Here is a 67,570-nt window from a genome sequence, read left to right as displayed (position 1 = left end):
AAAGCATCAGTGTGTTATCAGGACTGTTTAGGTCACAGATCCAACACACGGCACCATATGGGCTGCTCCGGAGAAAATGAGCTCCATCCCAGCCAAAGCCAGCGCAGTGAAGCCCATCCTAGTCCTGCCACGCAAGCGACACGCAGCAGAGAGGAGGGTTTGGGCACACTGGAGGGGCTGTTGCATCCCACAGGCCTTCGATCCCATCTCTTGTAACTGCCCAGCTGCAGCCAACCCCCAAAGCCCGCCTGCCCAGACGGGCTCCCAGTAGCAGAGACACGTCGGTGCAGGGGGCAGACGGGATTTCTGGAAAAGGACTGGGGAGAAAGGGGATGACTGTTTCCCAGGACAAGAGGGGAACTCTCTCTCCTCTCTCCCCCGTTGTGCTGTCTCCCTGCTGGTGTCATAACGCGCCTTCAAATGACGCGGGCTGATGTCACAGGGGGATGCCCCACATGACAAGGAGGTCTCCCCAGCACTGCCGGCACTTCCCGGCGAGGCCTGGGCGCTGCTGAGCACTGCTCAGGGGCTCCCCACTGCTGCCCTTCGGAGCTGCTCCACAGCCAGGAGCGGGGTCGGGAGGCAGCGGGGCTGCGCTGGGGGACCCTCGCTGACGGGCAGGGCCCTTGCTGAGAGGCAGAGGAGCAGGGGCACGTCGGAGAGGAGTTTTGGGCGAGGAGCTGCAAAGAGCATCCCTTTTCCTGAGCTGAGGGCAAGCGGCAGGCGCGATGGAGGGCTGCTGCAGCGTGGCCGTCCGCTTGGAGCTGAGCAGCTTGTTCCCCACGCTCCTGCAGCTCTCCACCAAGGGTAAGGGACGATGCGGCAACCAGGACTCCCGGGTGATGGGGCTGGGGCTGTGCTGAGCCGCGAGGCTCCCACAGGCATGGCTCGGTCCCCTCGCGAGGGGGGCCATCCAGGGCCAGCTTTCCCTGGGAGCTGGTACCTCTTGGGGTTCTGGCTCTGGGATGAAAAGGGGTCCTGCGTCCCAGGGGCTGGGGTGTCCTACAGCTCTCACAGGGCTCTTGTGAGCCAGCTGGAAATGCCTGTGCTGTAAATCAGCCCTTTCCCTTGAACTACTCTCCTTTGGGAGAACCTCTGTTCCTTCCCATGGGATCGTCTTGTGTCACCAGGCTGGCAGATCATGTCCTGGGTGCTGGGGTGCCATCCCTTTTGGGGGCTTAGATGGCCACAGGCCTGGTGCTGAGCCCTTCCCACATCGCCATTTCTGCCCCAGCCCTGCCCCGGGAGCAGAGGAAGGCTGGCAGTGTGAAATTGGGGCAGAGCCCAGCTCCGCAGCCCTGGCGGTGTTTGTCTGGGCTGGTTGTGGACACCTGCATCTGTCACCCCCTGGGCGAGGAGCTTGCCCAGAGGCTGTGAGCTGGCTGGCCCGGAGCCTCACCCCTCTTTCCCTTGCTTTCCAGAGGTTGTGGCTATCTGGGATGCTGTGTCTGCGTACATCCTGGGACAGCTGAAGCTGGACAAGGTGGGCTGGCGTCTTGGTCCCCCTTTGCCCTGGAGAGCGTGGGCCCCGGGGAGCGATCCCTCCCTGAGCATGGTGGCAGCACACCGAGACAAGCCCGTGTGCCCAGAGCTGCTTCTTGGACAGGGCTTCGCACTTGCCTGTGGTCAGAGTGGAGAGAGCAAGCAGAGAGGCAGGGGATTATGCTGGGTCCATGCCAAGGATAATCCCGGGGACTCAGTCCCAGGGGTATTCCCTGTGCTGGAAATGCCTGGGATCTTCTCTAGCCAAGGGATATTAGCAAAGAGCTAATCTCCAAAGCTTTCACTTTTCCCATCTCTAAGGTAGTCATTCATCAGCCTTTTTGTCTTCTTCCTGGGCAGGGTGTCCTGGTCACAGGACTCGGGACCTTCGCTATGGTCCAAGAGCGATTCGAGGGCAAAGAAGAGGTGTATGCGGTTCGAAGACCCGTCTTCCGGCTGGAGATTGATAACTTTTGGGTGCAGGACCTCACGTTCCCCACAGTGGTTATCCCTGGTGAGAAGGCAGCGGCCACCCTCCACTTGCCCCCTCCATGTCTCGAGGAGGGGCAGGTGGTGCATGCTCTCTGCTCTTTGGATAGGGCTGGGAGAAGTAGAGAATTGCCTCCAAAGGTCGGGGGACAGCTTGAGCTCCCCCAAAACAAACCACTCCCCAAGAGCTGTTTCTATAAACGGCCTTTTCTCTGGCATTTTGTTCTGAATCTTACATGGCAATTTGGCCTGCTGTGGCAGTGACCGTGTTCCTCCTCCTTGCAGGCGATGTCAAGATCAAGCCGCTGAACCTCAAGTGGCTATCGCGAGCCACCTCCTTCCCGCGACACGTGGTGGAGGACTGCGTACGAGAGACCGTACTCTTGTACTCTTTCCAACTGAGGAACAGGCAGCGCCTCGCCTTCGCCTTCAAGGACATTGGCGTTCTGTCCTGCGAAGACGACGTCCTGTGCATGCGGTTTTATTACGACTGCGTCACAGGGCTGGAGAGCAAGGCCAGCCGGATTGCACTGCTTCACACCGTAAGTTGCTCAGGTCTTGAGGGCTGCTTCAATGTCTTTGGGAAGCCTTTGGAAGGGTGAGCAACCCAGTCGCCGTTGGCCAGCCTGGACGTGGCAGGCCAGTCAGGCGCCTTTCCCCACGCTCGCCCCCACTGACTTCTCCGCTAGCAAAGGAAGTTTCTTGTGAGTTTCTGGGTCCTTGCCCTACAAGAAGCCCGGCAGTGTTACTGCGCAGTCGCAGTGTTTGCTGTGCAGCTTCTCCAGAGCAGAGCAAGGGCTAATGCTCATGGAGGAGGATTTGGAAGAGGGGGTTGGAGAAGAGGATTTCTTTTGGCGCGGGAGACAGGTCTGCTTCCTTTGGGAGCCAAGAGAAGACTGCCTTGGAAACCTTCTAACAGCTCTGTGTCACTCTGCAGAGGCTGTGGATGCCAGTTGCAGCAGTTTCTGGTGGAGCGACCACCGCTCGGGGGGCGCAGGCTGCTCCTGCCCACGCGTTCCCGAGGTGAGTGCGTTTCCTCTGCAGCCCTCGACCGACCAAGCGGGCAGCTTGCCAGCTCCTGCTCAGGAGCGTGCGTTGTTGGGGCTCGACACTCGGCATCGAGTCAGGCATCAATCCTGAAGTGACTGGTTTCTGGCTAACTAATGCTGAGCTGGGGCTACGCGTGTATTCTCCTGGAGTGACCGGGCACCGTGGTCGTGTTTCTGACGCCCAGCCTGCCGTCATTGCCATCAGAGAGAACCAGCTGCACACGGAGAGGACTTTCAGCTCCGTTTTATGGTGCTGGGGGAGATTGCCAATCAAACCTGTGCACGGCCACAAAGAAAAAGGGATGCCCTGCCTCGCACGACAGTCAGGAGGATGAGTGCTGGGAAGCTGCAGAGGGCAGGGGTCAGCCTTCTCCAAGCCTGTGTCATCGTTTGCTTTCCAGGTTTCGGTTCCTGGTGATCGGCAGAGCAGTGGCCAAGGCTTTCTCCACCTGGCACAAGAAGGCTGCAGAAAAGCAGAGGATCAGAAGAGGTACGGGAACGGGTCCCTGCTGTCCAGGTGGGGCCCTGCCCCACGCTGGGTGACCACAGCCCGCTTAAAACGCACTCCCCACGGGGCTGCTCTGAAGAGCTTCCTCCTTTCCCAGGTGCAGAGGGGTGTCCTGAGAAGCTGCTGCAGAGGCGCGTGAAGTTTTCCCTCCCCATGCTGCCAAGCCAGGGGCCAGGCACGAGGCAGCAAGACACGGGGAGGAAGCCTTCTGCCGGGTGAGACCCTTGTGGGAAGGGATGAAAGGGATCCTTGCACCCAGGTCGGAGAGACATCCCCTGTGGACGCTCCGGCTGTAGGGACTCGGGAAGGTCCCTGACACATGCCCCACCGTTTTTATGAGCTCGTTTGCCCCATCGCAGGCCCCTTAGCGGGGAAGGCGGCGGATGTTGGTGCACCCTACATCACTTTGCTTGCCCTTACAAGAGACCTGAGGTGCACTCCTCTCCCATCCATCTCATGTGGCTCGGGAAAGGCTCCCCCTTGTCGTGGGAAACGGCCCCAGCTCCCCCGCTTCTTCTGCCAGCCTGGGGAGCTTTGCTACCGGACAAAACTGGGAGACCAACCTGCCCCGTGCTCATGCCGACTCCTCCTGCTGTCTCTTTGCAGTGTGCTCCCCCCATGTCCCGGCAGCTCCCCCCGGACGAAGGAGGCAGGCAGGCAGGAGCCAGCGCCTCCAGCCAGGCCCACCGATGAGCTCCCGTCCTCTGAGGCCTGCAAGAGAGCGCTGCAGGTACGTGCTCTGCCTCGCTGTAACTACCGTGCTGTCTGAGACTAGGCAAAAGCCTCTTTGGGCAGAGAGCCATCCTGAAAGCCTCCCTTGGCGCGCGTTCATTGTAACCTGTCTGTCACCTCCTTCAGACCTTCTTGACGAAAAGGAAGGTGCTGCACGCCCTTCCCGCCTGGTATTGCCCCCTGGGTTGTCAGGAAACACTTTATTCTGGCCAGGGGCTACGGAAAATGTGCAAGTCCTTCCTGGGGCCTTGACAGTGGAGGTCTTTGGTCACTCAGCTGCGTTTGCCATGAGTTGAGGAGCCTGGCACGACTCCACGGCCCCTGATCTGTTAGGGGCAAAGCGCTGCCGACCGAGCGGCTGAGGCAAGGGGCAGCAACGCGGGTCAGAGCCGAAGGAAGCCCCTCCAGGAGCTGAGACTAATCCTGCCTGCTGCTGCGTTTCCGTCCCCTCCAGGAGGTCTGGCAGCTGTCTGCAGAGTGGGAGCAAGTGAAGCCCCACTGGCAAGAGCGGCGAGAGCAAGCCAAGGCAGAATGGGCAGCGTGGGAAGCCTGGTCTGCAGGGGAGGACCCACAGCCACCCCAGGTACGGGCAGCGATTGACACCGCTGAGAGCAGCAGCGACCCTCTCTGTCGGGGCAGCCAGGGCGGCAGGTCTCCAGGGGGTGGGAGCAGGACTGACAGCCAGCTGCAGGGCAGGGGTTTGCCTGCTCATCCCCGTGAGGCAGAGATGGGCAGCAGGACCCGAGGGGCAAAAGCAGCCGTGATGACGTCCGCCGTGATGACGGGCGGGCGGTGCTGAGTCTCCCGGCTCCCAGGCCCTGCTGCAGGCTGCTGTCAAGAGGTCGTGGGAAACAGCCCCTCTGTCTGCCGTCTGGTTCGCTGAGAGCGTCTCCTCCTTGGCAGGCACTCGGCACTGGAGGCCCTTGGACTCCCCACCCTCCAGCCCAGCCCAGGAGAAAGGAGGTCAACGAGAGGTGGAGGAAGGCTGAAAACCCTCTCCCAGCAGAGGAGATGGCAGCAGCAGCCCAGCTGGAGAGACTCCAGCCTGAGTAAGTGTGCGCCGGCTCTGGCCACAGCCTGGGGCAGTCGAGCAGCCGTGACCCCGCAGAGATGTCCAGATCCCCCGTCCCGGCGTCCTGGGGTTGCATAGGACACCCTCCGATGTCTCCTAACACGGCCATGAGCTGGGTTACCCCCAGAGCCAAGGCCCAAAACTCACCGCAGGGTGAAAGGGTGGGTACACGCGGGAGCGGGTGGCTGCAGGGGCTGGACGAGGGGAGAGGCAGACGGGGTCTCCGGCAGAGGCTGAGGGATGACGTTTCCCGGTTGTTGCAGCCACCTTTCCCCACGAGCGGCCCAGGTGCTCAGAAGGCTGGAGCCGCATCAGGCACGGAGGACCATCTTCAAGCACGTCGCTGAGAACAACAGGCGGCATCAAGAGCAGCGGAGGCAGCTCCCCTGGTAACTACCTCCAAAGAGGGATGGTGCTTCCCCCGGCTGCAAGGCCCATCCCTCCACTGAGGGCAGCCCTGGGGGAAAGAGGGGATCTCTCTGGGAGCCCTCGTGAGACACAAGCAGGTTCTGGAGGCTGGCTTTGGGCTGGAGCTCCCTGATGCCCAAGGGGGACTGCCTGGGCACCCAGCACTGGCTTTCCACGTGGGACGTAAAGTCCTGGCTGAAGACAGAGGGATCCCTCTGAGGGCTGGCTCTCCCCTCTCCAAACCCGCGAGCACGTCCTTCCCTTGCACAGTCCTGCCCCAAGACACCTTGCCCCGAGGGGGACACCTGTACGGGACACCCAAGGTCTCGGCCCCACCTGACTCAGCCCCAGGCTGATCAGCTCCGCCTGGGCCCTTCTCCTGGGCTGGGGCATCAGGGGCCTCTCCCACTTCACAGACGCCTTGAGGCTTCCTGGCAAGCAGATCCCATCACAGGTGGCCTGAGCTACGCCTGCAGGATTGCTCTGCCTTCTCCCTGTCCATACGCTCACGCGCTTGCTTTCTTCCTCCCTAGCACTAGATGCTGGTACCGCAGCAGAGGGGAAGGTGCCGGGAGCGGTGCCGGGAGCAGTGGCTGTTAGCAGAGGGGCCGGGAGGCTTCTCAGCTGCCGAGATCCACCTGTAAATACAAAATAAAGACTTCTGGGGCTGTTCCCAGCTGCTCTGACTGGCCTGTGCCTGGTGATGGATCGGCCTAAAGGGATTACACCCCCGCCAGTTGTGATCCCAGCAGTGCTCGTAGGGGCAGGAGGGAGTAAAGTCCACACATACCCCACAGTGCGAACGCGTGCAGCCCCGCTCCTGCACATCCCAACACACAGGCAGCACGACAGAGGAGGCTCTCCCACTCTTCCCGGGAAACCAGCACAGCTGGTGCCTCCCTGAGTGCCTTTCCTGGCACGGGTGATGGAGGAAGCAAGAAGGAGAGGTGCTCTGCTGGAGCTGGCACTGGTGGACAAGGAGGAAGTGATGGGGGATTTGAAAGTCAGCGGCAGCCTTGGCTGCAGTGCCCCTGAGATGGTGGAGCTGAGGATGCGGAGGGGAGGGAGCAGGGCAAAGAGCCAAGACCACAGCCCTGGCTTCCAGGAGAGCAGAGTTCCACCCCGTCCCAGACCCCAGCTCTGCTCCCTCCTCTGGCCAGGCCCAGCCTTGGGAACCAGCTGGTGGCAACAAGGAGAGGGAAGAAGGCGGGGGAAGAGTGGGGTGGGGAGGCATGGCCCTAGTTGTGGCTGGGGTCTGGGACAGCATTGCCAGAAAGACTCGGGGCCATCCCTCCCCACAGCCTGCCCTCCCTCCAGCCCCTGAGGAGTCAGGCAGCCCCAGCTCCAGCTGTGCTCCTCTGGCTCCAGCCAGACCCCTCGCCCTGCGCCCTGGGGTGCAACGGGTGGGGAAGCCCCACGTGTGCCAGCGCCGTCAGCCCTTGGACGAGCAAACTTCCCCTCTCACCCCTCCTGCCTTGCCGGAAAGCCCTTACCCATCTCAGCTCCTTGGGGCTCAGGGTGACGGGACCAGACCGCGGTGGGAAGGCAGGGAAATCTCTCGGCCGTTGGGCAGGACGCTGCAATACAGGCGGGCTTGGTCCTGGCCTCTGGAGCAGATGCGCAATCCATTGGCCGTAACACTGCTGGTGCAGATGCCACTGGAGATGCAGATATCTTTGCAGATGCAGATACCGTTGCAGACGCCATTCCAGGTGCAAATCCGATTGCAGAGAGCACTGCAGGTGAACATACAATTGAAGATGGAGATCCCAGTGAGAAGCAGATACCGTTGCAGATTCCACTTCAGGTGCAGGTATCAGTGCTGCTGCAGACCCCATTGCAGCAGAAGTTAGCCTTGCAGATGCTATTGACGATGCAGGTAGCGTTGCTGATGCCATAGCAGATGCAGATCCCATGGCAGATGGCATGGCAGATGCAAATACCATTGCAAAACCATTGCACAGACCTTTGCAGATGCACATCCCATTCCTGATCATGTCCAGAGGCAGACGCCAAAGCCAATACCATTGCAGATGCAGACGCCTTTTCCCACGCAGATCCGTCTGCAGATGCAGATACCGCTGGAGAAATCACTGCAGAGGCCATTGCTGATGCAAAGCCAGGTGCAGATACAACAGGAGAGGCGGAGGCCATGGCAGATGCAGGTATCGCTGAAGATGCAGAGGCCACTGCAGACACTCACAGCGTTACCAGTGCCGCTGCAGATGCAGATCCCTTTGCAGATAGCCTTGACAATGCCTTTTCAGATACAGCCACAGACGGCAATACCATGAGGAAGGTACCGATTCCGTTGCAGATACAATGGCAGATGCAGACACAATACACCCACCGTTACGATGCAAGTACAGCCACAGACCCCACTACACATACAGTTGCAGGGGCACTCAGAGGTACAGACAGAGTTACACATGTAATTACAGATGCAAGACGAGCCACAGACAGGAGTACACATGCAATTCCAGCTATAGATAGAGATACAGACGCTGGCGTCACTCCTGAGAGGGGTACCATTACAGAGCGAGGTGCCATTACACATCGAGGTAGTGACAGACATAGCATTGAAGGTACAGGGAGGATCTGCACTGGTGTCGGCAATGGCATCAGCATCTTCAATAGCGTCACCGCCGGCGATTGAATCTGAAATTGTACTTGCATCTGGAAGGCCATCTGCAGCGGTATCTGCATCTGCAATGCCATCTCCAGTGACACTGATGCCAGTATCTTCAAAAGAAATCTGTAATGGCATCTGCATCTCCAGTGGTGTCTGTAATGGTATCTGCATCTGCAGCGGCACCTGAAATGGCACCTGCGTCTTCAATAGCATCTCCATCGGCAATTGCATCTGAAATTCTGTGTCTGAAAGTGTCCCCCGCCTTGGCTGGGGACAGCGTGCGAATGACAGCTGGGGACGTCCCGGAGGATGGCACCTGCCTGGGCCCCGGGAGGGTCCCCCGGTGCCGCATCTGCCCCAGGGCCGTGGGCGCTCGGAGCTTATCGTGAAAGGAGTGGCTTAGATCCCTGAAAGAATCACCGTCAAAGGTATTGGCAAAAGTGATTTTAAGGTGAATTTGTAAAAGTGCGACAAAGTTCAATGGCAAGGTTCGCTCTGTTACTTACTACATGGGAGAAACATACAAAGGAAAATCAAATTCGAATCGAGGTAGAATGATTCACACAGAGACTGGAGATGCAAAAGGCTAAGGGAGAGCCTCCCATTGAGTCACGAGGCTCAGAATGGACCCCTTGCTTTCTAAACTCCTGATGGAGCTTAGCTGCAGCTAGATCCAATCTTAGTCCCAGCCTTGGTCAATGGTTTATGTCCAATGGAATTAAAACAAGGGTGAGGAAAACCTCCCATTGACCATTACTGGGATCCTCTTATGCAGCAACCATCAGTAACGCCCACATGATTTTACATACCATAAACCCACAACAAGAGCTCCAGCTGACCATTATGGAAGTGGGGGGGGAAATTATTTCTGCCTAATAGATACGGGCACTATGCATTCAGCTCCACACAAACAACCACAAAACATGAACACATTGGGACAAAAATATATTATGGGATCTGAAGGAAGTCCCCGACACGTACCCTGTTCAGAAGAGATGCCCCTCCAGCTAGGGCCCCTATTAATTACGCATTCTTTTATACTACTTGCAAACAGCCTAACCAATTTCTTAGGGAGACACTGACGCTGCAAAGTGCAGGCAAATTTAAACTCTTCCCTGCAGGGCAGGTGGCTCCAGAGACCTATCAACAATTTATCTAAATTAGTTGCCCCATTAGAGGAAAACTCTAGAGACTTCACCCTACTAAAAGAACTACAAAAACTCCTACCCCATGTTTGGGGGTGGCCAAGATGTTGTCCCAAAAACCAGGGTTCTCTCACCCGGTGTGCAAGAAGCCGATTAACACCCAGAGTCGAGGTATTTGTTTATTTCCTGTCTGCACAGAGATGGGTGCTAGGTGGTAACTCCACAAAGCTAGCACAGCCGGTTAACACACAGTAAACATTTTATACATTTGGAGCAACAGTTATCAGTCCTGCTACAGTTTTGCTGAGTTCCCCTCCTTCCTATTGGTTCTCGCAAGCCCCGTCTCCACTTAAAGTCTCAGCGTCCTCCTTTTTTACTGGGCATGTTCTGTGAGGAAGGGGTTTCTGTTGGCAGGGGCTCTCCCTCCCCGAGGGCGGCTTTTCTGTTATGTTCATTAGGAGAGTTCACTCCAAGGTCAAGCAGCTCTTTGGTTGCCCTTGTGCTTCTCTTGGGATTTCTTCACCCGGCTGGCTTATGGTGTCCTCTTCTTCTTCCACGATTTCCTCTTCTTTTCTCCGCCCTGTCCTGCTGAGGAGGTGGAGTGATAGAGTGGCTTGGTGGGCACCCGGTGGCCAGCCAAGCTCAACCCACCACGCTACTGAAGCAGCAGGATATCAGACGCAGAAAACACTTGCTTAGATTACTTACAATTACCGGATGTCTGACTTAGATGGTTAGCAAGAAGCGGGGCATGTTGTCTGTCTTCCCAGAAAGCAGAAGCCCAGCACACAGCTAGCACCGATGGAAATTGCCCAGTTAGATGCTACGTCGCCTGCGAAATCATTCCCAGCTAGAAAGCAAAATGCTTCCAAAATGAGTTGGGACTTTAGAAAGCACATGCTAGGTAAGGCAAACTCAGCTGCCCAGTGCATGCTGTGCTGACAATTCCGATTTCTCCCTCCAAGGCCCCGAGAGAGCCAGCTATGGATCCCAGGAAAGCATCCCTCGAGTGTAGACTGAGGTTTTGGTGAAAGGGCAGAAGGTACAGAAAACAAGCCCAGTACTGAGAGGAAGCAGAATGAAGCCCGCATAACCCAAGGGGAAATGGTTAGCGACCTGCTACACCACTGACACACAAGTCGATGGGGCCTGTCAGCCTGACCTCGGCGCCGGGGAAGGTTATGGAGCAGATCTTCTTGAGTGCCATCACACGGCACGTACAGGACAACCAGGCGATCGGGCCCAGTCGGCACGGGTTTACGAAAGCCCAGTGCTGATCTCCTGCTACGACAAGGTGACCCGCTTAGTGGATGTTGTCTACCTAGCCTTCAGGAAAGCCTTTGACACCGTTTCCCACAGCATTCTCCTGGAGAAATTGACTGCTCATGGCTTGGACGGGCATACTCCTCGCTGGGTAAAAAACTGACTGGATGGCCGGGCCCAAAGAGTAGTGGTGACTGGAGTTAAATCCAGTTGGCGGCCGGTCACAAGTGGTGTTCTCAAGCATTGGAACAGGCTGCCCAGGGAAGTGGTTGAGTCACCATCCCTGGAGGTACGGAAAAGACATGTAGATGTGGCACTTAGGGACATGGCTTAGGGGTGGACTTGCTGGTGTTAGGTTTATGGTTGGACTCCATGATCTTAAAGGTCTTTTCCAACCTAAATGATTCTATGAGTCTGTGATTTTATGATTACTGTCTTTTCAAACTGGAATGAAGGATTCTTTCTCCTTAAGTGTTAGTGTTTTGGGGACTTGCTTGTGGTATTGAGGCCCAGCCCACGGCAAGAGGTCATGCAGAGCGTCTGTGTTTCTGGCCGCACCCTGGAGACAAGCCACCTGTGTGCACTGAAAAGGGGGTGCCGAGACAGGCTGTGTCCTTGGGGGCAAGCCTGTGCCTGCAGGACGCTCGGCCATGGGGTGAGAGCGTGTAGGGAAGGGCTGGACTGCTTCCACGGGGCAGCGTTTAGCTCCGGTCAGGTGAAAGGGGGCTGTCAGAGAGCTCTGCCTCGCTTACACGGTTGATCTCGGTGCTCTCCCCTCGTCCTCATCTTGCAATGTTTTGGCTGAGGCCTAGACATGAGATGGAGAGAGCCGATCGTCCTCACTCCCGCACACCCCCTCTCCCCGCAGCTGAAGGTGAACAGACCAGATCTTTGCGGATATGTTGTTTTATTAGACTCATAGCAGAGAAATTAGAGGAGTTGTGTAGAGGGAATGTCGGAGTCCAAAAGTGGGAGCAGGTGCCTGGGGCTTGATCAGCGTCACCTGGAAGGGGAAAAGGGAGAAGAAAAAAAAGGGTGACCGTGGTGGCCTCTTCTCAAGACGACTTGTCTTCAGTGAGGCCGTCTGGCATAACGAGTTGATGTACGTGCATTTGCCGTTTGTTGTGCGTTGCTTGTGTGCATGCCTGGGCACTTTTAGCTAGGGTGGTCTTGAGTTCTCAGAAGCCCCATCGGAAGGGGGAGATGCTTAAGGGCTGGTTGTTGCAAAGCAGAGGAGGAGAGGCGGGCAGGCTGCCTTACCTTTCCCGGGCAGTAGTCTGCCGGCCCCGGCTTCACTGTTTTGTCTCCTCCAAGTCTGCTTTTGGTTCCCATCGTGTACATGGGAGCCCTCTTTTTGTAGACGTCCAGTTCCACCTTGGGGAATGCAGCAGGACCTGGCGTCTGGAAGAGAGGCAGGCAGGTTGTTGGGTACAAAAGGCAAGTGTTGATTCTTGCCGGGTGCCCACGCGGGCTGCGCTAGTTGAGCTGGCTGGCCAGAGAAGTGGTGTGAGAGGCAGGGAGCGATTGGAACAAGGGCACCTCCTGTTGCCCTGCAGAGAGGCAGATTTCCCCGAGGAGGAGGGAGATTCCCATTAGTGCCCATGAGCTTTGCCCCACCAAAACTGTTAGTGTTGGAAAGCGAGGGACTGCAGGTGTCAGTGTCGCTGCCTAGAGCAGGAGAGCCAGGGGAGCCGGGGCTTCTTGGCTTTTACCTCTGGTGCAGGGAAGTGTGCGTCAAGAGAGGCTGCAGCAGGCGTTGGAGCCCTTCTGCCCTGAGGAGAGCAGCTGAGCTTCAGTTGCCGACGCGAGAGAGCAGAGAAGCGTAGCTCACCTTGGAGAGGTCTTCAGCAAAGCCATTGTGCTTACTCTTCCCTTTCATGGAGTAGCACGGGCTGGCGTGGGTGTAGGCTGTGTTGGGTCCCACCAGCCTAGGCAGGGTGTAGGTGCCAGGACCTGGAAGGAGAATGGGAAGAGAGCGTGTGTGAGTCCTGCGGGGAGAGGAGCAGTGCCTGGGGGGGAGAGCAGCAGCTTGCCAAGCCTGCTGCGAGGAGCAGGAAGGATGTCTTGCCCCTCCTCCCAATGCCTCCGTCTTCTATTGCCCGGCAGCTCCACAACCGACAAATCTGCTCCACACACATCTGTCCAGCAGGTTTTCCCTGGAGGACGCGCAGGCTGCAAGTGTGTGTTTGTCCCCGCGTTCCCTTACCTGGAGGTTGGCCGGTTTTGACGGCCTTGTGCCGGAAGGCCATGGACTGCGCCGGCGCGCATTTGTAGAGGTGTTTGTTGGCCTTGTCGGTGGAGTAGTCGCCTAGGGCAGAGGAGAAGCGGAGAAAAGCAGTGAAGCTGGGCTCTTTTCCTCAAGCCAAAGAGGAAAGGTGAGGAGGAGGTGCTCAGCCTTGTTTGCTTTCTGTCTGGAAAGCTCTGAAGCTCCTTGAGGGCGGGAGCGGATGGTTTTGTACCCCGGTAGCACAGGGCAAAAGGAAGGCGTGCTTGTCTTGCCTGGAAGAAGTGCTGGAGAAATGGTACTCACTTGGTCCCGGGGTGATCTCGCTCTTTATCTTGGGAAGGCCGCACATGGGCTGTGCTGGAGCCACGTACTTCCCGTTCCTGGTGATGGAGGGCTGGACGTAGTACCGAGGACCCGGAGAGCAGCTGTCTGCGACGGGAGGTTTCGGCCCTTGACATGTGTAGGCAGGGGCTTTGGTTTTGGTGGGGTTGTGAGCCAGGTAACCTAGGAAGAAAAGCCTGTGAAAGGACACCTGCCTGCAACTCCCTATTTCAAGCTAGGTTCTGAGTGGAGTAGTTGGAGTGGCCTGCCTCAAGAAGTTCCCCTCCTGCGTGATTTCTTCCTCCAAGAAGGACACCAGCAGGCCAATACAATGGGACACTACCTTCCAGCCAGAACGATGTAGGCACTGTGCAATGAATCAGCATATCACCAAAATGCTATTCTTAGCAAGTATTAAACCCCCAAACACTTGCTAAGCTAACTTAAAAAGCAAATGTCAAGGTGGCCTCTGGGACGTTTTGCTTTGCTGGAGCCCCGATGGGAAAGAAATTGAAACTTCCCTGCTATTACGGAGGAGGAGAAGAAGAAAGTGAAGGAGAAGAAGCGGAGGAGATGAAAAAGGAGGAGAAGAAGAGAAGGAGGAGGAGAAGGAAAAAAAGAAGAGGAGGAGAAGAAAAAAAGGAAGAGGAGAGGAAGAAAAGGGTGAGGTGGGAGCAACAAGTTTGGAGCAAAGATGCAGAACAAGCTTCCTCCTGCGCAGTCAGGGTTAAGGCGCCGCTAAGGCCACCTCTGTGCTCAGCGGAGGCAGGCAGCTCTTTGCCGGGGCTCTCCCAGGAGCAGCCGGAGCCTTCCTCTGGCAGGCCTGTGTCCTTGCTGCAGCTGAGAGCAGGGAGGCTTGGAGCAAAGGGGAATGGAGCTGTGGCTGCTTGTCCCCTGGAGGCAGTGGAAGTGGTGCACCCCCCTGGCGACGGTGGCTTTACCTGTTGTCCCGGGGATTGCGTACTTGGGTCCCGGGCTGGTGAACTGGGCCATGATGGGGCCGCGTGGGCGATGAGGTCTCCAGGTGCCCACCCAGGCTCCGTCCATGTTGGAGGGGGCTACAAAGCCTACGGCAAGAGCAGGAGAGTTGCTGAGGGCCTTCCCTGGCAGAGGCCCGGTGTGAAACCTCCCCGGGAGGAGCAGCAACGCTTCAGCTTTCTCAGCCTTGGCCGTCGGACTGGGTGCGGATGAGCTAGTCGGCTGCTGCAGCTCTCGGTCACAGAGCGCGGCGAGAGTGAGGGCAGGCAGCGATCGGGCAGGAGAGGCTGTGGTGTCAGCTGCCAGGCGGCCTTGGGGAGAGGCCTTGGCTCGTCATGGAGACGCACTGTGACATCATAGAGGCTCCTGGCGCCTGTCATATGTGCTGTTGCATCATACGGCTGATCGGGAGCAGGGGATGCCCAGCTCGCAGGGCCAGACCTTCATGAGGTCTGCACGGCAGAAACGTGCAATGAGGGAAAAAGCGATGTGCTTTTTGCGTTTAATCTAGCAGCCTTATGTTCTTATGCTGTTGGGCTCACATCATAATATGGATGTGCATTTGAACGCCTGGAATTTCGATCTCGTGCCTTACTTTCCAGATGTCCCTTAATCTACGTTCTTCCTCCTGGGGAGGGCGAGCTGGGCCGGGTGTTAGTCAGCAGAATTTGCTGCTGGGGCCTCTCAGTTAGCGAGGTTTCGGAATACCTCTGTGGTGCCGCTTTGGGGAGTTTGTCCTTGGAAACAGAGGCAAGAGAGGCCTTTCCCACGGTGCAGAAGAAACTGTGCCGACTTGTGTGTACTTTCGAGGTCACGCAAGTAAAGCTAGATGCCAGCCAGAGATCGGGAGCGTCTTCAGACTTCTCCCCGAGAAGTCAAATGCCCCATTTCTCATGGGTTTCTCATAGGAATAAGAAGCGTGAGCGGGCACAGCAGGCTTTCTGTACTGGGCCTGGCTGGGATACAGGGGATTGTTTTTCATCGCAGCCTGCACGGTGCTGTCTCGAGTGTTGATAGCACACCGATGTTTAGCTATTGCTGAGCAGTGCTTGCACAGCACCAAGGTCCTCTCTGTTGCTCACTCTGCCGCCCCAGCGAGCTGGCTGGGGCTGGGCAGGAGGTTGGCAGGGGACGCAGCTGGCACAGCTGCACTTGTTAAGCTGTCTTTCTCTCGACCCTCGCGTTTCTCTTGCTTTTGCCCTTCCAGTTCTCGCCCGCATCCCACTGCGGAGAGGAACGGAGTGAGCGAGCAGCTGGTGGGGGTTAGCTGCTGGCCAGGGTCAACCCTCCAGATTCCTACCTCGTTTAACAAACCATCCCAAAACGGCCTTACTCCAGGTGTGAATAAATGTTGTGAAGCAGTTGTAACTGCCAGTTGCTGCGCCCGCAGTCGCCAGCAATGGGAGATCCCCCGACCTGAGCTGGAGAGTTGATAACGTCGAATTCTCAGCTTGTGCTTTGTATCTTTTGATGCTTTTCCAGGAGGTCTGCGTCATGGTCTTAACGTTGGGGGGAAGTGAGAGACCAAAGCTCTCATTCCAGTTGCTCTGGCTTCTCCATTCGAGGGACCCCAGTGTCTACAACGCTCCTCTGTGTGTTTTACTCTTCCTTTATAGTAATCAGTTACTAAGCAGGGAGAGAAAGAAGAAAATACTCAGTGAGTAGTTCAGGCTCAGGTGCTTTTGGCTACAGCTGCTTCTGTGCTCGCTGGTTGGCCCCTGCTCTTCTGTGGAGTTCTCTCTGCCTTTGAGTCTGAGGACAACTCTGTGGGATCCTCCGGGCCGAGGGGAGGGGGAAAAAAAATCCAGATTACTTCCTATGTGTAAATGCCACTTAGGCTACATGCTGGCCAGAGTGACACGGAGAGCTTTCAACTAGCTTTAGTGGGGGAGGAGGAGGAGGAAAAGGAAGAACAGGAAGAACAGGAGGAGGATGAGAAAACAGATGAGGAGGAAGAAGAGGAGAAAAATCAACAGGAAGAGGGGGAAGGGGGAGGAGGAGGCAAAGGAAGATCGGGGGAAGGAAGAACAGGAAGAGGAGGAACAGGAGGAGTAGGAGAAAGAACTAGAAGAAGAGGAGGAGCAGGAATAACAAGAGGAGGAGGAATAACAGGAGGAGGAGGACAGGAGGAATAAAAGGAGAAGGAGGTAGAGGATAAGAAGGAGAAGAAAGAGCAGGAGGAGGATAAAGAAGAGGAGGAACAGGAGGCGGACGAGGTACAAGAAAAGGAAAAAGAGGCTGTAGCAGGGTGGATCCCTCCCAGACATCTTCTCTTTACATTGCTCTAAGTAGCTTCATAACAGCAGCAAACATTGCCACCTCCTGCTCTCTCCCTTTTCAAGTCTTCCAGGGATACAGGAAACACCACAGGTCGTGCTGCAGGGCTGTGAGGGACCCCAGCAGCAGCTCCCTTTACTGTGAGAGTCGCTACTCATTCCGGGTGGGGGTGAAGATGCAGAGAAGTGGAATCAAAGAAGCAGTTTTGCTTGGCCTGAGAGATTGTGGCTTCAGCACGGCAGCTTCAGCAGCAGCTAGCATGGAGGAGTTGTGGAAGGAGCTACGCGCCGGGCTCGCTCTACAACACTGGCACCTGCCTGACCCTGTCTGCCCTGCCTCTGGCAAAAGAGCTAAAGGCAAGGGAAATGTTTCTCATCCAAAGCTGCAAGTTGCTGGGCTCCAGGTGAAGGAGAACTGAAAACCAAGAGAAGAAAACAGACGCTAAGCAGGAATTCTGTCTTTCTTTGCCTTTGGTGACTCTTAAGAATAAAAGTACCAACAGTTGCACAGCCTGAGCAATGTATGGTATTCCATATATCCGTAACACCCTTGCGTGTAGTTTACAGGCCACTGTAACTGTTTTTCATTACTGCACCTAAAACCTGTGCATTTTGTACTTCCTGACAAGTTGTCCTGTCCCACTCAGCGGGTTTAGGGAAAGGTAGTTTCCTAAATTCATCCACCAATTCCCGGGGAATTCCCTTCTCTAATCCCTCTTGCCATAAGTGGTTCCTTGAGGCTTCCCCTCTGCGGTTCCGATCTCCGAACGGAGAAGGCTTTTCCCTCAGCTCCGCCCTTCGGACGGCTGCCTGGCTCTTCACTTCTCTTGCAACAAATCCCACCCGTCGGCCATACTTTACTAGCTCCTCTGGTATTTCCCCCCAAGTAAGACCGGGTCCAGCGCTCGGAGCTTGTCGTGCAAGGAGTGGCTTAGATCCCTGAAAGAATCACCGTCAAAGGTATTGGCAAAAGTGATTTTAAGGTGAATTTGTAAAAGTGCGACAAAGTTCAATGGCAAGGTTCGCTCTGTTACTTACTACATGGGAGAAACATACAAAGGAAAATCAAATTCGAATCGAGGAAGAATGATTCACACAGAGACTGGAGATGCAAAAGGCTAAGGGAGAGCCTCCCATTGAGTCACGAGGCTCAGAATGGACCCCCTTGCTTTCTAAACTCCTGATGGAGCTTAGCTGCAGCTAGATCCAATCTTAGTCCCAGCCTTGGTCAATGGTTTATGTCCAATGGAATTAAAACAAGGGTGAGGAAAACCTCCCATTGACCATTACTGGGATCCTCTTATGCAGCAACCGTCAGTAACGCCCACATGATTTTACATACCATAAACCCACAACAAGAGCTCCAGCTGACCATTATGGAAGTGGGGGGGGAAATTATTTCTGCCTAATAGATACGGGCACTATGCATTCAGCTCCACACAAACAACCACAAAACATGAACACATTGGGACAAAAATATATTATGGGATCTGAAGGAAGTCCCCGACACGTACCCTGTTCAGAAGAGATGCCCCTCCAGCTAGGGCCCCTATTAATTACGCATTCTTTTATACTACTTGCAAACAGCCTAACCAATTTCTTAGGGAGACACTGACGCTGCAAAGTGCAGGCAAATTTAAACTCTTCCCTGCAGGGCAGGTGGCTCCAGAGACCTATCAACAATTTATCTAAATTAGTTGCCCCATTAGAGGAAAACTCTAGAGACTTCACCCTACTAAAAGAACTACAAAAACTCCTACCCCATGTTTGGGGGTGGCCAAGATGTTGTCCCAAAAACCAGGGTTCTCTCACCCGGTGTGCAAGAAGCCGATTAACACCCAGAGTCGAGGTATTTGTTTATTTCCTGTCTGCACAGAGATGGGTGCTAGGTGGTAACTCCACAAAGCTAGCACAGCCGGTTAACACACAGTAAACATTTTATACATTTGGAGCAACAGTTATCAGTCCTGCTACAGTTTTGCTGAGTTCCCCTCCTTCCTATTGGTTCTCGCAAGCCCCGTCTCCACTTAAAGTCTCAGCGTCCTCCTTTTTTACTGGGCATGTTCTGTGAGGAAGGGGTTTCTGTTGGCAGGGGCTCTCCCTCCCCGAGGGCGGCTTTTCTGTTATGTTCATTAGGAGAGTTCACTCCAAGGTCAAGCAGCTCTTTGGTTGCCCTTGTGCTTCTCTTGGGATTTCTTCACCCGGCTGGCTTATGGTGTCCTCTTCTTCTTCCACGATTTCCTCTTCTTTTCTCCGCCCTGTCCTGCTGAGGAGGTGGAGTGATAGAGTGGCTTGGTGGGCACCCGGTGGCCAGCCAAGCTCAACCCACCACACTACTGAAGCAGCAGGATATCAGACGCAGAAAACACTTGCTTAGATTACTTACAATTACCGGATGTCTGACTTAGATGGTTAGCAAGAAGCGGGGCATGTTGTCTGTCTTCCCAGAAAGCAGAAGCCCAGCACACAGCTAGCACCGATGGAAATTGCCCAGTTAGATGCTACGTCGCCTGCGAAATCATTCCCAGCTAGAAAGCAAAATGCTTCCAAAATGAGTTGGGACTTTAGAAAGCACATGCTAGGTAAGGCAAACTCAGCTGCCCAGTGCATGCTGTGCTGACAATTCCGATTTCTCCCTCCAAGGCCCCGAGAGAGCCAGCTATGGATCCCAGGAAAGCATCCCTCGAGTGTAGACTGAGGTTTTGGTGAAAGGGCAGAAGGTACAGAAAACAAGCCCAGTACTGAGAGGAAGCAGAATGAAGCCCCCATAACCCAAGGGGAAATGGTTAGCGACCTGCTACACCACTGACACACAAGTCGATGGGGCCTGTCAGCCTGACCTCGGCGCCGGGGAAGGTTATGGAGCAGATCTTCTTGAGTGCCATCACACGGCACGTACAGGACAACCAGGCGATCGGGCCCAGTCGGCACGGGTTTACGAAAGCCCAGTGCTGATCTCCTGCTACGACAAGGTGACCCGCTTAGTGGATGTTGTCTACCTAGCCTTCAGGAAAGCCTTTGACACCGTTTCCCACAGCATTCTCCTGGAGAAATTGACTGCTCATGGCTTGGACGGGCATACTCCTCGCTGGGTAAAAAACTGACTGGATGGCCGGGCCCAAAGAGTAGTGGTGACTGGAGTTAAATCCAGTTGGCGGCCGGTCACAAGTGGTGTTCTCAAGCATTGGAACAGGCTGCCCAGGGAAGTGGTTGAGTCACCATCCCTGGAGGTACGGAAAAGACATGTAGATGTGGCACTTAGGGACATGGCTTAGGGGTGGACTTGCTGGTGTTAGGTTTATGGTTGGACTCCATGATCTTAAAGGTCTTTTCCAACCTAAATGATTCTATGAGTCTATGATTTTATGATTACTGTCTTTTCAAACTGGAATGAAGGATTCTTTCTCCTTAAGTGTTAGTGTTTTGGGGACTTGCTTGTGGTATTGAGGCCCAGCCCACGGCAAGAGGTCATGCAGAGCGTCTGTGTTTCTGGCCGCACCCTGGAGACAAGCCACCTGTGTGCACTGAAAAGGGGGTGCCGAGACAGGCTGTGTCCTTGGGGGCAAGCCTGTGCCTGCAGGACGCTCGGCCATGGGGTGAGAGCGTGTAGGGAAGGGCTGGACTGCTTCCACGGGGCAGCGTTTAGCTCCGGTCAGGTGAAAGGGGGCTGTCAGAGAGCTCTGCCTCGCTTACACGGTTGATCTCGGTGCTCTCCCCTCGTCCTCATCTTGCAATGTTTTGGCTGAGGCCTAGACATGAGATGGAGAGAGCCGATCGTCCTCACTCCCGCACACCCCCTCTCCCCGCAGCTGAAGGTGAACAGACCAGATCTTTGGGGATATGTTGTTTTATTAGACTCATAGCAGAGAAATTAGAGGAGTTGTGTAGAGGGAATGTCGGAGTCCAAAAGTGGGAGCAGGTGCCTGGGGCTTGATCAGCGTCACCTGGAAGGGGAAAAGGGAGAAGAAAAAAAAGGTGACCGTGGTGGCCTCTTCTCAAGACGACTTGTCTTCAGTGAGGCCGTCTGGCATAACGAGTTGATGTACGTGCATTTGCCGTTTGTTGTGCGTTGCTTGTGTGCATGCCTGGGCACTTTTAGCTAGGGTGGTCTTGAGTTCTCAGAAGCCCCATCGGAAGGGGGAGATGCTTAAGGGCTGGTTGTTGCAAAGCAGAGGAGGAGAGGCGGGCAGGCTGCCTTACCTTTCCCGGGCAGTAGTCTGCCGGCCCCGGCTTCACTGTTTTGTCTCCTCCAAGTCTGCTTTTGGTTCCCATCGTGTACATGGGAGCCCTCTTTTTGTAGACGTCCAGTTCCACCTTGGGGAATGCAGCAGGACCTGGCGTCTGGAAGAGAGGCAGGCAGGTTGTTGGGTACAAAAGGCAAGTGTTGATTCTTGCCGGGTGCCCACGCGGGCAGCGCTAGTTGAGCTGGCTGGCCAGAGAAGTGGTGTGAGAGGCAGGGAGCGATTGGAACAAGGGCACCTCCTGTTGCCCTGCAGAGAGGCAGATTTCCCCGAGGAGGAGGGAGATTCCCATTAGTGCCCATGAGCTTTGCCCCACCAAAACTGTTAGTGTTGGAAAGCGAGGGACTGCAGGTGTCAGTGTCGCTGCCTAGAGCAGGAGAGCCAGGGGAGCCGGGGCTTCTTGGCTTTTACCTCTGGTGCAGGGAAGTGTGCGTCAAGAGAGGCTGCAGCAGGCGTTGGAGCCCTTCTGCCCTGAGGAGAGCAGCTGAGCTTCAGTTGCCGACGCGAGAGAGCAGAGAAGCGTAGCTCACCTTGGAGAGGTCTTCAGCAAAGCCATTGTGCTTACTCTTCCCTTTCATGGAGTAGCACGGGCTGGCGTGGGTGTAGGCTGTGTTGGGTCCCACCAGCCTAGGCAGGGTGTAGGTGCCAGGACCTGGAAGGAGAATGGGAAGAGAGCGTGTGTGAGTCCTGCGGGGAGAGGAGCAGTGCCTGGGGGGGAGAGCAGCAGCTTGCCAAGCCTGCTGCGAGGAGCAGGAAGGATGTCTTGCCCCTCCTCCCAATGCCTCCGTCTTCTATTGCCCGGCAGCTCCACAACCGACAAATCTGCTCCACACACATCTGTCCAGCAGGTTTTCCCTGGAGGACGCGCAGGCTGCAAGTGTGTGTTTGTCCCCGCGTTCCCTTACCTGGAGGTTGGCCGGTTTTGACGGCCTTGTGCCGGAAGGCCATGGACTGCGCCGGCGCGCATTTGTAGAGGTGTTTGTTGGCCTTGTCGGTGGAGTAGTCGCCTAGGGCAGAGGAGAAGCGGAGAAAAGCAGTGAAGCTGGGCTCTTTTCCTCAAGCCAAAGAGGAAAGGTGAGGAGGAGGTGCTCAGCCTTGTTTGCTTTCTGTCTGGAAAGCTCTGAAGCTCCTTGAGGGCGGGAGCGGATGGTTTTGTACCCCGGTAGCACAGGGCAAAAGGAAGGCGTGCTTGTCTTGCCTGGAAGAAGTGCTGGAGAAATGGTACTCACTTGGTCCCGGGGTGATCTCGCTCTTTATCTTGGGAAGGCCGCACATGGGCTGTGCTGGAGCCACGTACTTCCCGTTCCTGGTGATGGAGGGCTGGACGTAGTACCGAGGACCCGGAGAGCAGCTGTCTGCGACGGGAGGTTTCGGCCCTTGACATGTGTAGGCAGGGGCTTTGGTTTTGGTGGGGTTGTGAGCCAGGTAACCTAGGAAGAAAAGCCTGTGAAAGGACACCTGCCTGCAACTCCCTATTTCAAGCTAGGTTCTGAGTGGAGTAGTTGGAGTGGCCTGCCTCAAGAAGTTCCCCTCCTGCGTGATTTCTTCCTCCAAGAAGGACACCAGCAGGCCAATACAATGGGACACTACCTTCCAGCCAGAACGATGTAGGCACTGTGCAATGAATCAGCATATCACCAAAATGCTATTCTTAGCAAGTATTAAACCCCCAAACACTTGCTAAGCTAACTTAAAAAGCAAATGTCAAGGTGGCCTCTGGGACGTTTTGCTTTGCTGGAGCCCCGATGGGAAAGAAATTGAAACTTCCCTGCTATTACGGAGGAGGAGAAGAAGAAAGTGAAGGAGAAGAAGCGGAGGAGATGAAAAAGGAGGAGGAGAAGAAGAGAAGGAGGAGGAGAAGGAAAAAAAGAAGAGGAGGAGAAGAAAAAAAGGAAGAGGAGAGGAAGAAAAGGGTGAGGTGGGAGCAACAAGTTTGGAGCAAAGATGCAGAACAAGCTTCCTCCTGCGCAGTCAGGGTTAAGGCGCCGCTAAGGCCACCTCTGTGCTCAGCGGAGGCAGGCAGCTCTTTGCCGGGGCTCTCCCAGGAGCAGCCGGAGCCTTCCTCTGGCAGGCCTGTGTCCTTGCTGCAGCTGAGAGCAGGGAGGCTTGGAGCAAAGGGGAATGGAGCTGTGGCTGCTTGTCCCCTGGAGGCAGTGGAAGTGGTGCACCCCCCTGGCGACGGTGGCTTTACCTGTTGTCCCGGGGATTGCGTACTTGGGTCCCGGGCTGGTGAACTGGGCCATGATGGGGCCGCGTGGGCGATGAGGTCTCCAGGTGCCCACCCAGGCTCCGTCCATGTTGGAGGGGGCTACAAAGCCTACGGCAAGAGCAGGAGAGTTGCTGAGGGCCTTCCCTGGCAGAGGCCCGGTGTGAAACCTCCCCGGGAGGAGCAGCAACGCTTCAGCTTTCTCAGCCTTGGCCGTCGGACTGGGTGCGGATGAGCTAGTCGGCTGCTGCAGCTCTCGGTCACAGAGCGCGGCGAGAGTGAGGGCAGGCAGCGATCGGGCAGGAGAGGCTGTGGTGTCAGCTGCCAGGCGGCCTTGGGGAGAGGCCTTGGCTCGTCATGGAGACGCACTGTGACATCATAGAGGCTCCTGGCGCCTGTCATATGTGCTGTTGCATCATACGGCTGATCGGGAGCAGGGGATGCCCAGCTCGCAGGGCCAGACCTTCATGAGGTCTGCACGGCAGAAACGTGCAATGAGGGAAAAAGCGATGTGCTTTTTGCGTTTAATCTAGCAGCCTTATGTTCTTATGCTGTTGGGCTCACATCATAATATGGATGTGCATTTGAACGCCTGGAATTTCGATCTCGTGCCTTACTTTCCAGATGTCCCTTAATCTACGTTCTTCCTCCTGGGGAGGGCGAGCTGGGCCGGGTGTTAGTCAGCAGAATTTGCTGCTGGGGCCTCTCAGTTAGCGAGGTTTCGGAATACCTCTGTGGTGCCGCTTTGGGGAGTTTGTCCTTGGAAACAGAGGCAAGAGAGGCCTTTCCCACGGTGCAGAAGAAACTGTGCCGACTTGTGTGTACTTTCGAGGTCACGCAAGTAAAGCTAGATGCCAGCCAGAGATCGGGAGCGTCTTCAGACTTCTCCCCGAGAAGTCAAATGCCCCATTTCTCATGGGTTTCTCATAGGAATAAGAAGCGTGAGCGGGCACAGCAGGCTTTCTGTACTGGGCCTGGCTGGGATACAGGGGATTGTTTTTCATCGCAGCCTGCACGGTGCTGTCTCGAGTGTTGATAGCACACCGATGTTTAGCTATTGCTGAGCAGTGCTTGCACAGCACCAAGGTCCTCTCTGTTGCTCACTCTGCCGCCCCAGCGAGCTGGCTGGGGCTGGGCAGGAGGTTGGCAGGGGACGCAGCTGGCACAGCTGCACTTGTTAAGCTGTCTTTCTCTCGACCCTCGCGTTTCTCTTGCTTTTGCCCTTCCAGTTCTCGCCCGCATCCCACTGCGGAGAGGAACGGAGTGAGCGAGCAGCTGGTGGGGGTTAGCTGCTGGCCAGGGTCAACCCTCCAGATTCCTACCTCGTTTAACAAACCATCCCAAAACGGCCTTACTCCAGGTGTGAATAAATGTTGTGAAGCAGTTGTAACTGCCAGTTGCTGCGCCCGCAGTCGCCAGCAATGGGAGATCCCCCGACCTGAGCTGGAGAGTTGATAACGTCGAATTCTCAGCTTGTGCTTTGTATCTTTTGATGCTTTTCCAGGAGGTCTGCGTCATGGTCTTAACGTTGGGGGGAAGTGAGAGACCAAAGCTCTCATTCCAGTTGCTCTGGCTTCTCCATTCGAGGGACCCCAGTGTCTACAACGCTCCTCTGTGTGTTTTACTCTTCCTTTATAGTAATCAGTTACTAAGCAGGGAGAGAAAGAAGAAAATACTCAGTGAGTAGTTCAGGCTCAGGTGCTTTTGGCTACAGCTGCTTCTGTGCTCGCTGGTTGGCCCCTGCTCTTCTGTGGAGTTCTCTCTGCCTTTGAGTCTGAGGACAACTCTGTGGGATCCTCCGGGCCGAGGGGAGGGGGAAAAAAAATCCAGATTACTTCCTATGTGTAAATGCCACTTAGGCTACATGCTGGCCAGAGTGACACGGAGAGCTTTCAACTAGCTTTAGTGGGGGAGGAGGAGGAGGAAAAGGAAGAACAGGAAGAACAGGAGGAGGATGAGAAAACAGATGAGGAGGAAGAAGAGGAGAAAAATCAACAGGAAGAGGGGGAAGGGGGAGGAGGAGGCAAAGGAAGATCGGGGGAAGGAAGAACAGGAAGAGGAGGAACAGGAGGAGTAGGAGAAAGAACTAGAAGAAGAGGAGGAGCAGGAATAACAAGAGGAGGAGGAATAACAGGAGGAGGAGGACCAGGAGGAATAAAAGGAGAAGGAGGTAGAGGATAAGAAGGAGAAGAAAGAGCAGGAGGAGGATAAAGAAGAGGAGGAACAGGAGGCGGACGAGGTACAAGAAAAGGAAAAAGAGGCTGTAGCAGGGTGGATCCCTCCCAGACATCTTCTCTTTACATTGCTCTAAGTAGCTTCATAACAGCAGCAAACATTGCCACCTCCTGCTCTCTCCCTTTTCAAGTCTTCCAGGGATACAGGAAACACCACAGGTCGTGCTGCAGGGCTGTGAGGGACCCCAGCAGCAGCTCCCTTTACTGTGAGAGTCGCTACTCATTCCGGGTGGGGGTGAAGATGCAGAGAAGTGGAATCAAAGAAGCAGTTTTGCTTGGCCTGAGAGATTGTGGCTTCAGCACGGCAGCTTCAGCAGCAGCTAGCATGGAGGAGTTGTGGAAGGAGCTACGCGCCGGGCTCGCTCTACAACACTGGCACCTGCCTGACCCTGTCTGCCCTGCCTCTGGCAAAAGAGCTAAAGGCAAGGGAAATGTTTCTCATCCAAAGCTGCAAGTTGCTGGGCTCCAGGGTGAAGGAGAACTGAAAACCAAGAGAAGAAAACAGACGCTAAGCAGGAATTCTGTCTTTCTTTGCCTTTGGTGACTCTTAAGAATAAAAGTACCAACAGTTGCACAGCCTGAGCAATGTATGGTATTCCATATATCCGTAACACCCTTGCGTGTAGTTTACAGGCCACTGTAACTGTTTTTCATTACTGCACCTAAAACCTGTGCATTTTGTACTTCCTGACAAGTTGTCCTGTCCCACTCAGCGGGTTTAGGGAAAGGTAGTTTCCTAAATTCATCCACCAATTCCCGGGGAATTCCCTTCTCTAATCCCTCTTGCCATAAGTGGTTCCTTGAGGCTTCCCCTCTGCGGTTCCGATCTCCGAACGGAGAAGGCTTTTCCCTCAGCTCCGCCCTTCGGACGGCTGCCTGGCTCTTCACTTCTCTTGCAACAAATCCCACCCGTCGGCCATACTTTACTAGCTCCTCTGGTATTTCCCCCCAAGTAAGACCGGGTCCAGCGCTCGGAGCTTGTCGTGCAAGGAGTGGCTTAGATCCCTGAAAGAATCACCGTCAAAGGTATTGGCAAAAGTGATTTTAAGGTGAATTTGTAAAAGTGCGACAAAGTTCAATGGCAAGGTTCGCTCTGTTACTTACTACATGGGAGAAACATACAAAGGAAAATCAAATTCGAATCGAGGAAGAATGATTCACACAGAGACTGGAGATGCAAAAGGCTAAGGGAGAGCCTCCCATTGAGTCACGAGGCTCAGAATGGACCCCCTTGCTTTCTAAACTCCTGATGGAGCTTAGCTGCAGCTAGATCCAATCTTAGTCCCAGCCTTGGTCAATGGTTTATGTCCAATGGAATTAAAACAAGGGTGAGGAAAACCTCCCATTGACCATTACTGGGATCCTCTTATGCAGCAACCGTCAGTAACGCCCACATGATTTTACATACCATAAACCCACAACAAGAGCTCCAGCTGACCATTATGGAAGTGGGGGGGGAAATTATTTCTGCCTAATAGATACGGGCACTATGCATTCAGCTCCACACAAACAACCACAAAACATGAACACATTGGGACAAAAATATATTATGGGATCTGAAGGAAGTCCCCGACACGTACCCTGTTCAGAAGAGATGCCCCTCCAGCTAGGGCCCCTATTAATTACGCATTCTTTTATACTACTTGCAAACAGCCTAACCAATTTCTTAGGGAGACACTGACGCTGCAAAGTGCAGGCAAATTTAAACTCTTCCCTGCAGGGCAGGTGGCTCCAGAGACCTATCAACAATTTATCTAAATTAGTTGCCCCATTAGAGGAAAACTCTAGAGACTTCACCCTACTAAAAGAACTACAAAAACTCCTACCCCATGTTTGGGGGTGGCCAAGATGTTGTCCCAAAAACCAGGGTTCTCTCACCCGGTGTGCAAGAAGCCGATTAACACCCAGAGTCGAGGTATTTGTTTATTTCCTGTCTGCACAGAGATGGGTGCTAGGTGGTAACTCCACAAAGCTAGCACAGCCGGTTAACACACAGTAAACATTTTATACATTTGGAGCAACAGTTATCAGTCCTGCTACAGTTTTGCTGAGTTCCCCTCCTTCCTATTGGTTCTCGCAAGCCCCGTCTCCACTTAAAGTCTCAGCGTCCTCCTTTTTTACTGGGCATGTTCTGTGAGGAAGGGGTTTCTGTTGGCAGGGGCTCTCCCTCCCCGAGGGCGGCTTTTCTGTTATGTTCATTAGGAGAGTTCACTCCAAGGTCAAGCAGCTCTTTGGTTGCCCTTGTGCTTCTCTTGGGATTTCTTCACCCGGCTGGCTTATGGTGTCCTCTTCTTCTTCCACGATTTCCTCTTCTTTTCTCCGCCCTGTCCTGCTGAGGAGGTGGAGTGATAGAGTGGCTTGGTGGGCACCCGGTGGCCAGCCAAGCTCAACCCACCACACTACTGAAGCAGCAGGATATCAGACGCAGAAAACACTTGCTTAGATTACTTACAATTACCGGATGTCTGACTTAGATGGTTAGCAAGAAGCGGGGCATGTTGTCTGTCTTCCCAGAAAGCAGAAGCCCAGCACACAGCTAGCACCGATGGAAATTGCCCAGTTAGATGCTACGTCGCCTGCGAAATCATTCCCAGCTAGAAAGCAAAATGCTTCCAAAATGAGTTGGGACTTTAGAAAGCACATGCTAGGTAAGGCAAACTCAGCTGCCCAGTGCATGCTGTGCTGACAATTCCGATTTCTCCCTCCAAGGCCCCGAGAGAGCCAGCTATGGATCCCAGGAAAGCATCCCTCGAGTGTAGACTGAGGTTTTGGTGAAAGGGCAGAAGGTACAGAAAACAAGCCCAGTACTGAGAGGAAGCAGAATGAAGCCCCATAACCCAAGGGGAAATGGTTAGCGACCTGCTACACCACTGACACACAAGTCGATGGGGCCTGTCAGCCTGACCTCGGCGCCGGGGAAGGTTATGGAGCAGATCTTCTTGAGTGCCATCACACGGCACGTACAGGACAACCAGGCGATCGGGCCCAGTCGGCACGGGTTTACGAAAGCCCAGTGCTGATCTCCTGCTACGACAAGGTGACCCGCTTAGTGGATGTTGTCTACCTAGCCTTCAGGAAAGCCTTTGACACCGTTTCCCACAGCATTCTCCTGGAGAAATTGACTGCTCGTGGCTTGGACGGGCATACTCCTCGCTGGGTAAAAAACTGACTGGATGGCCGGGCCCAAAGAGTAGTGGTGACTGGAGTTAAATCCAGTTGGCGGCCGGTCACAAGTGGTGTTCTCAAGCATTGGAACAGGCTGCCCAGGGAAGTGGTTGAGTCACCATCCCTGGAGGTACGGAAAAGACATGTAGATGTGGCACTTAGGGACATGGCTTAGGGGTGGACTTGCTGGTGTTAGGTTTATGGTTGGACTCCATGATCTTAAAGGTCTTTTCCAACCTAAATGATTCTATGAGTCTATGATTTTATGATTACTGTCTTTTCAAACTGGAATGAAGGATTCTTTCTCCTTAAGTGTTAGTGTTTTGGGGACTTGCTTGTGGTATTGAGGCCCAGCCCACGGCAAGAGGTCATGCAGAGCGTCTGTGTTTCTGGCCGCACCCTGGAGACAAGCCACCTGTGTGCACTGAAAAGGGGGTGCCGAGACAGGCTGTGTCCTTGGGGGCAAGCCTGTGCCTGCAGGACGCTCGGCCATGGGGTGAGAGCGTGTAGGGAAGGGCTGGACTGCTTCCACGGGGCAGCGTTTAGCTCCGGTCAGGTGAAAGGGGGCTGTCAGAGAGCTCTGCCTCGCTTACACGGTTGATCTCGGTGCTCTCCCCTCGTCCTCATCTTGCAATGTTTTGGCTGAGGCCTAGACATGAGATGGAGAGAGCCGATCGTCCTCACTCCCGCACACCCCCTCTCCCCGCAGCTGAAGGTGAACAGACCAGATCTTTGGGGATATGTTGTTTTATTAGACTCATAGCAGAGAAATTAGAGGAGTTGTGTAGAGGGAATGTCGGAGTCCAAAAGTGGGAGCAGGTGCCTGGGGCTTGATCAGCGTCACCTGGAAGGGGAAAAGGGAGAAGAAAAAAAAGGTGACCGTGGTGGCCTCTTCTCAAGACGACTTGTCTTCAGTGAGGCCGTCTGGCATAACGAGTTGATGTACGTGCATTTGCCGTTTGTTGTGCGTTGCTTGTGTGCATGCCTGGGCACTTTTAGCTAGGGTGGTCTTGAGTTCTCAGAAGCCCCATCGGAAGGGGGAGATGCTTAAGGGCTGGTTGTTGCAAAGCAGAGGAGGAGAGGCGGGCAGGCTGCCTTACCTTTCCCGGGCAGTAGTCTGCCGGCCCCGGCTTCACTGTTTTGTCTCCTCCAAGTCCGCTTTTGGTTCCCATCGTGTACATGGGAGCCCTCTTTTTGTAGACGTCCAGTTCCACCTTGGGGAATGCAGCAGGACCTGGCGTCTGGAAGAGAGGCAGGCAGGTTGTTGGGTACAAAAGGCAAGTGTTGATTCTTGCCGGGTGCCCACGCGGGCAGCGCTAGTTGAGCTGGCTGGCCAGAGAAGTGGTGTGAGAGGCAGGGAGCGATTGGAACAAGGGCACCTCCTGTTGCCCTGCAGAGAGGCAGATTTCCCCGAGGAGGAGGGAGATTCCCATTAGTGCCCATGAGCTTTGCCCCACCAAAACTGTTAGTGTTGGAAAGCGAGGGACTGCAGGTGTCAGTGTCGCTGCCTAGAGCAGGAGAGCCAGGGGAGCCGGGGCTTCTTGGCTTTTACCTCTGGTGCAGGGAAGTGTGCGTCAAGAGAGGCTGCAGCAGGCGTTGGAGCCCTTCTGCCCTGAGGAGAGCAGCTGAGCTTCAGTTGCCGACGCGAGAGAGCAGAGAAGCGTAGCTCACCTTGGAGAGGTCTTCAGCAAAGCCATTGTGCTTACTCTTCCTTTCATGGAGTAGCACGGGCTGGCGTGGGTGTAGGCTGTGTTGGGTCCCACCAGCCTAGGCAGGGTGTAGGTGCCAGGACCTGGAAGGAGAATGGGAAGAGAGCGTGTGTGAGTCCTGCGGGGAGAGGAGCAGTGCCTGGGGGGAGAGCAGCAGCTTGCCAAGCCTGCTGCGAGGAGCAGGAAGGATGTCTTGCCCCTCCTCCCAATGCCTCCGTCTTCTATTGCCCGGCAGCTCCACAACCGACAAATCTGCTCCACACACATCTGTCCAGCAGGTTTTCCCTGGAGGACGCGCAGGCTGCAAGTGTGTGTTTGTCCCCGCGTTCCCTTACCTGGAGGTTGGCCGGTTTTGACGGCCTTGTGCCGGAAGGCCATGGACTGCGCCGGCGCGCATTTGTAGAGGTGTTTGTTGGCCTTGTCGGTGGAGTAGTCGCCTAGGGCAGAGGAGAAGCGGAGAAAAGCAGTGAAGCTGGGCTCTTTTCCTCAAGCCAAAGAGGAAAGGTGAGGAGGAGGTGCTCAGCCTTGTTTGCTTTCTGTCTGGAAAGCTCTGAAGCTCCTTGAGGGCGGGAGCGGATGGTTTTGTACCCCGGTAGCACAGGGCAAAAGGAAGGCGTGCTTGTCTTGCCTGGAAGAAGTGCTGGAGAAATGGTACTCACTTGGTCCCGGGGTGATCTCGCTCTTTATCTTGGGAAGGCCGCACATGGGCTGTGCTGGAGCCACGTACTTCCCGTTCCTGGTGATGGAGGGCTGGACGTAGTACCGAGGACCCGGAGAGCAGCTGTCTGCGACGGGAGGTTTCGGCCCTTGACATGTGTAGGCAGGGGCTTTGGTTTTGGTGGGGTTGTGAGCCAGGTAACCTAGGAAGAAAAGCCTGTGAAAGGACACCTGCCTGCAACTCCCTATTTCAAGCTAGGTTCTGAGTGGAGTAGTTGGAGTGGCCTGCCTCAAGAAGTTCCCCTCCTGCGTGATTTCTTCCTCCAAGAAGGACACCAGCAGGCCAATACAATGGGACACTACCTTCCAGCCAGAACGATGTAGGCACTGTGCAATGAATCAGCATATCACCAAAATGCTATTCTTAGCAAGTATTAAACCCCAAACACTTGCTAAGCTAACTTAAAAAGCAAATGTCAAGGTGGCCTCTGGGACGTTTTGCTTTGCTGGAGCCCCGATGGGAAAGAAATTGAAACTTCCCTGCTATTACGGAGGAGGAGAAGAAGAAAGTGAAGGAGAAGAAGCGGAGGAGATGAAAAAGGAGGAGGAGAAGAAGAGAAGGAGGAGGAGAAGGAAAAAAGAAGAGGAGGAGAAGAAAAAAAGGAAGAGGAGAGGAAGAAAAGGGTGAGGTGGGAGCAACAAGTTTGGAGCAAAGATGCAGAACAAGCTTCCTCCTGCGCAGTCAGGGTTAAGGCGCCGCTAAGGCCACCTCTGTGCTCAGCGGAGGCAGGCAGCTCTTTGCCGGGGCTCTCCCAGGAGCAGCCGGAGCCTTCCTCTGGCAGGCCTGTGTCCTTGCTGCAGCTGAGAGCAGGGAGGCTTGGAGCAAAGGGGAATGGAGCTGTGGCTGCTTGTCCCCTGGAGCAGTGGAAGTGGTGCACCCCCTGGCGACGGTGGCTTTACCTGTTGTCCCGGGGATTGCGTACTTGGGTCCCGGGCTGGTGAACTGGGCCATGATGGGGCCGCGTGGGCGATGAGGTCTCCAGGTGCCACCCAGGCTCCGTCCATGTTGGAGGGGGCTACAAAGCCTACGGCAAGAGCAGGAGAGTTGCTGAGGGCCTTCCCTGGCAGAGGCCCGGTGTGAAACCTCCCCGGGAGGAGCAGCAACGCTTCAGCTTTCTCAGCCTTGGCCGTCGGACTGGGTGCGGATGAGCTAGTCGGCTGCTGCAGCTCTCGGTCACAGAGCGCGGCGAGAGTGAGGGCAGGCAGCGATCGGGCAGGAGAGGCTGTGGTGTCAGCTGCCAGGCGCCTTGGGGAGAGGCCTTGGCTCGTCATGGAGACGCACTGTGACATCATAGAGGCTCCTGGCGCCTGTCATATGTGCTGTTGCATCATACGGCTGATCGGGAGCAGGGGATGCCCAGCTCGCAGGGCCAGACCTTCATGAGGTCTGCACGGCAGAAACGTGCAATGAGGGAAAAAGCGATGTGCTTTTTGCGTTTAATCTAGCAGCCTTATGTTCTTATGCTGTTGGGCTCACATCATAATATGGATGTGCATTTGAACGCCTGGAATTTCGATCTCGTGCCTTACTTTCCAGATGTCCCTTAATCTACGTTCTTCCTCCTGGGGAGGGCGAGCTGGGCCGGGTGTTAGTCAGCAGAATTTGCTGCTGGGGCCTCTCAGTTAGCGAGGTTTCGGAATACCTCTGTGGTGCCGCTTTGGGGAGTTTGTCCTTGGAAACAGAGGCAAGAGAGGCCTTTCCCACGGTGCAGAAGAAACTGTGCCGACTTGTGTGTACTTTCGAGGTCACGCAAGTAAAGCTAGATGCCAGCCAGAGATCGGGAGCGTCTTCAGACTTCTCCCCGAGAAGTCAAATGCCCCATTTCTCATGGGTTTCTCATAGGAATAAGAAGCGTGAGCGGGCACAGCAGGCTTTCTGTACTGGGCCTGGCTGGGATACAGGGGATTGTTTTTCATCGCAGCCTGCACGGTGCTGTCTCGAGTGTTGATAGCACACCGATGTTTAGCTATTGCTGAGCAGTGCTTGCACAGCACCAAGGTCCTCTCTGTTGCTCACTCTGCCGCCCCAGCGAGCTGGCTGGGGCTGGGCAGGAGGTTGGCAGGGGACGCAGCTGGCACAGCTGCACTTGTTAAGCTGTCTTTCTCTCGACCCTCGCGTTTCTCTTGCTTTTGCCCTTCCAGTTCTCGCCCGCATCCCACTGCGGAGAGGAACGGAGTGAGCGAGCAGCTGGTGGGGGTTAGCTGCTGGCCAGGGTCAACCCTCCAGATTCCTACCTCGTTTAACAAACCATCCCAAAACGGCCTTACTCCAGGTGTGAATAAATGTTGTGAAGCAGTTGTAACTGCCAGTTGCTGCGCCCGCAGTCGCCAGCAATGGGAGATCCCCCGACCTGAGCTGGAGAGTTGATAACGTCGAATTCTCAGCTTGTGCTTTGTATCTTTTGATGCTTTTCCAGGAGGTCTGCGTCATGGTCTTAACGTTGGGGGGAAGTGAGAGACCAAAGCTCTCATTCCAGTTGCTCTGGCTTCTCCATTCGAGGGACCCCAGTGTCTACAACGCTCCTCTGTGTGTTTTACTCTTCCTTTATAGTAATCAGTTACTAAGCAGGGAGAGAAAGAAGAAAATACTCAGTGAGTAGTTCAGGCTCAGGTGCTTTTGGCTACAGCTGCTTCTGTGCTCGCTGGTTGGCCCCTGCTCTTCTGTGGAGTTCTCTCTGCCTTTGAGTCTGAGGACAACTCTGTGGGATCCTCCGGGCCGAGGGGAGGGGGAAAAAAAATCCAGATTACTTCCTATGTGTAAATGCCACTTAGGCTACATGCTGGCCAGAGTGACACGGAGAGCTTTCAACTAGCTTTAGTGGGGGAGGAGGAGGAGGAAAGGAAGAACAGGAAGAACAGGAGGAGGATGAGAAAACAGATGAGGAGGAAGAAGAGGAGAAAAATCAACAGGAAGAGGGGGAAGGGGGAGGAGGAGGCAAAGGAAGATCGGGGGAAGGAAGAACAGGAAGAGGAGGAACAGGAGGAGTAGGAGAAAGAACTAGAAGAAGAGGAGGAGCAGGAATAACAAAAGGAGGAGGAATAACAGGAGGAGGAGGACCAGGAGGAATAAAAGGAGAAGGAGGTAGAGGATAAGAAGGAGAAGAAAGAGCAGGAGGAGGATAAAGAAGAGGAGGAACAGGAGGCGGACGAGGTACAAGAAAAGGAAAAAGAGGCTGTAGCAGGGTGGATCCCTCCCAGACATCTTCTCTTTACATTGCTCTAAGTAGCTTCATAACAGCAGCAAACATTGCCACCTCCTGCTCTCTCCCTTTTCAAGTCTTCCAGGGATACAGGAAACACCACAGGTCGTGCTGCAGGGCTGTGAGGGACCCCAGCAGCAGCTCCCTTTACTGTGAGAGTCGCTACTCATTCCGGGTGGGGGTGAAGATGCAGAGAAGTGGAATCAAAGAAGCAGTTTTGCTTGGCCTGAGAGATTGTGGCTTCAGCACGGCAGCTTCAGCAGCAGCTAGCATGGAGGAGTTGTGGAAGGAGCTACGCGCCGGGCTCGCTCTACAACACTGGCACCTGCCTGACCCTGTCTGCCCTGCCTCTGGCAAAAGAGCTAAAGGCAAGGGAAATGTTTCTCATCCAAAGCTGCAAGTTGCTGGGCTCCAGGTGAAGGAGAACTGAAAACCAAGAGAAGAAAACAGACGCTAAGCAGGAATTCTGTCTTTCTTTGCCTTTGGTGACTCTTAAGAATAAAAGTACCAACAGTTGCACAGCCTGAGCAATGTATGGTATTCCATATATCCGTAACACCCTTGCGTGTAGTTTACAGGCCACTGTAACTGTTTTTCATTACTGCACCTAAAACCTGTGCATTTTGTACTTCCTGACAAGTTGTCCTGTCCCACTCAGCGGGTTTAGGGAAAGGTAGTTTCCTAAATTCATCCACCAATTCCCGGGGAATTCCCTTCTCTAATCCCTCTTGCCATAAGTGGTTCCTTGAGGCTTCCCCTCTGCGGTTCCGATCTCCGAACGGAGAAGGCTTTTCCCTCAGCTCCGCCCTTCGGACGGCTGCCTGGCTCTTCACTTCTCTTGCAACAAATCCCACCCGTCGGCCATACTTTACTAGCTCCTCTGGTATTTCCCCCCAAGTAAGACCGGGTCCAGCGCTCGGAGCTTGTCGTGCAAGGAGTGGCTTAGATCCCTGAAAGAATCACCGTCAAAGGTATTGGCAAAAGTGATTTTAAGGTGAATTTGTAAAAGTGCGACAAAGTTCAATGGCAAGGTTCGCTCTGTTACTTACTACATGGGAGAAACATACAAAGGAAAATCAAATTCGAATCGAGGAAGAATGATTCACACAGAGACTGGAGATGCAAAAGGCTAAGGGAGAGCCTCCCATTGAGTCACGAGGCTCAGAATGGACCCCCTTGCTTTCTAAACTCCTGATGGAGCTTAGCTGCAGCTAGATCCAATCTTAGTCCCAGCCTTGGTCAATGGTTTATGTCCAATGGAATTAAAACAAGGGTGAGGAAAACCTCCCATTGACCATTACTGGGATCCTCTTATGCAGCAACCGTCAGTAACGCCCACATGATTTTACATACCATAAACCCACAACAAGAGCTCCAGCTGACCATTATGGAAGTGGGGGGGGAAATTATTTCTGCCTAATAGATACTATTCATTCAGCTCCACACAAACAACCACAAAACATGAACACATTGGGACAAAAATATATTATGGGATCTGAAGGAAGTCCCCGACACGTACCCTGTTCAGAAGAGATGCCCCTCCAGCTAGGGCCCCTATTAATTACGCATTCTTTTATACTACTTGCAAACAGCCTAACCAATTTCTTAGGGAGACACTGACGCTGCAAAGTGCAGGCAAATTTAAACTCTTCCCTGCAGGGCAGGTGGCTCCAGAGACCTATCAACAATTTATCTAAATTAGTTGCCCCATTAGAGGAAAACTCTAGAGACTTCACCCTACTAAAAGAACTACAAAAACTCCTACCCCATGTTTGGGGGTGGCCAAGATGTTGTCCCAAAAACCAGGGTTCTCTCACCCGGTGTGCAAGAAGCCGATTAACACCCAGAGTCGAGGTATTTGTTTATTTCCTGTCTGCACAGAGATGGGTGCTAGGTGGTAACTCCACAAAGCTAGCACAGCCGGTTAACACACAGTAAACATTTTATACATTTGGAGCAACAGTTATCAGTCCTGCTACAGTTTTGCTGAGTTCCCCTCCTTCCTATTGGTTCTCGCAAGCCCCGTCTCCACTTAAAGTCTCAGCGTCCTCCTTTTTTACTGGGCATGTTCTGTGAGGAAGGGGTTTCTGTTGGCAGGGGCTCTCCCTCCCCGAGGGCGGCTTTTCTGTTATGTTCATTAGGAGAGTTCACTCCAAGGTCAAGCAGCTCTTTGGTTGCCCTTGTGCTTCTCTTGGGATTTCTTCACCCGGCTGGCTTATGGTGTCCTCTTCTTCTTCCACGATTTCCTCTTCTTTTCTCCGCCCTGTCCTGCTGAGGAGGTGGAGTGATAGAGTGGCTTGGTGGGCACCCGGTGGCCAGCCAAGCTCAACCCACCACACTACTGAAGCAGCAGGATATCAGACGCAGAAAACACTTGCTTAGATTACTTACAATTACCGGATGTCTGACTTAGATGGTTAGCAAGAAGCGGGGCATGTTGTCTGTCTTCCCAGAAAGCAGAAGCCCAGCACACAGCTAGCACCGATGGAAATTGCCCAGTTAGATGCTACGTCGCCTGCGAAATCATTCCCAGCTAGAAAGCAAAATGCTTCCAAAATGAGTTGGGACTTTAGAAAGCACATGCTAGGTAAGGCAAACTCAGCTGCCCAGTGCATGCTGTGCTGACAATTCCGATTTCTCCCTCCAAGGCCCCGAGAGAGCCAGCTATGGATCCCAGGAAAGCATCCCTCGAGTGTAGACTGAGGTTTTGGTGAAAGGGCAGAAGGTACAGAAAACAAGCCCAGTACTGAGAGGAAGCAGAATGAAGCCCCCATAACCCAAGGGGAAATGGTTAGCGACCTGCTACACCACTGACACACAAGTCGATGGGGCCTGTCAGCCTGACCTCGGCGCCGGGGAAGGTTATGGAGCAGATCTTCTTGAGTGCCATCACACGGCACGTACAGGACAACCAGGCGATCGGGCCCAGTCGGCACGGGTTTACGAAAGCCCAGTGCTGATCTCCTGCTACGACAAGGTGACCCGCTTAGTGGATGTTGTCTACCTAGCCTTCAGGAAAGCCTTTGACACCGTTTCCCACAGCATTCTCCTGGAGAAATTGACTGCTCATGGCTTGGACGGGCATACTCCTCGCTGGGTAAAAAACTGACTGGATGGCCGGGCCCAAAGAGTAGTGGTGACTGGAGTTAAATCCAGTTGGCGGCCGGTCACAAGTGGTGTTCTCAAGCATTGGAACAGGCTGCCCAGGGAAGTGGTTGAGTCACCATCCCTGGAGGTACGGAAAAGACATGTAGATGTGGCACTTAGGGACATGGCTTAGGGGTGGACTTGCTGGTGTTAGGTTTATGGTTGGACTCCATGATCTTAAAGGTCTTTTCCAACCTAAATGATTCTATGAGTCTATGATTTTATGATTACTGTCTTTTCAAACTGGAATGAAGGATTCTTTCTCCTTAAGTGTTAGTGTTTTGGGGACTTGCTTGTGGTATTGAGGCCCAGCCCACGGCAAGAGGTCATGCAGAGCGTCTGTGTTTCTGGCCGCACCCTGGAGACAAGCCACCTGTGTGCACTGAAAAGGGGGTGCCGAGACAGGCTGTGTCCTTGGGGGCAAGCCTGTGCCTGCAGGACGCTCGGCCATGGGGTGAGAGCGTGTAGGGAAGGGCTGGACTGCTTCCACGGGGCAGCGTTTAGCTCCGGTCAGGTGAAAGGGGGCTGTCAGAGAGCTCTGCCTCGCTTACACGGTTGATCTCGGTGCTCTCCCCTCGTCCTCATCTTGCAATGTTTTGGCTGAGGCCTAGACATGAGATGGAGAGAGCCGATCGTCCTCACTCCCGCACACCCCCTCTCCCCGCAGCTGAAGGTGAACAGACCAGATCTTTGGGGATATGTTGTTTTATTAGACTCATAGCAGAGAAATTAGAGGAGTTGTGTAGAGGGAATGTCGGAGTCCAAAAGTGGGAGCAGGTGCCTGGGGCTTGATCAGCGTCACCTGGAAGGGGAAAAGGGAGAAGAAAAAAAAGGTGACCGTGGTGGCCTCTTCTCAAGACGACTTGTCTTCAGTGAGGCCGTCTGGCATAACGAGTTGATGTACGTGCATTTGCCGTTTGTTGTGCGTTGCTTGTGTGCATGCCTGGGCACTTTTAGCTAGGGTGGTCTTGAGTTCTCAGAAGCCCCATCGGAAGGGGGAGATGCTTAAGGGCTGGTTGTTGCAAAGCAGAGGAGGAGAGGCGGGCAGGCTGCCTTACCTTTCCCGGGCAGTAGTCTGCCGGCCCCGGCTTCACTGTTTTGTCTCCTCCAAGTCTGCTTTTGGTTCCCATCGTGTACATGGGAGCCCTCTTTTTGTAGACGTCCAGTTCCACCTTGGGGAATGCAGCAGGACCTGGCGTCTGGAAGAGAGGCAGGCAGGTTGTTGGGTACAAAAGGCAAGTGTTGATTCTTGCCGGGTGCCCACGCGGGCAGCGCTAGTTGAGCTGGCTGGCCAGAGAAGTGGTGTGAGAGGCAGGGAGCGATTGGAACAAGGGCACCTCCTGTTGCCCTGCAGAGAGGCAGATTTCCCCGAGGAGGAGGGAGATTCCCATTAGTGCCCATGAGCTTTGCCCCACCAAAACTGTTAGTGTTGGAAAGCGAGGGACTGCAGGTGTCAGTGTCGCTGCCTAGAGCAGGAGAGCCAGGGGAGCCGGGGCTTCTTGGCTTTTACCTCTGGTGCAGGGAAGTGTGCGTCAAGAGAGGCTGCAGCAGGCGTTGGAGCCCTTCTGCCCTGAGGAGAGCAGCTGAGCTTCAGTTGCCGACGCGAGAGAGCAGAGAAGCGTAGCTCACCTTGGAGAGGTCTTCAGCAAAGCCATTGTGCTTACTCTTCCCTTTCATGGAGTAGCACGGGCTGGCGTGGGTGTAGGCTGTGTTGGGTCCCACCAGCCTAGGCAGGGTGTAGGTGCCAGGACCTGGAAGGAGAATGGGAAGAGAGCGTGTGTGAGTCCTGCGGGGAGAGGAGCAGTGCCTGGGGGGGAGAGCAGCAGCTTGCCAAGCCTGCTGCGAGGAGCAGGAAGGATGTCTTGCCCCTCCTCCCAATGCCTCCGTCTTCTATTGCCCGGCAGCTCCACAACCGACAAATCTGCTCCACACACATCTGTCCAGCAGGTTTTCCCTGGAGGACGCGCAGGCTGCAAGTGTGTGTTTGTCCCCGCGTTCCCTTACCTGGAGGTTGGCCGGTTTTGACGGCCTTGTGCCGGAAGGCCATGGACTGCGCCGGCGCGCATTTGTAGAGGTGTTTGTTGGCCTTGTCGGTGGAGTAGTCGCCTAGGGCAGAGGAGAAGCGGAGAAAAGCAGTGAAGCTGGGCTCTTTTCCTCAAGCCAAAGAGGAAAGGTGAGGAGGAGGTGCTCAGCCTTGTTTGCTTTCTGTCTGGAAAGCTCTGAAGCTCCTTGAGGGCGGGAGCGGATGGTTTTGTACCCCGGTAGCACAGGGCAAAAGGAAGGCGTGCTTGTCTTGCCTGGAAGAAGTGCTGGAGAAATGGTACTCACTTGGTCCCGGGGTGATCTCGCTCTTTATCTTGGGAAGGCCGCACATGGGCTGTGCTGGAGCCACGTACTTCCCGTTCCTGGTGATGGAGGGCTGGACGTAGTACCGAGGACCCGGAGAGCAGCTGTCTGCGACGGGAGGTTTCGGCCCTTGACATGTGTAGGCAGGGGCTTTGGTTTTGGTGGGGTTGTGAGCCAGGTAACCTAGGAAGAAAAGCCTGTGAAAGGACACCTGCCTGCAACTCCCTATTTCAAGCTAGGTTCTGAGTGGAGTAGTTGGAGTGGCCTGCCTCAAGAAGTTCCCCTCCTGCGTGATTTCTTCCTCCAAGAAGGACACCAGCAGGCCAATACAATGGGACACTACCTTCCAGCCAGAACGATGTAGGCACTGTGCAATGAATCAGCATATCACCAAAATGCTATTCTTAGCAAGTATTAAACCCCCAAACACTTGCTAAGCTAACTTAAAAAGCAAATGTCAAGGTGGCCTCTGGACGTTTTGCTTTGCTGGAGCCCCGATGGGAAAGAAATTGAAACTTCCCTGCTATTACGGAGGAGGAGAAGAAGAAAGTGAAGGAGAAGAAGCGGAGGAGATGAAAAAGGAGGAGGAGAAGAAGAGAAGGAGGAGGAGAAGGAAAAAAAGAAGAGGAGGAGAAGAAAAAAAGGAAGAGGAGAGGAAGAAAAGGGTGAGGTGGGAGCAACAAGTTTGGAGCAAAGATGCAGAACAAGCTTCCTCCTGCGCAGTCAGGGTTAAGGCGCCGCTAAGGCCACCTCTGTGCTCAGCGGAGGCAGGCAGCTCTTTGCCGGGGCTCTCCCAGGAGCAGCCGGAGCCTTCCTCTGGCAGGCCTGTGTCCTTGCTGCAGCTGAGAGCAGGGAGGCTTGGAGCAAAGGGGAATGGAGCTGTGGCTGCTTGTCCCCTGGAGGCAGTGGAAGTGGTGCACCCCCCTGGCGACGGTGGCTTTACCTGTTGTCCCGGGGATTGCGTACTTGGGTCCCGGGCTGGTGAACTGGGCCATGATGGGGCCGCGTGGGCGATGAGGTCTCCAGGTGCCCACCCAGGCTCCGTCCATGTTGGAGGGGGCTACAAAGCCTACGGCAAGAGCAGGAGAGTTGCTGAGGGCCTTCCCTGGCAGAGGCCCGGTGTGAAACCTCCCCGGGAGGAGCAGCAACGCTTCAGCTTTCTCAGCCTTGGCCGTCGGACTGGGTGCGGATGAGCTAGTCGGCTGCTGCAGCTCTCGGTCACAGAGCGCGGCGAGAGTGAGGGCAGGCAGCGATCGGGCAGGAGAGGCTGTGGTGTCAGCTGCCAGGCAGCCTTGGGGAGAGGCCTTGGCTCGTCATGGAGACGCACTGTGACATCATAGAGGCTCCTGGCGCCTGTCATATGTGCTGTTGCATCATACGGCTGATCAGGAACAGGGGATGCCCAGCTCGCAGGGCCAGACCTTCATGAGGTCTGCACGGCAGAAACGTGCAATGAGGGAAAAAGCGATGTGCTTTTTGCGTTTAATCTAGCAGCCTTATGTTCTTATGCTGTTGGGCTCACATCATAATATGGATGTGCATTTGAACGCCTGGAATTTCGATCTCGTGCCTTACTTTCCAGATGTCCCTTAATCTACGTTCTTCCTCCTGGGGAGGGCGAGCTGGGCCGGGTGTTAGTCAGCAGAATTTGCTGCTGGGGCCTCTCAGTTAGCGAGGTTTCGGAATACCTCTGTGGTGCCGCTTTGGGGAGTTTGTCCTTGGAAACAGAGGCAAGAGAGGCCTTTCCCACGGTGCAGAAGAAACTGTGCCGACTTGTGTGTACTTTCGAGGTCACGCAAGTAAAGCTAGATGCCAGCCAGAGATCGGGAGCGTCTTCAGACTTCTCCCCGAGAAGTCAAATGCCCCATTTCTCATGGGTTTCTCATAGGAATAAGAAGCGTGAGCGGGCACAGCAGGCTTTCTGTACTGGGCCTGGCTGGGATACAGGGGATTGTTTTTCATCGCAGCCTGCACGGTGCTGTCTCGAGTGTTGATAGCACACCGATGTTTAGCTATTGCTGAGCAGTGCTTGCACAGCACCAAGGTCCTCTCTGTTGCTCACTCTGCCGCCCAGCGAGCTGGCTGGGGCTGGGCAGGAGGTTGGCAGGGGACGCAGCTGGCACAGCTGCACTTGTTAAGCTGTCTTTCTCTCGACCCTCGCGTTTCTCTTGCTTTTGCCCTTCCAGTTCTCGCCCGCATCCCACTGCGGAGAGGAACGGAGTGAGCGAGCAGCTGGTGGGGGTTAGCTGCTGGCCAGGGTCAACCCTCCAGATTCCTACCTCGTTTAACAAACCATCCCAAAACGGCCTTACTCCAGGTGTGAATAAATGTTGTGAAGCAGTTGTAACTGCCAGTTGCTGCGCCCGCAGTCGCCAGCAATGGGAGATCCCCCGACCTGAGCTGGAGAGTTGATAACGTCGAATTCTCAGCTTGTGCTTTGTATCTTTTGATGCTTTTCCAGGAGGTCTGCGTCATGGTCTTAACGTTGGGGGGAAGTGAGAGACCAAAGCTCTCATTCCAGTTGCTCTGGCTTCTCCATTCGAGGGACCCCAGTGTCTACAACGCTCCTCTGTGTGTTTTACTCTTCCTTTATAGTAATCAGTTACTAAGCAGGGAGAGAAAGAAGAAAATACTCAGTGAGTAGTTCAGGCTCAGGTGCTTTTGGCTACAGCTGCTTCTGTGCTCGCTGGTTGGCCCCTGCTCTTCTGTGGAGTTCTCTCTGCCTTTGAGTCTGAGGACAACTCTGTGGGATCCTCCGGGCCGAGGGGAGGGGGAAAAAAAATCCAGATTACTTCCTATGTGTAAATGCCACTTAGGCTACATGCTGGCCAGAGTGACACGGAGAGCTTTCAACTAGCTTTAGTGGGGGAGGAGGAGGAGGAAAAGGAAGAACAGGAAGAACAGGAGGAGGATGAGAAAACAGATGAGGAGGAAGAAGAGGAGAAAAATCAACAGGAAGAGGGGGAAGGGGGAGGAGGAGGCAAAGGAAGATCGGGGGAAGGAAGAACAGGAAGAGGAGGAACAGGAGGAGTAGGAGAAAGAACTAGAAGAAGAGGAGGAGCAGGAATAACAAAAGGAGGAGGAATAACAGGAGGAGGAGGACCAGGAGGAATAAAAGGAGAAGGAGGTAGAGGATAAGAAGGAGAAGAAAGAGCAGGAGGAGGATAAAGAAGAGGAGGAACAGGAGGCGGACGAGGTACAAGAAAAGGAAAAAGAGGCTGTAGCAGGGTGGATCCCTCCCAGACATCTTCTCTTTACATTGCTCTAAGTAGCTTCATAACAGCAGCAAACATTGCCACCTCCTGCTCTCTCCCTTTTCAAGTCTTCCAGGGATACAGGAAACACCACAGGTCGTGCTGCAGGGCTGTGAGGGACCCCAGCAGCAGCTCCCTTTACTGTGAGAGTCGCTACTCATTCCGGGTGGGGGTGAAGATGCAGAGAAGTGGAATCAAAGAAGCAGTTTTGCTTGGCCTGAGAGATTGTGGCTTCAGCACGGCAGCTTCAGCAGCAGCTAGCATGGAGGAGTTGTGGAAGGAGCTACGCGCCGGGCTCGCTCTACAACACTGGCACCTGCCTGACCCTGTCTGCCCTGCCTCTGGCAAAAGAGCTAAAGGCAAGGGAAATGTTTCTCATCCAAAGCTGCAAGTTGCTGGGCTCCAGGGTGAAGGAGAACTGAAAACCAAGAGAAGAAAACAGACGCTAAGCAGGAATTCTGTCTTTCTTTGCCTTTGGTGACTCTTAAGAATAAAAGTACCAACAGTTGCACAGCCTGAGCAATGTATGGTATTCCATATATCCGTAACACCCTTGCGTGTAGTTTACAGGCCACTGTAACTGTTTTTCATTACTGCACCTAAAACCTGTGCATTTTGTACTTCCTGACAAGTTGTCCTGTCCCACTCAGCGGGTTTAGGGAAAGGTAGTTTCCTAAATTCATCCACCAATTCCCGGGGAATTCCCTTCTCTAATCCCTCTTGCCATAAGTGGTTCCTTGAGGCTTCCCCTCTGCGGTTCCGATCTCCGAACGGAGAAGGCTTTTCCCTCAGCTCCGCCCTTCGGACGGCTGCCTGGCTCTTCACTTCTCTTGCAACAAATCCCACCCGTCGGCCATACTTTACTAGCTCCTCTGGTATTTCCCCCCAAGTAAGACCGGGTCCAGCGCTCGGAGCTTGTCGTGCAAGGAGTGGCTTAGATCCCTGAAAGAATCACCGTCAAAGGTATTGGCAAAAGTGATTTTAAGGTGAATTTGTAAAAGTGCGACAAAGTTCAATGGCAAGGTTCGCTCTGTTACTTACTACATGGGAGAAACATACAAAGGAAAATCAAATTCGAATCGAGGAAGAATGATTCACACAGAGACTGGAGATGCAAAAGGCTAAGGGAGAGCCTCCCATTGAGTCACGAGGCTCAGAATGGACCCCCTTGCTTTCTAAACTCCTGATGGAGCTTAGCTGCAGCTAGATCCAATCTTAGTCCCAGCCTTGGTCAATGGTTTATGTCCAATGGAATTAAAACAAGGGTGAGGAAAACCTCCCATTGACCATTACTGGGATCCTCTTATGCAGCAACCGTCAGTAACGCCCACATGATTTTACATACCATAAACCCACAACAAGAGCTCCAGCTGACCATTATGGAAGTGGGGGGGGAAATTATTTCTGCCTAATAGATACTATTCATTCAGCTCCACACAAACAACCACAAAACATGAACACATTGGGACAAAAATATATTATGGGATCTGAAGGAAGTCCCCGACACGTACCCTGTTCAGAAGAGATGCCCCTCCAGCTAGGGCCCCTATTAATTACGCATTCTTTTATACTACTTGCAAACAGCCTAACCAATTTCTTAGGGAGACACTGACGCTGCAAAGTGCAGGCAAATTTAAACTCTTCCCTGCAGGGCAGGTGGCTCCAGAGACCTATCAACAATTTATCTAAATTAGTTGCCCCATTAGAGGAAAACTCTAGAGACTTCACCCTACTAAAAGAACTACAAAAACTCCTACCCCATGTTTGGGGGTGGCCAAGATGTTGTCCCAAAAACCAGGGTTCTCTCACCCGGTGTGCAAGAAGCCGATTAACACCCAGAGTCGAGGTATTTGTTTATTTCCTGTCTGCACAGAGATGGGTGCTAGGTGGTAACTCCACAAAGCTAGCACAGCCGGTTAACACACAGTAAACATTTTATACATTTGGAGCAACAGTTATCAGTCCTGCTACAGTTTTGCTGAGTTCCCCTCCTTCCTATTGGTTCTCGCAAGCCCCGTCTCCACTTAAAGTCTCAGCGTCCTCCTTTTTTACTGGGCATGTTCTGTGAGGAAGGGGTTTCTGTTGGCAGGGGCTCTCCCTCCCGAGGGCGGCTTTTCTGTTATGTTCATTAGGAGAGTTCACTCCAAGGTCAAGCAGCTCTTTGGTTGCCCTTGTGCTTCTCTTGGGATTTCTTCACCCGGCTGGCTTATGGTGTCCTCTTCTTCTTCCACGATTTCCTCTTCTTTTCTCCGCCCTGTCCTGCTGAGGAGGTGGAGTGATAGAGTGGCTTGGTGGGCACCCGGTGGCCAGCCAAGCTCAACCCACCACACTACTGAAGCAGCAGGATATCAGACGCAGAAAACACTTGCTTAGATTACTTACAATTACCGGATGTCTGACTTAGATGGTTAGCAAGAAGCGGGGCATGTTGTCTGTCTTCCCAGAAAGCAGAAGCCCAGCACACAGCTAGCACCGATGGAAATTGCCCAGTTAGATGCTACGTCGCCTGCGAAATCATTCCCAGCTAGAAAGCAAAATGCTTCCAAAATGAGTTGGGACTTTAGAAAGCACATGCTAGGTAAGGCAAACTCAGCTGCCCAGTGCATGCTGTGCTGACAATTCCGATTTCTCCCTCCAAGGCCCCGAGAGAGCCAGCTATGGATCCCAGGAAAGCATCCCTCGAGTGTAGACTGAGGTTTTGGTGAAAGGGCAGAAGGTACAGAAAACAAGCCCAGTACTGAGAGGAAGCAGAATGAAGCCCCCATAACCCAAGGGGAAATGGTTAGCGACCTGCTACACCACTGACACACAAGTCGATGGGGCCTGTCAGCCTGACCTCGGCGCCGGGGAAGGTTATGGAGCAGATCTTCTTGAGTGCCATCACACGGCACGTACAGGACAACCAGGCGATCGGGCCCAGTCGGCACGGGTTTACGAAAGCCCAGTGCTGATCTCCTGCTACGACAAGGTGACCCGCTTAGTGGATGTTGTCTACCTAGCCTTCAGGAAAGCCTTTGACACCGTTTCCCACAGCATTCTCCTGGAGAAATTGACTGCTCGTGGCTTGGACGGGCATACTCCTCGCTGGGTAAAAAACTGACTGGATGGCCGGGCCCAAAGAGTAGTGGTGACTGGAGTTAAATCCAGTTGGCGGCCGGTCACAAGTGGTGTTCTCAAGCATTGGAACAGGCTGCCCAGGGAAGTGGTTGAGTCACCATCCCTGGAGGTACGGAAAAGACATGTAGATGTGGCACTTAGGGACATGGCTTAGGGGTGGACTTGCTGGTGTTAGGTTTATGGTTGGACTCCATGATCTTAAAGGTCTTTTCCAACCTAAATGATTCTATGAGTCTATGATTTTATGATTACTGTCTTTTCAAACTGGAATGAAGGATTCTTTCTCCTTAAGTGTTAGTGTTTTGGGGACTTGCTTGTGGTATTGAGGCCCAGCCCACGGCAAGAGGTCATGCAGAGCGTCTGTGTTTCTGGCCGCACCCTGGAGACAAGCCACCTGTGTGCACTGAAAAGGGGGTGCCGAGACAGGCTGTGTCCTTGGGGGCAAGCCTGTGCCTGCAGGACGCTCGGCCATGGGGTGAGAGCGTGTAGGGAAGGGCTGGACTGCTTCCACGGGGCAGCGTTTAGCTCCGGTCAGGTGAAAGGGGGCTGTCAGAGAGCTCTGCCTCGCTTACACGGTTGATCTCGGTGCTCTCCCCTCGTCCTCATCTTGCAATGTTTTGGCTGAGGCCTAGACATGAGATGGAGAGAGCCGATCGTCCTCACTCCCGCACACCCCCTCTCCCCGCAGCTGAAGGTGAACAGACCAGATCTTTGGGGATATGTTGTTTTATTAGACTCATAGCAGAGAAATTAGAGGAGTTGTGTAGAGGGAATGTCGGAGTCCAAAAGTGGGAGCAGGTGCCTGGGGCTTGATCAGCGTCACCTGGAAGGGGAAAAGGGAGAAGAAAAAAAAGGTGACCGTGGTGGCCTCTTCTCAAGACGACTTGTCTTCAGTGAGGCCGTCTGGCATAACGAGTTGATGTACGTGCATTTGCCGTTTGTTGTGCGTTGCTTGTGTGCATGCCTGGGCACTTTTAGCTAGGGTGGTCTTGAGTTCTCAGAAGCCCCATCGGAAGGGGGAGATGCTTAAGGGCTGGTTGTTGCAAAGCAGAGGAGGAGAGGCGGGCAGGCTGCCTTACCTTTCCCGGGCAGTAGTCTGCCGGCCCCGGCTTCACTGTTTTGTCTCCTCCAAGTCTGCTTTTGGTTCCCATCGTGTACATGGGAGCCCTCTTTTTGTAGACGTCCAGTTCCACCTTGGGGAATGCAGCAGGACCTGGCGTCTGGAAGAGAGGCAGGCAGGTTGTTGGGTACAAAAGGCAAGTGTTGATTCTTGCCGGGTGCCCACGCGGGCAGCGCTAGTTGAGCTGGCTGGCCAGAGAAGTGGTGTGAGAGGCAGGGAGCGATTGGAACAAGGGCACCTCCTGTTGCCCTGCAGAGAGGCAGATTTCCCCGAGGAGGAGGGAGATTCCCATTAGTGCCCATGAGCTTTGCCCCACCAAAACTGTTAGTGTTGGAAAGCGAGGGACTGCAGGTGTCAGTGTCGCTGCCTAGAGCAGGAGAGCCAGGGGAGCCGGGGCTTCTTGGCTTTTACCTCTGGTGCAGGGAAGTGTGCGTCAAGAGAGGCTGCAGCAGGCGTTGGAGCCCTTCTGCCCTGAGGAGAGCAGCTGAGCTTCAGTTGCCGACGCGAGAGAGCAGAGAAGCGTAGCTCACCTTGGAGAGGTCTTCAGCAAAGCCATTGTGCTTACTCTTCCCTTTCATGGAGTAGCACGGGCTGGCGTGGGTGTAGGCTGTGTTGGGTCCCACCAGCCTAGGCAGGGTGTAGGTGCCAGGACCTGGAAGGAGAATGGGAAGAGAGCGTGTGTGAGTCCTGCGGGGAGAGGAGCAGTGCCTGGGGGGGAGAGCAGCAGCTTGCCAAGCCTGCTGCGAGGAGCAGGAAGGATGTCTTGCCCCTCCTCCCAATGCCTCCGTCTTCTATTGCCCGGCAGCTCCACAACCGACAAATCTGCTCCACACACATCTGTCCAGCAGGTTTTCCCTGGAGGACGCGCAGGCTGCAAGTGTGTGTTTGTCCCCGCGTTCCCTTACCTGGAGGTTGGCCGGTTTTGACGGCCTTGTGCCGGAAGGCCATGGACTGCGCCGGCGCGCATTTGTAGAGGTGTTTGTTGGCCTTGTCGGTGGAGTAGTCGCCTAGGGCAGAGGAGAAGCGGAGAAAAGCAGTGAAGCTGGGCTCTTTTCCTCAAGCCAAAGAGGAAAGGTGAGGAGGAGGTGCTCAGCCTTGTTTGCTTTCTGTCTGGAAAGCTCTGAAGCTCCTTGAGGGCGGGAGCGGATGGTTTTGTACCCCGGTAGCACAGGGCAAAAGGAAGGCGTGCTTGTCTTGCCTGGAAGAAGTGCTGGAGAAATGGTACTCACTTGGTCCCGGGGTGATCTCGCTCTTTATCTTGGGAAGGCCGCACATGGGCTGTGCTGGAGCCACGTACTTCCCGTTCCTGGTGATGGAGGGCTGGACGTAGTACCGAGGACCCGGAGAGCAGCTGTCTGCGACGGGAGGTTTCGGCCCTTGACATGTGTAGGCAGGGGCTTTGGTTTTGGTGGGGTTGTGAGCCAGGTAACCTAGGAAGAAAAGCCTGTGAAAGGACACCTGCCTGCAACTCCCTATTTCAAGCTAGGTTCTGAGTGGAGTAGTTGGAGTGGCCTGCCTCAAGAAGTTCCCCTCCTGCGTGATTTCTTCCTCCAAGAAGGACACCAGCAGGCCAATACAATGGGACACTACCTTCCAGCCAGAACGATGTAGGCACTGTGCAATGAATCAGCATATCACCAAAATGCTATTCTTAGCAAGTATTAAACCCCCAAACACTTGCTAAGCTAACTTAAAAAGCAAATGTCAAGGTGGCCTCTGGGACGTTTTGCTTTGCTGGAGCCCCGATGGGAAAGAAATTGAAACTTCCCTGCTATTACGGAGGAGGAGAAGAAGAAAGTGAAGGAGAAGAAGCGGAGGAGATGAAAAAGGAGGAGAAGAAGAGAAGGAGGAGGAGAAGGAAAAAAAGAAGAGGAGGAGAAGAAAAAAAGGAAGAGGAGAGGAAGAAAAGGGTGAGGTGGGAGCAACAAGTTTGGAGCAAAGATGCAGAACAAGCTTCCTCCTGCGCAGTCAGGGTTAAGGCGCCGCTAAGGCCACCTCTGTGCTCAGCGGAGGCAGGCAGCTCTTTGCCGGGGCTCTCCCAGGAGCAGCCGGAGCCTTCCTCTGGCAGGCCTGTGTCCTTGCTGCAGCTGAGAGCAGGGAGGCTTGGAGCAAAGGGGAATGGAGCTGTGGCTGCTTGTCCCCTGGAGGCAGTGGAAGTGGTGCACCCCCCTGGCGACGGTGGCTTTACCTGTTGTCCCGGGGATTGCGTACTTGGGTCCCGGGCTGGTGAACTGGGCCATGATGGGGCCGCGTGGGCGATGAGGTCTCCAGGTGCCCACCCAGGCTCCGTCCATGTTGGAGGGGGCTACAAAGCCTACGGCAAGAGCAGGAGAGTTGCTGAGGGCCTTCCCTGGCAGAGGCCCGGTGTGAAACCTCCCCGGGAGGAGCAGCAACGCTTCAGCTTTCTCAGCCTTGGCCGTCGGACTGGGTGCGGATGAGCTAGTCGGCTGCTGCAGCTCTCGGTCACAGAGCGCGGCGAGAGTGAGGGCAGGCAGCGATCGGGCAGGAGAGGCTGTGGTGTCAGCTGCCAGGCGGCCTTGGGGAGAGGCCTTGGCTCGTCATGGAGACGCACTGTGACATCATAGAGGCTCCTGGCGCCTGTCATATGTGCTGTTGCATCATACGGCTGATCGGGAACAGGGGATGCCCAGCTCGCAGGGCCAGACCTTCATGAGGTCTGCACGGCAGAAACGTGCAATGAGGGAAAAAGCGATGTGCTTTTTGCGTTTAATCTAGCAGCCTTATGTTCTTATGCTGTTGGGCTCACATCATAATATGGATGTGCATTTGAACGCCTGGAATTTCGATCTCGTGCCTTACTTTCCAGATGTCCCTTAATCTACGTTCTTCCTCCTGGGGAGGGCGAGCTGGGCCGGGTGTTAGTCAGCAGAATTTGCTGCTGGGGCCTCTCAGTTAGCGAGGTTTCGGAATACCTCTGTGGTGCCGCTTTGGGGAGTTTGTCCTTGGAAACAGAGGCAAGAGAGGCCTTTCCCACGGTGCAGAAGAAACTGTGCCGACTTGTGTGTACTTTCGAGGTCACGCAAGTAAAGCTAGATGCCAGCCAGAGATCGGGAGCGTCTTCAGACTTCTCCCCGAGAAGTCAAATGCCCCATTTCTCACAGGTTTCTCATAGGAATAAGAAGCGTGAGCGGGCACAGCAGGCTTTCTGTACTGGGCCTGGCTGGGATACAGGGGATTGTTTTTCATCGCAGCCTGCACGGTGCTGTCTCGAGTGTTGATAGCACACCGATGTTTAGCTATTGCTGAGCAGTGCTTGCACAGCACCAAGGTCCTCTCTGTTGCTCACTCTGCCGCCCCAGCGAGCTGGCTGGGGCTGGGCAGGAGGTTGGCAGGGGACGCAGCTGGCACAGCTGCACTTGTTAAGCTGTCTTTCTCTCGACCCTCGCGTTTCTCTTGCTTTTGCCCTTCCAGTTCTCGCCCGCATCCCACTGCGGAGAGGAACGGAGTGAGCGAGCAGCTGGTGGGGGTTAGCTGCTGGCCAGGGTCAACCCTCCAGATTCCTACCTCGTTTAACAAACCATCCCAAAACGGCCTTACTCCAGGTGTGAATAAATGTTGTGAAGCAGTTGTAACTGCCAGTTGCTGCGCCCGCAGTCGCCAGCAATGGGAGATCCCCCGACCTGAGCTGGAGAGTTGATAACGTCGAATTCTCAGCTTGTGCTTTGTATCTTTTGATGCTTTTCCAGGAGGTCTGCGTCATGGTCTTAACGTTGGGGGGAAGTGAGAGACCAAAGCTCTCATTCCAGTTGCTCTGGCTTCTCCATTCGAGGGACCCCAGTGTCTACAACGCTCCTCTGTGTGTTTTACTCTTCCTTTATAGTAATCAGTTACTAAGCAGGAAGAGAAAGAAGAAAATACTCAGTGAGTAGTTCAGGCTCAGGTGCTTTTGGCTACAGCTGCTTCTGTGCTCGCTGGTTGGCCCCTGCTCTTCTGTGGAGTTCTCTCTGCCTTTGAGTCTGAGGACAACTCTGTGGGATCCTCCGGGCCGAGGGGAGGGGGAAAAAAAATCCAGATTACTTCCTATGTGTAAATGCCACTTAGGCTACATGCTGGCCAGAGTGACACGGAGAGCTTTCAACTAGCTTTAGTGGGGGAGGAGGAGGAGGGAAAGGAAGAACAGGAAGAACAGGAGGAGGATGAGAAAACAGATGAGGAGGAAGAAGAGGAGAAAAATCAACAGGAAGAGGGGGAAGGGGGAGGAGGAGGCAAAGGAAGATCGGGGGAAGGAAGAACAGGAAGAGGAGGAACAGGAGGAGTAGGAGAAAGAACTAGAAGAAGAGGAGGAGCAGGAATAACAAAAGGAGGAGGAATAACAGGAGGAGGAGGACCAGGAGGAATAAAAGGAGAAGGAGGTAGAGGATAAGAAGGAGAAGAAAGAGCAGGAGGAGGATAAAGAAGAGGAGGAACAGGAGGCGGACGAGGTACAAGAAAAGGAAAAAGAGGCTGTAGCAGGGTGGATCCCTCCCAGACATCTTCTCTTTACATTGCTCTAAGTAGCTTCATAACAGCAGCAAACATTGCCACCTCCTGCTCTCTCCCTTTTCAAGTCTTCCAGGGATACAGGAAACACCACAGGTCGTGCTGCAGGGCTGTGAGGGACCCCAGCAGCAGCTCCCTTTACTGTGAGAGTCGCTACTCATTCCGGGTGGGGGTGAAGATGCAGAGAAGTGGAATCAAAGAAGCAGTTTTGCTTGGCCTGAGAGATTGTGGCTTCAGCACGGCAGCTTCAGCAGCAGCTAGCATGGAGGAGTTGTGGAAGGAGCTACGCGCCGGGCTCGCTCTACAACACTGGCACCTGCCTGACCCTGTCTGCCCTGCCTCTGGCAAAAGAGCTAAAGGCAAGGGAAATGTTTCTCATCCAAAGCTGCAAGTTGCTGGGCTCCAAGGTGAAGGAGAACTGAAAACCAAGAGAAGAAAACAGACGCTAAGCAGGAATTCTGTCTTTCTTTGCCTTTGGTGACTCTTAAGAATAAAAGTACCAACAGTTGCACAGCCTGAGCAATGTATGGTATTCCATATATCCATAGTTGCCTTGCATACTAGCCTTCTACACAGCCTCTGCAGGCCTGTCCCTGTGAGCTTGCATTTCTCTGGCTCAGGGCTCAGCCTCTAGTTCTGCCTCGAGAAAGCAGTCCCAGCACCTCCCAACATCGTTCTTCACAGGCACCAGTTCTACAGTGGGCATCGGACAGACAAGACGCCTAGAACAGAACCTGCTGGGGAGGATGCTGCCTTTAGGCTTCTCCCTCTCTTGGAGGCTGATGTACCTGGACCGAACAGCAGGGATAAGCCAAAAAGCAGTCCGCGTCCTTGCACTAACGAAACCACACAAGAGCCCAAAGCCAGATGCCTTCCCTGCTCTCAGTCCCACCTGTCCAACAGCTCCAAATCTTCCCAAAGCAGATCAATCAGCCTAGCAGGTAAGGCATGAAGCCACACTCCAGCCAACCACACAGACCCCACACCAACCAAAGGCATGGGCAGCACCAAGCAAGAAACTCACAGGCAACCTTTGCACCGAGTCTGAGCTAGAAGCACTGAGCTAGCACAGGGCGACAGCAACACCACTGCCAAACACGGCTGAAACTGCCGATCCCGTTGCATTTTTACGTGTGGCCTGATGAGACGCTTCTGCCTTTCTCTCCTCCACTGTATTCCTTAGTACAGGAATACGCGCCTGGTTAATCTTCTCTTGAACAGGTCATGAGATGATTCAGCTATCCAAACCAGAGAGGGAGTGAGAGAAAGAGAGGAATGCAGATGAACTAAACTGCAAAATAGTATCACTGACTACAAAGCAAAAGACCCAGAGACCAGCTGTCGGTTTTACAGAGACAAAAGCAGATGCAGGAAGAAGTACACAGAAGTGTTTGCCGGTGAAAACCTAGCACGAGACTAAAGATTTGTGATCTTACCCAGCATCACTAGGAGGCAGAGGATGCTCTCCTAGCTGATCTGACATGTACCGAGACACTTAATAAAGTCAAGCTGCTGTGTCCATCCAGCTTAAAAACATTAACTTCCATCCCTCTCCTGTTTCTGCATATCCAGATAGCGAACCATCACTAGAAGCCTCGTTCACTAGACAGCTGTCTGACAAAGCACTTTGGGACAAAAAGCAACAAGACGATTGAACAGGAGCCCAGGCTGCGCGAATTCAATGCTTGCCAACAATCTCACCCAGAGCAGAAACTAAGGTGAACCCACGAAAAGTTAGAGACCTTGCCAAGTGATGGAAGTGCCACAGCAGCTCCACTGGCAGAAACCCTCTTGAGCTTCAGCTGGACTTGGGAAGGCTACCGCCGCTCCCCGGGACATGCCAGGGTGCTGGGGCCCAGTCAGGGCATCCTGGGCAAGGCTGCCCTCCCTGGGGCAGGGAGCGCCATGGGGGACGGCAGAGCTGCTCCCAGAGGTGGGGAAGAGCTGTCGCAGGGGAGTGGGGAAGGGGCAGAGACCGCGGGTGCAGACGGGGCTCAGGGGGGTGCGTGGGAACATCGCTTCTCCAGAGTGATGCTGAACAGCAGCCTCCCGGGGCCAGCAAGGCCTGAAGCACATGGCCAAGGTGCTGGGCAGCTGGCCAAGGCCAGCCCGTGGGGAGGAAGGTCTGGGGAAGGCATTGCCAACCTTCGGGGAGAAGACAGCCCACCCAGTCCCGTCCCCTAACGCTGCCCCTCGAGAAAGGCAGAGGAGGATGACTGACAAATGAGCGTGGGATCTCCCAGTGCAGATGAGACGAGCAACCAGCTTTATTGTGCTGGGGGATGGGGGCCAGCACTTGGGGCTGGTGCATGACTGCTCAGCAGCGTCTTCCAGGCCGGCTGTACGGCTTTTGTGCCCGCCGTTGTAACCGTAAGCGGTGTCGGATCCGGTCTGGCCCAGGGTGCCTGGAGCGGCTGCTGCTCTCGAGCGCCAGAGTGCCACGGGACAGCCCCGATGCCGCCTGCCTGGTGGAGCTGGAGCTGCTCCTCTTGAGCGCCAGAGCAGCAAAGAACAGCCCCAGTGTCATCTGCCAGGCAGTGCTGGGGCTGCTTTCAGCACTTGGGGCTGGCACACGGCTGGTCCCGCGCTGATTTCCAGGCCGGCTGTACGGCTTTTGCGCCCGCCGTTGTAACCGTAACTGGTGTCGGATCCGGTCTGGCCCAGGGTGCCTGGAGCAGCTCCTGCTTTCAGGAACTGGGGAGCTGCGGGATGGCCCCAGTGGTGCCTGGATGGCAGTTGTGCAGCTGCTTCTGGCAGGCGCTGGGGAGCCTTGGAACAGGCCCAGTGCCACCTGGCTGGTGGTGCTGGGGCTGCTGCTTTCAAGTGCTGGCGAGGCGCCAGATGGTCCCCGTGCCAGCTGGCTGGCAGTGCCAAAGGTGCTGCTTTCAGCACTTGGGGCTGGCACACGGCTGGTCCCGCGCTGATTTCCAGGCCGGCTGTACGGCTTTTGCGCCCGCCGTTGTAACCGTAAGCGGTGTCGGATCCGGTCTGGCCCAGGGTGCCTGGAGCGGCTGCTGCTTTCAGGCACTGGGGAGCTGCGGGATGGCCCCAGTGGTGCCTGGGTGATGGTGCTGGGCCTGCTGCTCTCATACACCAGGGAGCGGTGGGACAGCCCTGATGCCACCTGGCTGGCGGTGCTGGGGCTGGTAAGCGCTGGATTGTCACTGGAGGCTGTGAGGAGAGGCAGGAAGGTCAGCAGCACGGCCACCCAGCCCCGGGGCAGGAGAGGCCATTGTGGTGCCCACAGCCCTCCCGGAGCCAAGCCCACCCTAAGCCCCTGCTACCAGGCCTAGCCTGGACACTGGCCCCAGCCCAGGGGCACCCAGGCGCTTTGCCTCTTACCAGTGCCCAGGCCAGCACAGCAGTCGCACTCCCAGGTGCTTGCGCTGTTCCTCAAGTAGGAGCAGTGTCGGTGGGTGCCTTCGGCAGCACAGGAGCTGCACAGGAGCAGTTGCCAGGGCCTGGGGAAGCAAACAGGTTGCCAGCTGTGAGGACAAAGTGAGGCAAGCAAGGGACTGCCCAGCAGAGCCCTTGTTCTTAGTCCTTCCTCCCCAAGCCCGTGCGGAGACAGAGATCCCGTGCAGAGCCCTCCATTGCTGCTTTGGCAACTTACCCCTCTTCCTCCGCCTGCTCCCTGCCTCCCGGACAAAGGCACTTGCTGGCATTGCAGCAGCTGTGCCTCTGATACACCAGTCCGAACGCTTGGTCGCTCTCCCATGATGGTTGTCTGCTGCAGAAGGAAGGGAAAAGTGTTGAGCCCCTGCTGCCCCAGCATCAGGCAGATCCAGGCTGTCCCTGCGCTTCTGCCCCCACCACCATTTCCAGCTCCTCCATGAAGCTGAGGACAAGAGGCAGGGGACAGCAGAAGGCCAGGCCTGCCGGGGCACTCCCTGGCCTGGCGCTGCGCTTGTGCCCGACGTCTTGGCAGCTGGGAAGAGAAAAACCAACCTCTTGGAGATTCGAATCCCCATGGTGAGCATTTCCATCACAAACTGATCTTCGTTTCGGCAATGCAAGCAGCGGAAGCAGACGCCAGCGTGGACAGCCTGTTTCTGGATGCAGCTCCGGTGGAACCAGGCGTGTTGGCATGCTGGGCACACCATGGTGCGGTAGGACTTTTTGTCCTCCACGAGCTCCAGGCAGACGATGCAGGTGCTGTTCTGCTCCGGAGTGGCCTGCACTGCCTGCTCTGGGCGGTGCTCCCAGCAGAAGGACCTGGGGGGAAGATGGAAGGGATGGGCGAGGTGAGGTGAGAAGTGCTGAGTCCTTCCCCGGAGATGGCGAGGAGGGCAGAGGAGCTGTGAAGGAGCCCCAGACCCTGTCTGGGCTCTGGCTCTGGCTGTGGCTGTGGCTGTGGCTGTGGTAGGCTGCTGGGAAGTGTCCCTGGGGGTTCCTCACTTGTGCATCCACTGCTGACAGGAGGGGGCTTGAAGACGAGGAGGCTCCTGCACGAGGGCCGGCAGCCCTTACCTGTACAGCCCAAAGAACTGGGTGACACATTCACCCTCTGAGGCGCAGGGGAGATGGAAGCTGCGGACGCACCCCTTCTCCTGGCAGGTGATGGTGGCACCCATCTCGCCACAAACGAAGCAGCGCTGGAAAGAGCAGAGCAGCCCCCTCAGCGGCAGGCTCAGGGCCTGCGTGGCCAGCCCCACGCCTCTGGGCAGGGCGCAGGCTGTGGGCACTGCTGGCTCACACCCCGCAGATCCGCCTGGCGCACGAGGCTTTGGCCTGTGCCGGAGCCTCTGTGGAGCTGCTGGGAGCAGGCGGTTGTCCCAGAGCTGGTGGAAGGGCTGCGATTTCTTTCTTGGGCTCCAGGAGGAGCTCCCGCAAGCCTCTCCCGGGGCAAACTTCCCTGCTCAAGGTCCTCACCTTGTGGGCTGCCGCCTGGATTGCACGTCTGATGTCCTCCATGAGAAACCCGTTCCTGCTCTCTTGCGGAAAAAGCCTGCTGGCAAGAAACTGCAGAGCGGAGAAGGCCGGGAGCTCATTAGGTCAGCAAGGAAGGGACCATCCCTGGCCGAAAGCTGGAGGGAGCCCCAGGAGAACTCACCAGGCAATACGTGTGGGCACAGAGCCCTCTCTTCGCTCTTTTGCACCCACAGATATCCGGGTCAGCCTCTGCCCGGCGACACAGCATGCATGCTGGAGGGGAGAGAGCAAATGCCGCTGGGATGAGCACCTCTGCGGGGCTGGGGAAGTGTTCCTGCGGGATCGCCCCCAAGGCCCTGCTCTGTCCCTGCCTAGCTGGCTGAAGGGCAGGGCTGGGGCCTTTGCAGAAGAAGGGAGCATGGCAGGCACGGGTGCCCCAGCAGGTGCCCACAGCCCAGCCTGGGCCCCGCTTGCTGAGGAGAGGAGGGACCCTGCCCCACGGCGACTGGGGAGCTCCTGCCTTCCCCTGCCACCGGTCTTGGCCGCACGCAGACTGCCCCGACAACCCCTCTGCCAGCCATGGGCAGCTGTGGGGAGGGGAGGGATGCTTTGCTCTCACCTTGCTCCTTCGAGTCGGGGTCCTGCTGCTTCACTGCGAACATGGTGCACGTCGACGGTGAGCGCTTGGAGATCCTCTGCCCCAGCAGGGCCGGGGTTTCTCCTCCGGACGCTCCTCTGCCAACCCTGAGGGAGCGGCGGGACATGGTGAGCTTGCAGCACAGGCCCCGGAGCCCCGAGGTGTGAGGCTCCCCTCCTCCCTCGGCAGCCCTGGGCAAGCCCCTTCCTCCCCTGCCCTCTCCTCACCTCACCAGGTCGCACTGACGCACGGCCGGAGGCCAGCAGCCCTTTATCAAGGCCTTGGCAATGGGTCACAGTGGCCACTGTGACATCACCACCACCCATCTGCGTGTGCCCCCAATACGGGCAGGGGCGCCCTCGGCTACCTGCCACCCCCTGTGACACGGCCACCGCCTCACAGGGGTGGGTTTGAAGTGCTGAGGCAGGGGCCGAGCCCTCAGCACGCTCTCAGCGTGGAGACGGCGCCGAGCGTGGGGGCAGGTAGAGCTCTTGCACCCGTACGGGGCTGCAGTGCTGGCACAGGTCGCCCAGAGAGGCTGTGGAGTCTCCAGCCTTGGGGACAGGCCCAACCCGGCTGGATACAGGCCTGGGCAGCCTGCTCCAGGGGACCCTGCTCGAGCAGGCGCTTGGACTAGGTGGTCTCCAGAGGTGCCCTCCAACCTCAACCATTCTGGGAGTCGCTGAAAGGCGGCCTTACATGTGTCGAGAGGGACCTTGTCGATCGCAGGCACGCCGAAAGTGGCGAGCACAGGAACGGGAACGGGGCCAACTGCATGGGGATGTGGACAGCACTAAGCGTGGGGACGAGGATGCACCGAGCAAGGGGGTGGCGACTTTGAAGTTTGGGCTTTGGGGACATTGCAGGCGTGTGACAGGGATGGCACCAAGCACAGAGGTGGGGACCTCAGTGAGTGTGGAGTTGGTGACAGCGCTGAGCATGTCTACTGGTTTTATACGGGTTAAGCCTCTTCATCGTAGCCTGTATGGTGCTATGGTTTGGATTTGTGACCAAAACAGTGTCGGTAACACACCAATGTTTTAGCTATGGCTGAACAGTGCGTGCACAGTGTCAAGGCCTTTTCTGCCTCTCACACAGCCCCGCCAGCGAGCAGGCTGGGGGTGCACAAGACCTTGGGAGGGGACACAGCTGGGACAGCTGACCCCAAATGACCAAAGGGATATCCCATACCTTATGATGTCTGCTCAGCAATAAAATTGCGAGCTGCTGCTGCTCCCGGACTGGCTAGGCATCAGTCGGCTGGTAGTGAGCAATTGTGGCTTTCTGCATCGCTTGTTCTCTTGGTTTGGTTTTGTTTTGTTTTCCTTGTTAAACTGTCTTTATCTCAACCCACGAGGTTTTGCATTTTTAACCTTCTGATTCTCTCCCCCGTCCCACTGCAGGGCAGAGTGAGTCAGTGGCTGTGTGGGGCTTAGCTGCCTACCGGGGTTAAACCATGCCAGCGTGGGACAGGGGTGCTGCTGAGCATGGGGCTGGGGACCTCACTGAATGGGGGGCCAGGGCCAAGGTGAGGGGCAGGGCTCGCACAGAGCGTGGAGGCCAGGGCCAAGCATGGGGCCGGGGCCAGGGCCGGGGCCAGTGCCGAGCATGGGGATGGGGTCAGCACTGACACTGGGATGGGAAGGGTGTCAAGCGTGGCAGGTGGGTATGGCTCTGAGCGTGAGGACAGGGACAGTGCTGAGCACAGGGGCAGGTAACAACAGATGCCCAAGCTCAGAAATGACCCAGAAAAAGTAGTCCGGACCATTTGGGGTATCCTCAGAGCATACGATCCAACTTGGGCAGACGTCCAACAATTATTTGAATCGGTGCTTACCCCAGATGAGCGTATACGAATCCAGGAGCATAATCCAAGGTGGGCTGCAGAAGCTGCTGGGAGAAGAACGCCCACATGACTTTAAATACTATAAACCCACAACAAGAGCTCCAGCTGACCCTTAGGGTGGTGTTAGGGGGAAATTATTTCTGCCTAATAGATACGGGCACTATGCATTCAGCTCTAAACACACAGGAACACATTGGAACAAATATATATCATGGGAACTGAAGTCCCCAACACATACCCTGTTCAGAAGAGATGCCCCTCCAGCTAGGGCCCCTATTAATTACGCATTCTTTTATACTACTTGCAAACAGCCTAACAAATTTCTTAGGGAGACCTTGACGCTGCAAAGTGCAGGCAAATTTACACTGTTCCCCCCACGGCATGCGGATCCAGAGACCTATCAACAATTTATCTAAATTAGTTGCCCCATTACAGGAAAGCCCTAGAGACTTCACCCTACTAAAAGAACTACAAAAACTCCTGCCCCATGTTTGGGGGTGGGATCCCACTGAAGCAGGACTCCTAAAATCCAAAAAAATGATTAGCCTACGAACTAGAGAAGATCCCCCACCTTCACTCAAATGGTATCCATTCTCTCATGGAGCCATTGAAGGGGTAAAACCCCTAATCCTTAATTTATGCCTTCATAAATATGAAGCAACACTCTGAACAGCTGACAGTGTTACACTGAAATGTTGCCACACTTTAAATTCAGCTTCCTTATTTCCACTGCCCACAAAGGACACAAAGTGGAAACAAGCTTGCCAAAGCACATAAACCAAGCTTGGTGGCCTCAATCCCTTCAGAAATAGGAAGCAACCCTCTGAACAGCTGACAGCTGGGATGCACACAAATGGCTGAGTTCAGCTGTGAAACAGCAGCACAACCTTGACATGGCTCCTTTCCACTGTCCCCCTACCTGTGAGCATGCTGGGACTTCCTCGCTTCCCTCAAGGCCTCCCAGACTAACAGGGACGTGGCAGCTGTCCAGCCCACGTGCCGTGAGGAGAAACAGTTTTCACCATCAAGGGGGGAGCACATCACTGCATCTGCAGAAGCAAAGGGGCAGCCACGCCTCGGCCTCGCAGATGCCCAAAGCTGCCCTGAGCCCCACGAGCCCCTGGCGCCCCGCCACTTGCTTGGCCCTGAAGCTCTGCGGGGCCTGCCAGCGCTGGGGAGCCCCGGGGACAGAAGCGAAGCACACTGGGCAGCCCCCCTGGGGAGAGGGACGGGGGCTCCGTCCTTCCTGCTGGCCGCAGGACGATGCCCTGGGCCACGCCAGCACAGGGCGTCTCTCCTCCTCAGCCCCAGGGGAAGGCCAGGCCTGAGGAAGGCCCTGGGTGCTGGGCTCAGCACGGGCGGTGGGACCGGGGGCACAGCCCTGTCTCCCGCCAGGTGCCGGCCTGGCCGACGCCAGCGGCGCCCGTCCCGCAGCTCCTCCTGCCCAGGGCTGTGGCTGCAGCACAGGCAGACCCGCATTTGGGGAAAGACGTGCCCATGCGGAGCACATCCAGGGCAGCTCCCCTCCTCTCCCCCCTCCTTTCCCCCCTCCCCTCCCTCCCTGAGCAGGCCCAGACCCCGGGAGCGCACCGAGGGACGGCAGAGCTGTGCACACACCTTGCGCTGCTGAGAGAACAGCTCCAGGTGAAACGGCCCTTCTCGAAGGCCGTCTCTCCGCAGGCCCAGTGTCCCGGCTGGCTGAGGAGCGAGCTGCGGTGGGGGGGCAGCGGGCGCAGGCCAGCTCTGGCAGGAGAGGCCCGGGCTGCCCCTGCTCGCCCGGCAATAGGCACGCCATTGGCCACGGCTGAGCCAATCAGCAGAGCCGGTGTTGGCCTGTGCCAGCCAGCCTGGGGCGGGGGCACAGAGGCCGAGGGGCCCGAGCAGCCATGGGTGAGAGTCGGGCTGGGGGCAGCCGGGGCGAGGGGGGGACCAGGGCCAGGGCCAGGGCTAAAGGTAGGCCCAGGCCCAGGCCCAGGCCCGGGCCCAGGCCCAGCACAAGGCCCAGGGGAGCTGCAGGCGCAGGAGCAGGTGTCTCCCAGCGTGGCCGGGCCTGGGGGGACCTGGAGACCTCACCGCCCACGAGCCCCACCGTGGCCCAGTTCACCAGGCCTGGGCCCGAGTGCTCAGCCCCAGGGACAACCCCACAACCAGGGTCAGAGCGGTTCCTGCTGCTGGGGTTGCCAGCCCCCAGTCAGCCCTGAGCCAGAATGCAGTTATCTAAGCTGGGCTGAGGTGGAAGAGAGTGGAAAACAGTTCATCGAGAGGAGGCGATGGAAGAAGGTACAGTGTACGTGGCACCTGGGATTAACCGACACCCTCAGTTTCGTATCTGGATCAGTACTGTGCTTGCACATGGACTAAGCCCCAGTTGAGAGCAGAAATTGCTGTTACTACTCCTGGGTGCCAGAGGGCTGTTCCTGCTCTCTCCTCCGTGGTGCGACCTGAGCGCACGAGTGCCCTGCCTGCCTCTGCCTTGGTGCTTTGGGAGCTCGGGGGTGAAAAGGAAAGACAGAGTCGTGTAGTCCTTGATTTTGTTGTACTAGTGAGGCTATTCCGGTTCCAGCTCCTGCAGCTCCAGTGACCATAAGAATTGCCACGGTTAAAGCGGTAAAGGGTTCACGCTTCTGTATGTGATGGAGTGAGGAGGCTTGTTTACTGTACATAAAGCTTTCAGGGTGATAAATTACCCTAGGTACTACAATAACTTGTATACAGAATTCTTTTGTCCAATCAAATACTTTTGTTGATAAACAGGGCGTGACTCCAGTTTGAGAGCAAACCCCTTTTGCGTTTTCAGCTGGGAGTAACCAGTCCGCCTGTCTCCCACTTGGCCCTTGGACAATTTTATTGCAAAGATGTTGTTTAGATCTAGGCACCTTCCTTTTCCGGTGACTTGTGACATGGTAATTCCTTGTTTCCGAGTATCCCATAGGCATCCAGCCGGGTTAGTACCATTAGCTTTTCTATGCCTGTGATCTACTCCTGTAGCTTCATAATAAGGTGGGCGTGTATCATAACATAACCAACAATGTTTCGTTATATTAGGATTGGTTGTATTTAGGACCTGAAAGCTTGCTTGCAACAGGTTCCATAACGGGTTGGTTTGGGGGGTAGGAGTCGGAGTTCCAGGTTCTGGCAGATTTATCTTGGTGTTAATTTCAGAAACAGATGGAGTTATTTCTGTTAAATCCGTTTCTCCGTCTGCAATAATAATAGAGTTTGGGCCAACCCCAGAGGGGGCCTGGGGTATTGGTTCTTTCTTAATTAGTATGAGCCCTCCCTTATCGTTCCGGGTTCTGTGTACCTCACTCCCCATATTCTTCCAATTGTCCACCCAATATCCGTAGGTTGTGTAATATTTAGGAAAAGGTATTTACAGTTTCCACGTCCTTTCCACCCCTTCGGTGGGGTGCATCCATACGGACCCCACTGGACCCTTAGGTATTTATCTCTGCCACATCCCGGTATCCAACTAGGGGCTATGGTCTCACAACCCCAATAACTACAATAATATTGATTAGGGGAGTTACAGTACCCTTTTCCAGGATTTGAACTAGGGCACATATAGAATCCCATATATTTCCAACATCGGGTTCTCGGGACTAGCTGGCACAAAGAGGAATTAAAACTTGGTTCTCCAGGTGTTATCTGGGTCGCGATAGCTGTCTGATCTTCGAATCGACTTAGGGTCCATTTAAAGGGTTGGTGTGGATAGCCATTAACATTTGTGCTCAGGTAACTTATCGTAATTAGAAACACGGCATATCGAGAAGGGTGGAGACCCGACCAATTAGGGCTACAGTTTGTATTCCCAGGGCCCAATTGTTCTCAGTACAGTTGTCGTTTGATATATACTTGGTGGGATTTCTTTTATTATCCCTGAGGCAACTCTTCCAGCATCTTGGCGCAGTCCCACTCTGGGGTTTCCTTTCTCCACAGTCTTTTACTCCTCTGCCTCGCTCGTCGACCCGGTTGCTTTGAGTCACGAGGGGTACCATCTTCTCGGCAGCAGGGGTATTCTTCAGGAGAGTATATGCACCGTCTAGACACTTGCCTCCGTAGGTATGTTTCCCAGTTTTTTATTCTTTATTTCAGGTGAAACACACCGGACCCCTGTAAGGGTCTTACGACACTGTACCCTAATAATGTTAGTCATAAATGGAATTGGTTCATTGGGGTGATAACAATAAAGTTCTGGATTTATGCCCCGTATAAATACTTCCCATCATCTGTTAGAATGTTTCCAAATTATTCTTGAGATACTTTAATTTTTAAAGTTAATTCGGTGAGTCCACTCTCTTTACCCCAGCATATTTGGCATACCCTCGAAGGGGAACCCCATAAAGGCAATGGGTCCACCACCGTTCTCGGCACACCTTACAGCTAAAACAAATAAAAGGACAACAATTACAGTTGGATACACCACATTTTACCTTGACATCCTCAGTGCTAATGTATTCGTATCCTGCTAATAGACTATGATTGCTTACGTGTTCCACGATTATACATGTGTCCATTTATGATTTCCGAAGAGTCATCTTCAAGTCCCCAGGTGAGCTAGTGATTTCCCAAGAACGGTCTCTCAGAGGCCCCTTGACGCGGCTTGCATGGGTCCAGCCTTTTTCTGCCGTTCGAATGGCTGTTTCTGTGGTAAGTAAAACGAGATAAGGTCCCTCCCAACGAGGGGTTAAAGAAGACTCTTTCCATGATTTAATTAGGACTTTATCCCCTGGCCTTATATTATGCATAGCTATATCTAAAGGAGGTCTTTGTGTTACCAGGCCTTTATTCCGTAACTGGCCTCTTCTGGCCATGAGTTGGACTAAGTATGGTTTTAATTGTGCACTTTCGATTTGGGGGTGATCATGGGGTATTTCTAAATCATATGGCATCCCATATAGCATCTCAAAGGGTGATATCCCTACATCAGTTCGGGGTTGTGTTCTTATATTCAGTAATGCCAAAGGGAGGCACTTTACCCATGACATTTTAGTTTCTAGCATCAATTTTGTGAGTTGTTTCTTTATTTCTCCATTTACCCTCTCTGCCTTCCCTGAACTTTGTGGATGCCAAGGGGTATGATATTCCCATTTTGTTCCAAGAGAAGAAAGAGCTTCCTCTGCTATTCTTGGCACAAAGTGAGGGCCCCTGTCCGAGTCTATTACCTCTATTGATCCATATCTGGGGATTATGTTTTCCAATAGGGTTTTTACCACTGTCTGTGCTGTGGCTCTGGCTGTGGGAAAGGCTTCCACAAAATGGGTGAAATGATCCATTATTACTAAGAGGTATTTATATCGTCCTACTTTTGGGAGTTCGGTAAAATCTAGTTGAATTCTAGCAAATGGTCTGTGAGCCAATTCTCTCCCTCCCGGGATCCTTTCCCATAATTGGTGTTTATTGACCCTTTGACAAGTTATACATTCGTTTACTATTCTTTTTGCTATATTATATACCCTGATACACATATATTTTGTGGCAAATTGATCCACTAGTGCCTGGGTTCCCCAATGAGTGGTTTTATGAAATTTTTGCATAATTTTCAAAGCTAGGGGTTTGGGGAGAACTTCTCGCCCATCTGGAAGCTTCCACTTTCCTTCTTCAGTTTCACTGATCCCCATTTTAACCATCTTGTCTTTTCCTTGTACTGTGAAACTGAGGATGGGATGTATCTTCCCATGTAGTGGGTAGTGATCATACTTGGGTTTCCCGCTTTCATGAAACAAACGTCTACACGAAAATGCATCTATCCCAAAATCCTCCCAACACTTTCAGCACGGAAATTCTTCGTTATTCTCCCACAATTTATACAATCCTCTCTGCTATTTTTAATTTGTATCAGCAGTAAGGCTGCCCTCTTTGCTTCTTGATCAGCAAGGTTATTTCCTCTAGCTAGGGGGTTGAGTCCTTTCTGGTGTCCTTTTAAATGTACTACAGCGACACCTGCTGGCCCTCGTAATGCCTGTAAGACTTGAGTTATTAGCTCCTGATGTACGAGTCCTTTTCCTTGTGAGTTAATCAGACCTCTTTCTTCCCAAATTTTTCCAAATGTATGTACTACACCGAATGCATATTTTGAATCCATAAATATGGTTCCAACCTTGCCTTTTAAGATCTGTAAAGCCCTCAATACGGCATAAAGTTCACAAGCTTGAGCCGACCGTTAGGACTTAAGGGTCCAGATTCTATTATATTAAATGATTTTCCATCAATAACTGCAAAACCCGACTTCCTTTTCCCTTCAACTACCCGGGATGACCCATCCACAAAAAGCTTTTCTCCTTCTTCAAGTTCTTCCTCCTCGAAATCTGGTCTAATTTTCGTTTGCTCCTCGATACTACGGAGACAATCATGGCTGATTTTATCACTTGGTTCCCCATATAGAAATTGTGCCGGGTTTTGTAGATTTGTTACCTCCAACTCCAATTTAGGGGAAGAGATCAGAATGCCCTCATATTTTAGGAGTCGGGCGTCTGTTATCCACTTATCAGCCTTTTGTTGTAATATTCCTCGGATGTTGTGAGGAGATAGCACTCTCAATTCTCCCCCGAAAGTAATTTTATGTGTTTCTTCCACTAAAAGGGCCACGGCTACTATTGCCTGTAGGCAGGTAGGCCATCCCCTCCTTACGGGGTCCAGGAGTTTAGATAAAAATCCCACAGGTTTCTTCTTACCTGCCCAATCTTGAGCTAATACCCCGAATGCTGTTCCCTCGTCAACATTAATAAACAAGAAAAAAAAAAAGGTTTCTTCACATCTGGTAGGCTGAGCACTGGAGCATTTACTAGATCAGCCCTTAAAACCTCTAGCTGCTTGTCATCACTTTCCGCCCATTTTAGCAAAGGAATTTTACTTTTTTGCTGTAGTTCTCAATCCATTGTCTACAATATCCAAAGAGGCCTAATAATTGCCTGATTTGCCTTTTAGTTTTCGGGGCTTGTAGTGACAAGATAGCATTTACCCTTTCAGGATCTAATCTTTTAGTTCCTCTAGTTAATCGATATCCTAAATACTTTACTTCCTCTTCGACAAATTGTAACTTTGATTTTGATACTTTAAGTCCTTGTAAACTCAGGAAATTCAGTAACTTAATACTTTCTTCCCTCACCTTCTTTTCACTTTTTCCAGCTAATAGCAGATCATCTACATACTGGACCATCGTGACCCCTTTTCCCACTTCATGTCCCTTCAAAATCTGTTCCAGAGCTTGCCCAAATAAGTTCGGGGATTCAGTGAATCCTTGGGGCAGTACCGTCCATCTTAACTGTTGTTTTCTGTGGGTGTCCGGGTCTTCCCATTCAAATGCGAAATAATCCCGACTGTCCTCATGAAGAGGGCAAGCCCAAAAGGCATCTTTTAGGTCTGTTACACTATACCATTGATTATCCGGTCCTAATTGACTTAGGAGAGTATGTGGGTTTGCTACCACTGGAAAGCGAGCTACTGTTCTTTGGTTAATTTCTCGTAGGTCATGTATTAACCTATATTTGCCATCTGATTTCTTAACTGGCAAGACGGGAGTATTAAAGGGGGACATACAGGGTTCTAATAATCCCTTTTCTATTAGTCTTTGAATTTCGGGTTTTAGACCTATCCTCCCTTCTCTGGAGATGGGGTATTGTTTTATTCTAATCGGTATATCCGGATTTTTAATTGTTACCGAAAAGGGTTTGATGTTCAATCTGCCTATGGTTTCCGGAGTATACCAGACTTCAGGATTAATCTTTTGTTTATCCTCCACTCGCAGGGGACATAATTTAATTTTTATTCCTTCATTCTCAATTTCTAAACCAATTCCTAGTTCAGTCATTAAGTCCCATCCCAACAAGTTCTAATCTGCTTCTGGCATGAGTAATAGGGACCCCCCCCAATTTTTGTTTGAGTTTCAAAAATCACATCTTTTATTACGGGTACTCTAAAGGGCTCCCCCTTTGCTCCGATGACTTGTACTGTCGTGGGGGATATTTTGCATCCGTGGGGCAATTTCTGGACAGTGGATCTCTCTGCCCTGGGTCCACCAGGAACTCGATTTCTTGTTGCTGGGGACCTATCTTTAGCTTTATCAAGGGCTCTGTTTTCTCCCGGGTCCCAGCAAATAGAGCCCCTGACACCCCTAGTCCTCCTTGAACATTTTTTTCATCCGTAATCCTCTTCCTACAATCCTTCTTAATATGCCCTTTCCCTCCACAATAAAAGCAAATTACAACCCCTCGATCTTTTTCCCGTGGGGGATTCCGGGCTTCCCTTCTCACTCTACGATCCTCTGCTCTTTTTCCAGAAGATGGCGTCCGCTGTCCTTCCCTGACTGCGGCTACCAACATTCTCGCCTGTTTCTTATGGGTCTCCTCCTCCCTCCGAACATACACTTTCTGAGCCTCTCTCAGTAACTCATCTAAGCCCTTATCTTGCCAATCCTCCATCTTTTCCAACTCCTTTCTAATATCCGCCCAGGATTTGGCCACAAACTGTGTTTTCAACAAGGCTTGCCCCACCGGTGTTTCAGGATCTAATCCTGAATATAATTGAAGATTTTTTTCTTAACTTTTCCAGCTACTCCGTAGGAGTCTCGTCTTTCTTTTGGTGTTCACTAAAAGCTTTGTTAATATTCTGTCCCCTGGGGACAGATTCCCTTATCCCTTGGACTATAATAGTCCTTAAATCCTGCATATGGCCCCTG

General features: G+C 54.1%; 4 protein-coding genes and 2 pseudogenes across 4 annotated transcripts; all 6 read right to left on the bottom strand.

Annotated features, from left to right (window-relative positions):
• Window positions 1-11,696: 11,696 nt before the first annotated feature.
• Window positions 11,697-14,386, bottom strand: LOC127028883 (outer dense fiber protein 3-like). The gene is made up of 6 exons (XM_050914536.1): window positions 14,270-14,386; window positions 13,311-13,511; window positions 12,987-13,088; window positions 12,612-12,733; window positions 12,041-12,181; window positions 11,697-11,783 (listed from the first exon to the last, which is right to left on the bottom strand). Exons 1-6 carry the CDS (start codon window positions 14,373-14,375, stop codon window positions 11,697-11,699), a joined length of 759 nt encoding a protein of 252 aa, XP_050770493.1. The 5' UTR covers window positions 14,376-14,386.
• A 6,053-nt stretch (window positions 14,387-20,439) lies between these two features.
• On the bottom strand, window positions 20,440-23,131 carry LOC127028882 (outer dense fiber protein 3-like). The gene is made up of 6 exons (XM_050914534.1): window positions 23,015-23,131; window positions 22,053-22,253; window positions 21,729-21,830; window positions 21,354-21,475; window positions 20,783-20,923; window positions 20,440-20,526 (listed from the first exon to the last, which is right to left on the bottom strand). The coding sequence occupies exons 1-6, from the start codon at window positions 23,118-23,120 to the stop codon at window positions 20,440-20,442; spliced, it is 759 nt and encodes a 252-aa protein (XP_050770491.1). The 5' UTR covers window positions 23,121-23,131.
• Window positions 23,132-29,185: 6,054 nt separating this feature from the next.
• LOC127028881 (outer dense fiber protein 3-like) lies at window positions 29,186-31,859 on the bottom strand (annotated as a pseudogene).
• A 6,057-nt stretch (window positions 31,860-37,916) lies between these two features.
• LOC127028880 (outer dense fiber protein 3-like) lies at window positions 37,917-40,607 on the bottom strand. Its single transcript, XM_050914533.1, has 6 exons — window positions 40,491-40,607; window positions 39,530-39,730; window positions 39,206-39,307; window positions 38,831-38,952; window positions 38,260-38,400; window positions 37,917-38,003 (listed from the first exon to the last, which is right to left on the bottom strand). Exons 1-6 carry the CDS (start codon window positions 40,594-40,596, stop codon window positions 37,917-37,919), a joined length of 759 nt encoding a protein of 252 aa, XP_050770490.1. The 5' UTR covers window positions 40,597-40,607.
• Window positions 40,608-46,654: 6,047 nt separating this feature from the next.
• LOC127028878 (outer dense fiber protein 3-like) lies at window positions 46,655-49,343 on the bottom strand. The gene is made up of 6 exons (XM_050914532.1): window positions 49,227-49,343; window positions 48,268-48,468; window positions 47,944-48,045; window positions 47,569-47,690; window positions 46,998-47,138; window positions 46,655-46,741 (listed from the first exon to the last, which is right to left on the bottom strand). Exons 1-6 carry the CDS (start codon window positions 49,330-49,332, stop codon window positions 46,655-46,657), a joined length of 759 nt encoding a protein of 252 aa, XP_050770489.1. The 5' UTR covers window positions 49,333-49,343.
• Window positions 49,344-54,624: 5,281 nt separating this feature from the next.
• Window positions 54,625-57,174, bottom strand: LOC127028877 (uncharacterized; annotated as a pseudogene).
• Window positions 57,175-67,570: the final 10,396 nt, after the last annotated feature.

This window comes from Gymnogyps californianus, unplaced genomic scaffold, assembly GCF_018139145.2.
Source record: "Gymnogyps californianus isolate 813 unplaced genomic scaffold, ASM1813914v2 HiC_scaffold_47, whole genome shotgun sequence".
In the NCBI taxonomy this organism is placed as follows: Eukaryota; Metazoa; Chordata; class Aves; order Accipitriformes; family Cathartidae; genus Gymnogyps; species Gymnogyps californianus.
The sequence above is the reverse complement of the archived record's forward strand: the minus strand, read 5'-3'. Positions and strand labels throughout refer to the sequence as shown.

Coding starts and splice junctions, on each gene's coding strand:
- LOC127028883 (XM_050914536.1), bottom strand. CDS start 14,375: ATGGACGGAGCCTGGGTGGGCACCTGGAGACCTCATCGCCCACGCGGC. Junction 13,089..13,310: donor CGAGATCACCCCGGGACCAA/GTGAGTACCATT, acceptor CCTCTGCCCTAG/GCGACTACTCCACCGACAAG. Junction 12,734..12,986: donor CAAAACCGGCCAACCTCCAG/GTAAGGGAACGC, acceptor TTCTCCTTCCAG/GTCCTGGCACCTACACCCTG.
- LOC127028882 (XM_050914534.1), bottom strand. CDS start 23,120: ATGGACGGAGCCTGGGTGGGCACCTGGAGACCTCATCGCCCACGCGGC. Junction 21,831..22,052: donor CGAGATCACCCCGGGACCAA/GTGAGTACCATT, acceptor CCTCTGCCCTAG/GCGACTACTCCACCGACAAG. Junction 20,924..21,353: donor TTGCTGAAGACCTCTCCAAG/GTGAGCTACGCT, acceptor CCTCTCTTCCAG/ACGCCAGGTCCTGCTGCATT.
- LOC127028880 (XM_050914533.1), bottom strand. CDS start 40,596: ATGGACGGAGCCTGGGTGGGCACCTGGAGACCTCATCGCCCACGCGGC. Junction 39,731..40,490: donor CGCAATCCCCGGGACAACAG/GTAAAGCCACCG, acceptor TTTTCTTCCTAG/GTTACCTGGCTCACAACCCC. Junction 39,308..39,529: donor CGAGATCACCCCGGGACCAA/GTGAGTACCATT, acceptor CCTCTGCCCTAG/GCGACTACTCCACCGACAAG.
- LOC127028878 (XM_050914532.1), bottom strand. CDS start 49,332: ATGGACGGAGCCTGGGTGGGCACCTGGAGACCTCATCGCCCACGCGGC. Junction 48,469..49,226: donor CGCAATCCCCGGGACAACAG/GTAAAGCCACCG, acceptor TTTTCTTCCTAG/GTTACCTGGCTCACAACCCC. Junction 48,046..48,267: donor CGAGATCACCCCGGGACCAA/GTGAGTACCATT, acceptor CCTCTGCCCTAG/GCGACTACTCCACCGACAAG.